Source organism: Somniosus microcephalus, unplaced genomic scaffold (assembly GCF_052327205.1).
Source record: "Somniosus microcephalus isolate GS21.2 unplaced genomic scaffold, FLI_Smic_1.0 unresolved_chr1, whole genome shotgun sequence".
Classification (NCBI taxonomy): Eukaryota; Metazoa; Chordata; class Chondrichthyes; order Squaliformes; family Somniosidae; genus Somniosus; species Somniosus microcephalus.
This window is the reverse complement of record NW_028225179.1, coordinates 138,463,856-138,535,728: the sequence shown is the minus strand read 5'-3', so window position 1 is coordinate 138,535,728 and position 71,873 is coordinate 138,463,856. Positions and strand designations below refer to the sequence as shown.

The following is a 71,873-nucleotide window of genomic DNA, read 5'->3' as shown; positions in this document are numbered from 1 at the left end:
TGAAATGAAAGAATAGTAGTCAGGAGCAACTCTTATGACCAAATATTTTTGTTTTAAATCTATTTATTGTGAGCTGTCAGTTTTTGTGCTGGTTAGTATATTATTGTCACATTATCTTTATACAGACAGTGGCATTCAACTGCATAAATGCCAAGGTTACACTGACACCATCACGTCACCCTGCTCCTGAACGGTTTTGATAAGAGTAAATAAGGAGAAACTGTTTCCACTGCCAGGAGAGGACACACAGATCTAAAGGTGATTGTCAAAAGAACCAGAGGTGAAATGCGGAAAAAATAATTTACGCAGCCAGTTGTGATCTGGAACGTGCTGCCTGAAACACTGCCTGAAGCAGATTCAATAATAAACTTTCAAAGGGGAATTGGATAAATACCTGAAGGGGTAAATTTTGCAGGGCTATGGGGAAAGAGCAGAGGGGAGAGTGGCACTAATTGGACAGCCCCTTCAAAGAGCCGGCACAGGCACAATGGCCTCTTTCTGTGCTGTATCATTCTGTGATTCCTCTGTCTGGTTAAAACCATCCTCACTCCCACCTCTACACCTGAATCTTTCACTGGTCACACTAGATGCAATGGAGCCGCTTAGGTGAGTGCATTCCTTATACTCGCCTGATCCCCACCCCTCCCAAACAAATGTCATTGGGCATGGTAGCACGGCGATAGTGTTACTGGACTAGTAAGCCTGCACTAATGATCCGGAGACAAGGGTTCAAAATCTCACCCCGGCAGCTGGGAATTTAAATTCAGTTATAAATCTGGAATAAAAATCTAGTATCAGTAATGTTGAACCATGAAACTACCGGATTGTCGTAAAAACCCCATCTGGTTCACTAATCCAGTTTAGGGAAGGAAATCTGCCGTCCTTACCCGGTCTGGCCTATATGTGACTCCAGACCCACAGCAATGTGGTTGACTCTTAACTGAAATAGCCTAGCAAGCCACTCAGTTGTATTCACAAAGGCTTGCCAGCGACACCCACATCCAGAGAATGAATTTTTTTTAAATGTCTTGTGCTTCAGTACAGTTTAGTGGTCTCTCTCGCGCTCTCATCTCTGAATAAAATCCAATAACTCTTTACACCAGGCCAGTGGCAGCATCACCGGCCAGCGAGTGGGGCAGTGGAGAAACCCCGGCCAACGACTCTTTGAGTCGGCCACATGGCGGGAGGGGGGCAGTGACGAGGGTGACACCAGATAGCGAGCAGGACTGACAACCCTGGCTGAATTTGTTTCCCCCCAAAACAGCCCGAGAACCATAGAGGTTTACAGAATAGAAGGAGGCCCTTCAGTCCATTGTACCACTGCTATGGAAATTGCGAAAACTAATCCCACTTACTCACTCTCCGTAGTCCTGTCTCTTTCTCTGCTTCAAATATTTATCCACTTTTCCCTTAAAGGATGCAACCGTCTCTGCGGCAACCACTCCGTGGCAGAACATTCCAACACTCCAACAACCCTGCATTAGAGTTAGAACAGATGTCTGCTCAGTGTCTTAGTAGCGATTCGAAAAAAATGACCGCTGGTCATAGAACTAGGGGGTGTAATTCGAGCTAGGCCGTTCAGGAAGCACTTCTTCACACAAAGGGGGAGTCAAATGAAAATTTCAAGACTGAGATTGAAATTTTGTTAGGCGAGGGTACGAAGGGTTACGGAACCAAGGTGGGTAAGATGGAGTTAAGACACAGATCAGTCATGATCTAATTGAATGGCGGAACAGGCTGGAGGGGCTGAATGGCCTCCTTCTGCTCCTATGACATTTCTCAATGAGAAGAAACAGTTTATCCTTATTCAACATTTCATAATTTAAAAACACTCCATTTAATCTTGTTTTAGTCTTTTCTGCACCAGCGGAAATGCTCGCCACTGTCTCGAGTCTCTCCTCATATATACTGCTCCCCCCACCCCGCTCCCCGAGATCAGCTGGCTTAGCACAGACTGAAGATAGAACCCAAGTCCCACTTGGTCTGTTCCGTTCAGCACCCCTCACCCAATGTGTATTTACTCACTTCGCTTTATATTAAAATCAGAATAAAATATTACCAATTAATGTGCCACCACATTCCCTAACCTGAGTAAGGAAGACCTTTACAGACAGTGCTCTGCGCCCCCTCCCCCCCTCACAAACTTTCAACCCGGCATTGCAGAGTTAGTGGTTTAATTGATTCCAAAATAGCTTCACAGATTTGGGTTGCCAACCCTCCCAGGATTGCCCTGGAGTCTCCAGAAATGGAAGGTTCATCTACTGAGACATTGCGACGAGCAACACCCGGGAGAAAAAAAAATTACAGGGGCGTTGAAACATGCTGTCTTATTTCTTTGAACACTTTCATTTATTAGTTATAAAAAATATTGGAGGTGGGAGAATAAAGACGATTTGACCGGGTGGCTGGTCACGTGATGAAGCCTCCAGGAATCCGTCCAACCAGAGTTGGCAACCCTACTTCACACAAAGGTTTCCGTCACGAATGCGGGCTTTTTATTAAAAAAAAGAATCGTTCCGCCTTAGTCAGAAACAGTCGGTAATAAATACATCATCAGCACAGTTCTGCCTCACGCCAACAGGTTAGCAGAAAGCCCAGGTGGGAAACGGCCAGGCGGTAAGGATCAGATGTGAAAACCCACCCAACTCCCTCCATCGCCTCTCGACAGTCCGGCTCGGAAGGCTGCTTCCCTGCGACTGGTGGCCTCTCGATTTCCCGGCTGCGGGTTTTGTGGAAAGTGGGCTTGGCCACCGGCTAGCAGGGAGTCACGGTGGAGCAAAAGCCCAAAATGCGCAGAGAGTCAATTTAGTCCAGCGCAGGCCCACAGTGCAGAGAGAGAGTACCTGGGAACTTGCTCCTCATATCCGGCCCCCCTTTGCCACGCGTTCTCGAACCACCGACTGCTGCTTCAGGCTAAGGCCAGTCAGCTCCTGCCAACCATATTCCTGGAGGCTTCATCAAGCGACCTTCCTGCAGCCAACCGCCAAACCCCCCGCGCTCCCGCCATTGGCCGCCCGACACATCCCACGGCCAATTGGAAAGCGAGAAGACGGGACCGGGTGCATGGAAGGAAACGGAGGAGCAGTATCAGGGGCTGGCGAGGTGGGTGTAAAAACCGCCTGCCGAGTTAGGTTAAAATTAACAGCCCCCCACCCAAACACACACATTCAAGGCCTCAGCTCCAAACCGCGCAGCACATTCACTCCCCGAGCCACTGCAGGGGACTCCCAGTGGAAGGATATAAGGCGCAAACGATACCATCGACATCACACGAGTGTCACTGAAAAGATTGGCCAAACGCAGGACGGGGTTAACCATACCCCTTTAAGGCAAAAAAATAAATACATTCAAATACTCTAGCATCCATAAGAGAAAAGTGGCCACTTCAGTAAAGTTAGACTGTAATGGAGAACATTTAAAATCATTTAACAAAATTGGGGTCAATTTTAACTTAACCCGTCGGGAAACTGACGGTATATTGGTGGGAGTGGTGGGGTGGGGAGCAACACTGGTTTTACACCCGATTTTACTCTCTGAAGTTACGGAGAGTGAAACCGGCGTTCCACCCGATCCAGTGGAATTCCCGCCCAGCGAGTTGAGTTATGAAGTCTACTGGCAGCTTGGAGTTTCTCCATTCTGTCGTGACAGTTGTGCTAACATCATATTTTATTACAGGTAATAATGTAATCATTGGTTTAGGATGAGATGGGTTTAACCTCCAATCAATGGACCCCCCGGGCACTATCCAACCTCGCCGGGCTCCACAGCATTGACAAGCCTGGCCATGGGCTTTATTTCCTCTGTTGCTGTACAATACGCAACTGGGGTGGATGGGATGAGGCAGAGGGGACAAAGTGTCCCCCTCAACTCCGCCCCACTTCACAAGCAACGCGGAGCAAACGGTTTAGAAATCTTTATTGCGTTCAGTTTATCGTTGGGATCGTTAATACAGTTTCATATAGTTTTTCTTCCTTGTGAATTTTGTGCACTTCAAGGGGAGACATTTTAGCGCTGGATCATTCCAGTTTCAGCCACCCAGTGTCAGCACCAAACACTCCCATGTCAGGTACAGCACGGGTTAGACACAGAGTAAACGTCCCTTTACAATGTCCCATCAAACACTCCCAGGGCAGGTACAGCACGGGTTAGACACAGAGTAAAACTCCCTCTACACTATCCCATCAAACACCCCAGTTGTAACTCTCTCTCTTTGATACCCCCATTCCACCACCTTTACTGATGTTTGCCTGAATTGATTTGGTTTTTTAAATGCTTCCACACGTAAGTAGGAAATATGCAGGCAAGACTGCACTAAGCCCCTCCATAACATCAGATTTAAAAAGCCAAATCCTATCTCCAACTTTATTTAACACTGGAGGGGAAACAGATATATTTCCAGATTCGCACCACATAAAACTATTCACATGATATAATCAAGTGTTCAACACTCTATTAGATTCCAGCCTGTCACTCACTCCTGGGTATCCATTATTCTATATATAAACCATCTGAACCCTCGATTAGATTCCAGCCTGTAACTCACTCACATGTATCCGTTATTTTATATATAAACCACCTGAACCCCTCGATTAGAATATTTGTCGTATGGTGTCAGTATTCGTAGGGGGTCCCCAGGAGTGTGTCAGTAATTGCATGGGGTCCCCGGGAGTGTGTCAGTATTGCATGGGGTCCCCGGGAGTGTGTCAGTATTGCATGGGGTCCCCGGGAGTGTGTCAGTAATTGCATGGGGTCCCCGGGAGTGTGTCAGTAATTGCATGGGGTCCCCGGGAGTGTGTCAGTAATTCCATGGGGTCCCCGGGAGTGTGTCAGTATTGCATGGGGTCCCCGGGAGTGTGTCAGTATTGCATGGGGTCCCCGGGAGTGTGTCAGTAATTGCATGGGGTCCCCGGGAGTGTGTCAGTAATTCCATGGGGTCCCCGGGAGTGTGTCAGTATTGCATGGAGTCCCCGGGAGTGTGTCAGTAATTGCATGGGGTCCCCGGGAGTGTGTCAGTATTGCATGGGGTAGAAACATAGAAGATAGGAGCAGGAGTAGGCCATTCGGCCCCTCGAGCCTGCTCCGCCATTTAATGAGATCATGGCTGATCATCCAAACTCAGTACCCTGTCCCTGCTTTCTCCCCATATCCCTTTAGCCTTAAGAAATATATCTAACTCCTTCTTGAATATATTTAATGAATTGGCCTCAACTGTCTTCTGTGGTAGAGAATTCCACAGGTTCACCACTCTCTGGGTGAAGAAATTCCTCCTCATCTCTGTCCTAAATGGCTTACCCCTTATCTTTAGACTGTGACCCCTGGCTCTGGACTCCCCCGCCATCGGGAACATCCTTCCTGCATCTAGTCTGTCTAGTCCTGTTAGAATTTTATAAGTTTCAATGAGATCCCCTCTCATTCTTCTAAACTCCAGCGAGTATAAGCCCAATCGACCCAATCTCTCCTCATACGTCATTCCTGCCATTCCAGGTATCAGTCTGGTGAATCTTCACTGCACTCCCTCCATGGCAAGAACATCCTTCCTCAGATAAGGCGACCAAAACTGCACACAATACTCAAGGTGTGGTCTCACCAAGGCCCTGTACAACTGCAGCAAGACATCCTTGTTCCTGTACTCGAATCCTTTCGCTACGAAGGCCAGCATACCATTTGCCTTCTTAACCGCCTGCTGCACCTGCATACTTACCTTCAGCGACTGGTGCACAAGGACACTCAGGTCTCGTTGCACTTCCCCTTCTCCCAATCTATTGCCGTTCAGATAATAATCTGCCTTCCTGTTTTTGCCACCGCATTTATCCACATTATACTGCATCTGTCATACATCTGCCCAATCACCCAACCTGTCCAAATCATACTGGAGTTTCTCGGCATCCTCCCCACGGCACACACGACCACCCAGCTTTGTGTCATCTGCAAACTTGGAGATATTACATCTATCTAGTTCCCTTGTCTAGATCATTAATATATATTCTGAATAGCTGGGGTCCTAGCACCGATCCCTGCGGTACCCCACTAGTCAATGCCTGCCACTTGGAAAAAGACCCGTTTATTCCAACTCTTTGCTTCCTGTCTGCCAGCCAGTTCTCTATCCAAGTCAGTACCTTGCCCCCAATCCCATGTGCTTTAACTTTACACGCTAATCTCTTATGCGGGACCTTATTGAAAGCCTTCTGAAAGTCCAAATACACCACATCCACTGGTTCTCCCTTATCTATTCTACCAGTTACATCCTCAAAAAATTCCAGTAGATTAGTCAAGCACGATTTACCTTTTGTAAATTCATGTTGACTTTGTCCGATCCTGTCAGTTTTCCAAGCACTCTGCTATTACATCTTTTATAATGGACTCTAGCATTTTCCCCACAACCAATGTCAGGCTTACTGGTCTATAATTCCCCGTTTTCTCTCTAGCACCTTTTTTGAATAGTGGAGTAACATTAGCTACCCTCCAATCCATGGGAACTGTTCCAGAATCTATAGAATTTTGGAAGATGACCAGCAATGCATCTACTATTTCTAGGGCCACTTCCTTAAGTACCCTAGGATGTAGATTATCAGGCCCTGGGGATTTATCGGCCTTCAATCCCATCAATTTCCTTAACACCATTTCCCTACAAATACTGATTTCATTCAGTTCCTCCCTCTCATTAGACCCTATGTTCCCCGACATTTCTGGGAGGTTATTTGTGTCCTCCTTTGTGAAGACAGAACCAAAGTATGTATTTAATTGGTCTGCCATTTCTTTGTTCCCCATTATAAATTCCCCTGATTCTGACTGCAAGGGACCTACGCTTGAATTCACCAATCTTTTTCTCTTCACATATCTATAGAAGCTTTTACAGTCAGTTTTTGTGTTCCTAGCAAGCTTACTCTCATACTCTATTTTCTCCCTCTTAATTAGTCCCTTTGTCCCCCTTTGCTGAATCCTAAACTGCTCCCAATCCTCAGGTTTGCTGCTTTTTCTGACCAATTTATATGTCCTCTCCTTGGATCTTATGCTATCTCTAATTTCCCTTGTTAGCCACGGTTCAGTCACCTTTTTTGTTTTATTTTTATGCCAAACAGGGATGAACAAATTCTGTAGTTCATCCATGCGATCTTTAAATGTTTGCCATTGCCTATCCACCGTCAACTCTTTAAGTAACATTCCCCAATCCATCCTACCCAACTCGCGCCTCATACCATCGTAGTTTCCTTTATTGAAATTCAGGACCCGAGTCTCTGAGTCAACTATTTCACTCTCCATCTTAATGAAGAATTCTATCATATTATGATCGCTCCGCCCCAAGAGGCCTAGCACAACAAGATTGCTAATTAATCCTTTCTCATTACATAATACCCAGTCTAAGATGGCCTGATCTCTAGTTGGTTCCTCGACATATTGGTCCAGGAAACCATCCCGTATACACTCTAGGAATTCCTCCTCCACAGTATTGTTACTAATTTGGTTAGCCCAATTTAGATGTAGATTAAAGTCACCCATGATAACTGCTGTACCCTTATTGCACACGTCTCTAATTTCCCGTTTAATGCCATCCCCAACCTCGGCATTACTGTTTGGGGGTCTGTATACAACTCCCACTAACGTTTTCTGCCCCTTGGTAGTTCTCCGCTCTACCCATACAGATTCCACATCATCAGAGCTAATATCCTTCCTTACTATTGTGTTAATCTCCTCTTTAACCAGCAATGCTACCCCACCTTCTTTTCTTTTTTGCCTGTCTTTCCTGAATATTGAATACCCCTGGATGTTGAGTTCCCAGCCTTGGTAACCCTGGAGCCATGTTTCCGTAATCCCCATCATATCATATCCATTTACATCCATTTGCGCACCTAATTCATCCACCTTATTATGAATGCTCCTCGCATTAAGACACAAAGCCTTCAGGCTTATTTTTTTAACACTCTTAGACCTTTTAGAACTATTATTTATTGTGGCCATGTTTGATTTAAACCCTTGACTTCTCTGTCTCCTTCCTGTCTTTTGATTCAATCCTTGTTTCCCATTCCTCAGTCTCCCTGCACAGGTTCCCAACCCCCTGCCATTTTAGTTTAAGCCCTCCCCAACAGGGGTCCTCGGGAGTGTGTCAGTAATTGCATGGGGTCCCCGGGAGTGTGTCAGTAACTGTATGAGGTCCCCGGGAGTGTGTCAGTAATTGCATGAGGTCCCCAGGAGTGTGTCAGTAATTGCATGATATCCCCGGGAGTGTGTCAGTAATGGCATGGGGTCCCCGGGATTGTGTCAGTAATTGCATGGGGTCCCCGGGATTATGCCAATAGTTACAGGGGGTCCCTGGGAATGTGTCAGTAATTGCATGGGGTCCCTGGGAGTGTCTCAGTAATTGCATGGGGTCCCCGGGATTGTGTCAGTAATTGCATGGGGTCCCCGAGAGTGTGTCAGTAATTGCATTAGGTCCCCGGGAGTGTGTCAGCAATTGCATGAAGTCCCCGGGAGTGTGTCAGTAATTGCATGGGGTCCCCGGGAGTGTGTCAGTAATTGCATGGGGTCCCCGGGATTGTGTCAGTATTGGATGGGGTCCCCGGGATTGTGTCAGTATTTACAGGGGGTCCCCGGGAGTGTGTCAGTAATTGCATGAGGTCCCCGGGAGTGTGTCAGTAATTGCATGAGGTCCCCGGGATTGTGTCAGTATTACAGGGGGTCCCCAGGAGCGTGTCAGTATTAGAGGGGGTCCCCGGGAGCGTGTCAGTATTACAGGGGGTCCCCGGGATTGTATCGGTATTACAGGGGGTCCCTGGGATTGTGTTGGTATTACAGGGGGTCCCCAGGAGTGTGTCAGTATTTACAGGGGGTCCCCGGGAGTGTGCTCCTCCAACCCTCCGATGCTCACCCGCCCCCACTCCTCCAATCCTCCGATCAGCCGCTCCAGTCCCGATCCGTCTTCCCCCCCCACCCCACGCTCTTCCAATTGGTCCCGACCAACCCCCCCACCCTTCGTCCCCCTGACAAACCAACTTCCGCCCCCCCCCCACCGCACCCGATCCCTCCTCTCTGTGGCCTAGTGCCGCAGACCTACCCGCCCGCAGCCAGCCATCCATCTGGCTGGCTGCGGGTGGGAATCAGAGGTTTGAAATGCAAATCAGGCCCCGCCGTTAAATTTGGCAGGGCCTGCGGAAATCCTGCTCTCCCGGATTTCCTGACCGCTTCCGAGCTCCCCCCAACCCCGCTCCCAACCCGCCTCCGGATTAAAATTTCAGCCGAAATGTGTCAGTAGACGAAGCCCTGTCGATCGCTGTAAGTTGACAATTCTGTAAACTCAAGCAGACGATTTCTCGCCCCCACCCTCAGCCTGCATTTCCCCTCCGCCTCCTGCCCACTTGCTCTCCTGAGGGTACGGATTCAGGCTGGGGTACAGTTCCCTCGCGGAGAGCATTCCGCATGGCTGTATCTGATGAGTTCCATGCCCCAAATCGCCAATCTTGGGTAGAACGGAGAGTCAATTACAGGCCCACATTCCGCACCCCTTAAATTCCTAGCACACACCCAGGTGGTACAATGCACTGTCATTTCCCCGAGCTCCAGTTCTGTTGGTGGGCCTGTGTTTTTATAAAGTTGCACCACGCGGAGCTCCCCCACACACGGAGCTCTCCATCAGTTTAAATGGCGGGGGGGGGGGGGGGGGCGTTTATCCTGGCCTGGGGATCCCCTGGACACAGGATGGACTGAGTTAGGACCGCGTGCTCCACCCAGTGATGATATTCCCATATTCCCTGTGTCCTAGCGATACCATAGACCCCCCCCCCCCCGGCCCAGGAACAGGCCCAGGAACAGGAAAATCTACCCTGCAAATCAGGATTAATCCCTCAGGAGCCAGGATATCAGGGTCAGCTGAGAGAGATTTACAGAACAAAGACACAATCTGTTTATCAGTATCCTTGAGTAAATCAGAGCATTCATGAGATTTTGATTTTTCTTTTAAAAACACCCTTTGAGTGCTGGGAATTTGAAATGGATATAGAAAACTCTGGAAAGACACAGCAGGGGCGTGAGCGAGCGTAGCGAGGAAAGGACGGGGTAAAGTGTCGGGAAGGGCCTCATGGTCAAGCCTGATGGAATGATCCACATCCAACACGTTATCCCGCCTCCCCCTCTGTTCGGACACGCTGCCGGGAAGTACCAGAACGTCCTACATTCAAAAAACCCTCGCCAGCTGGGGAAACTTTAATTTCCGTTCAATCCCATCCCAGACTGCGAGCACAACAGGGCACGGTGCGGTTCCCAGTGACACCTGGTTAAACAGCTGACAAAAATACAGCCAGGCTCAGGTGCCAAGTCACAATCATTCCTGAATCCCGCGGTCCAATTAAACTTCACTGGTCTGGTAAATAAATAAAAACTATGGGGGGGGTGGGGTAAATAAAAACCCGCTGAACCCAGTGTCAAAAATAAACAATTACAAAAATGTACAGCCTATAAAGACACTTTGAAGGTGATTTTCAAGTTTTAAAGGCGAGTCGTCGACAGGGAAATGCAGGAGAAGGTGTGCTGTCCTGGCACATCGCTCAGTCGACCCAACGCCACCTTTCACAATGTCATGGCACACTTGGGCAGGAATTGCACCCTCACAAATGCTTCGCCCACCCCACACCCACTCCAGTCTTCTGACTGACACTGGGGTGACGGGGCACGCGCGGACACCAGCTATTCGACAACAGGGAGCAGCGCGGTCACATTGTCCTCCTCCAATATCCGGACACCTATACGCAATCAAGTGACGCTGGGTTAACAGTGTGCACGGGACACCAGCTATTCGACAACGGGGAGCAGCACGATCACATTTCCCTCCTCCAATATCCGGACATCTATACGCAATCAAGTGACGCTGGGGTTAACAGTGTGCACGGGGCACCAGCTATTCGACAACGGGGAGCAGCGCGGTCACACTGTCCTCCTCCAATATCCGAGACACTTGCACGGAATCAGAAAGCATCCGATTTCCTCAACCCCACCCTCTCGCTAGCCTTCACCCTAATGTAACGAGGTTGATGCCAATTGCAGCATGCCCCCGCCATCCCCAACATCCAAACCCCTGCAGAATCCCACCAAGCAGATGGTGGAACCAGGCCCCTTCTGATCTGCGTGGCTCAGTACACGGGGGCGAGTTCAGCCACCAACCAATCGGGAGGTCTTGACAAGCACGGTTGCTCCCACGGCAGTGCCCCTTTAAATACCCCGCCGAGGCTTTGAAGCCTGATGGTGATATGTGCAGAAATGTCAATCTTACAGCTCAATAAAAAAATTAGTCATTTGCCCCACAGAAAATTGTGTGCGTGTGCGCCCTCACACATTTTGAAAGACACTTACTTAAGTGAAACAGATATCGCTTTAAAAAATTGTAGAGAGTCACCTTAAAGGAGTCACATTAGTTTTTTTGAAAAAATAATCGTTTGCAGCCTCACACACACACGCACATACAGGCCTGGGATGATGTCCCTGTGCATTTTGTTATCAGGGGCCTGATGGTGCTGTGGAGTCCTCCAAGTCCTGGGTTTCCATCTCTAGATCCACCTTCTCCTGGTGCCGGATGCTCACCCCCAGCACCATAAGCTGCACCCCACCGAAGAGCAGTGCCAACTGCACAATGTAGGTCTGCACCAGCCAGAGGACCAGCGCCATCCCGTAACAGACCACCAGGAACAGAGCCATCCCGTGAAGCCAGAGCTTGACCAAGCCCCTGAGGCCCAGGACATCCAGGGCCATCCTGACGACCGGGGAGGCCAGGCAGAGGAAGCCCACCACGAACATGTCGAAGAGGTGCCGGATGAAGTTGAAGGAGATCTCAAAGTGCTCAGGAGCTTCGCATCTCTTGGTGGGAGCCGCATAACCAGGTGGACCTTGAGGTCCAACAGCCACCTCCTCCACCCCTTGCTCCTCCTCTTCCTCGTCCTTCTTCTCCAACTGCTGGTGGTCTACCTTCTCCAACTGCTGGTGGTCTACCTTCTCCAACTGCTGGTGGTCTACCTTCTCCAACTGCTGGTGGTGGTCTACCTTCTCCAACTTGACCTCTTCCTCCAGCTGGGTCTTCTTTGCCTTGAGGCGCCTCCTGACCCAGCGCAGGGAAGGCTTGAGCCAGCCCAGAGCCCTGGCCAACAGGGCAGCGAAGTTGGGGAAGAGCCTGAAAAACCAGCGAGCCCTCTTCATCCCGGGAGAACTTTCAACCGCGCTGCCCTGGGCTGGCGTCTCCGCGGGGCTCCGCTCCGTCCTCGCCCGCTCCGCGGTGTTCCCCATGAAATTAACCAGGAGAAATGCGGACAAACTCATGCATGAAACTGTGTTGCAGCCAGCAAAAAACAAAAAGAAGAGAGAGAGGGAGGAAACAGCTGGGACCTTCCTTTCTCCTCCTCCCCCGCTCTAGGAAATTCTTCCTGACGTTATGAAAGGCGGGACTTTACGGAAACGTAAGAAGCTCATGTTACACAATGTGGCAAAGGTTTGCAACAGTGCCGAGTTGCAAGCGAAATTCACAACTCAACGCAGGGCCGGAATTAACTTTTCGGGGTTGGAGTGTAAGGCGGAAATTCACTTTTGCCTTTCTCCACCCACCCCCACCAAACTCCCAACTTGGCATTTATATAGCGCCTTTAACGTAGTAAAAACGCCCGCAAGGCGGGAGCGTTATAAAACCCCAGCATTTTTTGACTCCCAGCCACATAAGAAGAAATTAGGTCGGGTGACCGGTCAGGAGAGGCGGAGAGGTTTAGGCAGGGAATTCCAGAGCTTAGGGCCTAGGGAACAGAAGGCATGGCCGCCAGTGGTTGAGCGATTATAATCAGGGATGCTCAAGAGGGCAGACTTAGAAGAGCGCAGATATCTGGGGCTGGGGATATTACAGAGATAGGGAGGGGTGAGGCCACAGAGGGATTTGAAAACAAGGATGAGAATTTTGAAATTGGGGCGTTATTTAACCGGGAGCCAGTGTAGGTCAGCGAGCACAGGGGTGATGGGCGAACGGGACTTGGTGTGAGTTAGAACACGGGCAGCCGAGTTTTGGATCACCTCAAGTTTACGAAAGGTAGAATGTGGGAGGCCGGCCAGGAGTGCGTTGGAATAGTCAAGTCTAGAGGTAACAAAGGCGTGGATGATGCAGCACAGGCCACTCGGCCCATCGCACCTTTACAGGCTCTCTGTAAGAGCCATCCACTTTGTCCCATCCCTCTGCCCAGCCCTCTCTAAGGCCTTCACATCCTTCTTAAAGTGCGGTGCCCAGAATTATTGAAGTCCTCTTTATTTGAAGTGTAGTCACTGTTGTAATGTAGGAAACACGGCAGTTACTGTGCGCACAGCAAGATCCCACAAGCAGCAATGAGATAAATGACCAATTAAGCTGTTTTAATGAGATTGTTGATTGAGGGATAAATATTGGCCTCAGCACACCGGGGAGAACTCCCCTGCTCCTCTTCGAAATAGTGGCCGTGCGATCTTTTCCATCCACCCGAGAGGGGCAGACGGGGCCTCGGGTTAACGTCTCATCCAAAAAGCGGCACCTCCGACAGTGCAGCGCTCCCTCAGCACTGATACTGGAGTGTCAGGCAGAATTATGTGCTCAAGTCTCTGGAGTGAGTCTTGAAACCACAATCTTCTGACACAGAGGCGAGAGTGCTACCATGTCTGACGGCTAAATATTCCCTTTTACTTTTTGTTCAACCAATCATCTGGAGCATTGCACCAAGTCAGTCAAGTCCCGTGGTAAAGCGAGGGTTAAAGGGCAGGAGATCATTGGACCAGGTCATGCAGAAGGAATTCAGCAGGGTTGTGGGATTCCTCATGGTCCAGGCCCATTGACTGTACACATGTGGCCATGCGAGCCCCTCATTTAATGTCGGAGGTGTTCAGGAACAGGAAGGTACTCCATTCCTGTCCTTATTTTTATATAATACTTTGATTTTATATTATCGTTTATAATTAAATAGCAAAATTCATGGCAGTGTGGAAGCAGGGAGGCAGACTTGTCTCTACTGGTAAGGCAGGGAAGGGATTAGTAGAGACACTGGAAGATTGTTTTATGACTCATTTTTATGATGCGTGTCAGCCGTGGCTCAGTGGGTCGCACCCTTGCCTCTGAGTCCGACAGTTGTAGGTTCAAAGACCTGCTTCAGAGACTTGAGCACAAAAATCTAGGCTGACATTCCCAGTGCAGTGCTGAGGGAGCGCTGCACTGTCAGAGGTGCCATTTTTCGGATGAGACGTTAAACCGAGGCCCCGTTGCCCTCTCGGGTGGATGTAAAAGATCCCATGGCACTATTTCGAAGAAGAGCAGGGGAGTTACCCCCAGTGTCCTGGCCCAATATTTATCCCTCAATCAACATCACTACAAAACAGATTATCTGGTCATTGTCACATTGCTGTTTGTGGGAGCTTGCTGTGTGCAAATTGGCTGCCACATTTCCTACATTACAACAGCGACTCCACTTCCAAATAGTACTTCATTGGCTGTAAAGCGCTTTGGGACGTCCGGTGGTCGTGAAAGGCGCTATATAAATGCAAGTCTTTCTTTCTTTTCTGTTTGCAAAAGAGCCCACAAGGGGAGAAAGCATCTTGGATTTGATTATGAGTAATTGGACCGATCAACTCTCCAATGCAAAGTTGGGGGAGGCTTTCAGTATCAGAATGTGATCACATTTGACCTTACAAGAATTGGAGAGGTTACCAAAAACCCAAAGAAAATTGCTGAATTTTAAGAATTTTACCTTTATGCGCTTGAGAAGTCTTGTTAGATGGGCCGAGAAGGTTTAAATATGGCTAGGGGAGTGGCGGAACTGTGGATTTCCTTCAAGATTCTGAATGCAATGGACCAATTTGTACCCATGCAAAGCAAAGGTACCAAGGGGTACTTACACTGGGGTACGGTAGCACAGTGGTTATGTTAATGGTATTAGTTAAACCAGTTAGGCCTAAACTAGTAACTCTGCTGAGACGTGAGTTCAGATCTCCACTATGGCAGTTTGTGAATTTGAACTCGTGATTAAATAAATCTGATTGATTAAAAAGCTGGTAGTGGTAATGGGGACCATTGTTGTAATAAACCCAACTACTTGACCAATACCCTTTAGGGGAGGAAACCTTGCCTGGTCTTCTTCTTAGGCAGTCCCTCGGAACCGAGGATGACTTGCATCCACATTAAAAATGAGTTCTCAGGTGACTGATGAGTCCAATGCGGGACCTACAGTCTCTGTCACAGGTGGGGCAGACGGTGGTTGAAGGGGCGGGTGGGTGGGGTGCTTGGGTTGACGTGCGCTCCTTGCGCTTGGCTTCCGCTTGCTCCCGGCGAAGAGACTCGAGGTGTTCGGCGCCTTCCCGGATGCTTCTCCTCCATTTTGTGCGGTCTTGGGCCAGGGATTCCCAGGTGTTGGTGGGGATGTTGCACTTTTTCAAGGAGGCTTTGAGGGTGTCCTTGAAGTGTTTCCTCTGCCCACCTGGGGCTCTCTTGCCGTGCTGGAGCTCCGAGTAGAGCGCTTGTTTTGGGAGTCTCGTATCGGGCATGCGGACAATGTGACCCGTCCATCGGAGCTGATTGAGCGTGGTCAAAGCTTCGATGCTGGGGATGTTGGCCTGAGCAAGAACACTGGTGTTGGTGCGCCTATCCTGCCAATGGATTTGCAGGATCTTGCGGAGGCAGCGTTGGTGGTACCTCTCCAGTGCTTTGAGGTGCTTGCTGTACATGGTCCATGTCTCTGAGGCATACAGCAGGGCAGGTATCACTGCTGCTCTGTAGACCATGAGCTTAGTGCCGGGTTTGAGGTCCTGGTCTTCAAACACTCTCTTCCTCAGGTGACTGAAGACTGAAGGTGGTGTTGGACTTCGTCGTCGACGTCTGCCCTTGTTGACAGTAAGCTCCCGAGCTATGGCCTATGTGTGACTCCAGATCCCCAACAGTAGTGTGATTGGCCCCTTAATTGCCCTCTGCAATGGCTTAGCAAGCCACCCAGTTGATGCCTGTGTATGAATTTTTAAAAAGCTTAAAGCCACCTGAGTTGATGGGCCTTCCAAATAACTCATAAAGAAGAGGGGGGGGAATCATATAAGGCAATGAAGAAAAATAGCCCAGAATTAAGATGGATTCAATACCAAAAGGCTTGCCAGCAAAAGTGGGATCGGGTAACAACAGGGTGCTAAATAAGGTTTCTTTTGCCTCTGTCTTTACCACGGAGCAGGCAAGTATAGAATCCTAGATTTGCAGAAATTTGTGGCACAGAAGGAGGCCATTTGGCCCATCATGTACATACCGGCCAGTGTCCTATCTGGGAAGGGTACCAGAGGGTGTTGCAGAGGTGCGTTGTGACGCTCGTCACTTTACTGTCCGCATGGTTGCTGAACAGTTGTGCAGCCTTAATGTGAACAAATCTCAGGGGCCCCATAAGACGCATCCGAGGATCGTGAAGGAAATAAGGGCGGAAACTGCAGGGACGCTGGCACAAATCCTCCAGCAATGACTGAATTACCGGAGAGGTGCCTGGGGGACTGAGGAAAGACAGATGTTACACCTATTATTAAAAAAGAAGGGGCACAAAAGTGACCCGGGAAACTACAGACCAGTGAGTTTGACATCCATTGTGGGTAAAGTTATGGAAACACTTACTAAAGATAAGATCGTGGAGCATCTGGATAGAAATAACATCATTAAAGACTTGGCGGTGTATGTACACGAATCTTTGAAGGTGGCAGGACAAGTTGAGAAGGCTGTTAAAAAAGCATATGCGATCCTTGGCTTTATTAATAGAGGCATGGAGTACAACAGCAAGGAAGTTATGGTAAACCTATATAAAACACTGGGTTAGGCCCCAGCTGGAGTATTGTATCTAATTCTGGGCACCACACTTTAGGAAGTATGTCAAGGTCTTAGAGAGAGTGCAGAGGAGATTTATTAGAATGGGATCAGGGATGGAAGACTCCAGTTCTTTGGAGAGACTGGAGAAGGTGGGGTTGTTCTCCTTAGAGCAGAGAAAGTTAAGCGGAGATTTGATGGAGATGTTCAAAATCTTGAAGGGTTTTAATAGAGTAAATAAAGAGAAACTGTTTCCACTGGCAAAAGGGTCAGTAGCTAGAGGTCACAGACTTAAGGTGATTGGCAAAAGAACCAGAGGGGAAGATGAGGCGAAAAAATTCAAGCAGCGAGTTGTTGTGGTCTGAAATGCACTGCCTGAAAGGGCAGTGGAAGCAGATTCAATAATAACTTTCAAAAGGGAATTGCAGAAATACTTGAAAAAGAAAAACTTGCAGGGCTACGGGGAAAGAGCAGGGGGGAGTGGGACGAATTGGACAGCTCTTTCAAAGAGCCGGCACAGGCGCGGTGGGCTGAATGGCCTCCTTCAGCTCTGTATGATTCTACGATTCTATGAAGGTAGCCAATATGAGGTCATGAAGGGGAGGACTTGTCAATGTAACTTTGCTGGCTTTCTTTATTGTTGTGATAAAGGAGCTTGAAAGGGGTAAGGCAGTGGATGTGGTGTACTTGGATTTCAGGAAGGCCTTTGCTGCAGTTCTTCGGGAAAGACTGATACCGAAAATAAAGAAAGCGGGAATCAGTGGAAATATTTTACACTGGATATGTAATTGGTTAACGGAGAGAATCTCGAGTGTGTCTGGGAGAATGTTACCAGTAGGGTCCCACAGGGGTCTGTTTTGGGACCTCTTTTGTTTAATGATCTGGAGCTAGGTATAGTGGCTAAATTTGCAGATGATACAAGGCTAAAGAAGGTGTGAGATTCCAAAGCTGAACAGGATAAGCTACAGGAGGATTTGAATATATACTTGGGAATTGGGCAGACAGGTGGCAGATGCTACCTTAAGCTAATTAAGGAGAGCTAACACGGATTTGTAAAAGGCAGATCGTGTTTAACTAATCTAATTGAATTTTTTGATGAAGTAACGGGGAGGATCGATGAAAGGAATACAATGGATGTTGTCTACATGGATTTTCGGAAGGTGTTTGACAAAGTACCACATAGAAGGCTGGTTAACAAAATTGAGGCTCATGGAATAGGTGGGTCAGTGGCAGCTTGGATAAGGAATTGGCTTAAGGACAGAAAACAGTGAGTTGTGGTAAATGGCTGTTTTTCAGACTGGAGGATGGTAGACAGTGGTGTTCCTCAAGGCTCAGTGCTGGGGCCACTGATTTTTTTGATGTATATAAATGACCTGGATATTGGAATACAAAGCAGAATTTCTAAATTTGCCGATGACACCAAACTTGGGGGTGTGGCAAACAGTGAGGATGATACCAATAAACTGCAACAGGACATAGAAAGGCTAGCAGAATGGGCAGACAAGTGGCAGATGGAATTTAACACAGAGAAGTGTGAGGTGATGCATTTTGGCAGAAGGGACAGGGAGAGGCAATATACACTTAATGGCACAGTTTTAAAGAGTGTGCAGGGACAGGGGGACCTAGGAGTTAATGTGCATAGGTCCCTGAAGGTGGTGGGACATATTGAGAGAGTGGTTAGCAAAGCATATGGGATCTTGGGCTTCATAAATAGAGATATTGGGTACAAAAGTAGAGAAATTATGCTGAACCTTTATAAAGCGCTGGTTAGGCCACAACTGGAGTATTGCATCCAGTTCTGGTCACCACACTTTAGGAAGGATGTGAAGGCCCTTGAAAGGGTGCAGAGGAGATTTACCAGAATGGTTCCGGGGATGGGGATCTTAGCTACAAGGACAGGTTGGAGAAGCTGGATTTGTTTTCATTAGAGCAAAGGAGGTTGAGGGGTGATTTGATAGAGGTGTACATGATTATGATGTACTTGGATAGGCTAGACGGGGAAAGGCTGTTCCCACTAGTTGATGGTACAAGGACTAGGGGACACAGATTTAAGGTTTTGGGCAAGAGATGCAGTGGGGATGTGAGGAAAAACTTTTTTACGCAGCAAGAGGCGATGACCTGGAATTCACTGCCGGTGGAAGCGGAAACACTCAATGTTTTCAAGGGGAGACTGGATAGGCACTTGAGGGAAATAAACTTGCAGGGCTACGGGGATAGAGCGGGAGAATGGGACTGACTGGATTGCTCTAGAGAGAGCCGGCACGGACTCGATGGGCTGAATGGCCACCTTCTGTGCCTTTATGACTCTATGGGCTCGAATTTCTAAGCCCCGCAGAGGCGGGAGTGGGGGGAAAATTGCAGAATCGGGGGGCACGAACCCTTCTCGCCCCCAACCCGCCTCCATGCCCGTTTCCCAGGAGGCGGGTACCCGACCTGTGCTGGGAGCCACCTCCCCGAGGCGGGAAGGGGATTAGTGCCAATTAACTGCCTGTTAACAGGTAGTTAACAGGCAGTTTTTGGCCTAATCCCTATTTTTAGCCCTGAAGTGTGGGCTGCCCGACAGCTCCAAACCACGCCAAGTTAGCGAGGCGGACCGTCGGGCTGAAGGGCTTGGAGGGTTCGAGATGTCTGATGTTCAGGTGAGTGATGGGTGCCTGAGTGCAGAGGTAAGTGTGTTTGGTGTGTGTAAAGTGTTTAAATAAGATTTACTTACCTTTACTTACTAATGCAGCCTTCCTTCCTTCAGGTCTCGGGAGTCCCTCATCTCACTGGCACAGAAAGCAGAATGGCCGTGAGCTGTCAAAAGTTGCAGCATTCAGCTTTCTGTTCTGGAGAGATTTCTAACTGAGTCTGTGGAGAAGGACTCAAGTTAGAAGTCAGATTGTCAGTGTTTGACAGCTTCACAGAGCTGTCAAATGTTGATATTTCATCTGTCAAAAGCTCTTGATAGATGAAATGTCAATCCCTGACGTCACCTGTAACCGGGTGTCCTTTAATTGGCCTGCTGAGCCCGTTAGGCGGGCTCAACAAGGTCAATCAGGGGAAAATCGCATGGGTTGGCCACAAGTCGATGGAGGCGGGACTACAACCCCAAAAGTGGGAGTCCTGCCTCCATCACATCCCCATTGACAAAATCCAGCCCTATGACTCTATGCAATTCAATGCAGAGAAATGGAAAGTGCTTCACATGGGGACAAAAAAAAATCCAGGAAGAAACTATTGCTTAAATGGAAAAAAAATAATGCGCATGGAAAATGAAAGTGATCTGGGATTCCTGATTGACAATGAATTGAAGCTATGGCAACAATGCTCGGAGGCAGTGAATGAAGCAAATCAGATACTGGGACGTGTTAAAAGGTCAATATTAAACAGCAATAGTGAGGTAATCCTGCCACTTTATAAATCATTGGTGCGACTGCACTTGAAATACTATCTACCATTCACAGTACAAAAAGGATATTGCAGCAACTGCAAGGAGACAGAAGCGAGCAACCAGAATGATGGAGGGGATTTAGGAATTGGATTCTGAGGAGCGATTCTGTAACTTGGGCGTGTTCTCACTGGAAGAGGGAAGGTTGAGCGGTGATATCATTGCTGTTTTTCGGATTCTGAAGGAACTAGATAATGTAGACTATGACAAGGAATGGAGGAACAGGAGGAGGCCATTCAGCCCCTCGGGCCTGCTCCGCCCTTCTGTTAGGTCATGGTCGACCCGTACCTCAACTCCATTTACCCGCCTTAGCTCCGTATCCCTTGATGTGCTAGCCTAACGATTGTGTTTCAGTAGTGCTCAAGGGGTTAATCTCACATTGCAGAAAATCACACATCACCTTTGAAGGTAACCGACAAGTCTGAACCTGTGTCTGAGCTGGATTCTGTTACTGCAATGATGCACAAGTACAGTTGGTTCTGTGGATCAAGGCTGAGTAACAAGCGCGTGATTCCTCAGGCAGCACAGACGGAAAATTAGAGCAAGGATAGTGTGCAACTGCGAACCACACAAAAGGCATCAAGGGGTATGGGGAGAGAGCGGGAATATGGTATTGAGATCGGTCGCCTGAGGAAGAGAGTGTTTGAAGACCAGGACCTCAAACCCGGCACTAAGCTCATGGTCTACAGAGCAGTAGTGATACCCGCTGTTGTGTTTGCAAAGATAATCCAGAGGCCATTTTTCAGTGTCTGGTTAAAACGCTCCACCCCCCCATTTGACTCGGGGTGGTAGTACGCTGTGCGTATGTGACGGATGCCCTTGCTCTCAAGGTAAGAGGAGAGTTCCGAAGAGACCATTTGGGGGCCATTGTCTGTGGTGATGGCCTTTGGATGCCCCCAGCGGGAGAAGAGGGACTCAAGGATATCGATGATGACCCGAGAGGTGACGGAGCCCACGGCAGTGACCTCTGGCCATTTTGAGTGCAGGTCATAGGTCACCACTAGGAACCGTTGATGGTGGGGGACACCATGGATCTCCCCGCAGACGTCCAGCTGCAGGTGCTCCCAGGGCTGAGAGGGCCAGGCAAGGGGTTGCAGGGGTGGAGGAGCTTGGTAGCCAGTCTTGCCACTTACAAGGCAGGCTGCACAGTCCTTGAGCAGGGCCTCGGTTTCCCTGTCGATACCCGGCCACCACACTAGGTCTCGGCATCGTTGTTTGAGCTTCACTATGCCCAAGTGGCCCTCGTGCGCCATGGATAAAACACGCGCATGAAGGGCACTTGGGACCACAGTGCAGAGCCCACGTGCAACACAGGAGTCATTCCAGCAGGAGAGCTCCTCTTTAACTCTGGAGTAGGCAGACAGTTCCTCAGGCACCTTGCGAGGCCAGCCATCTCTGATGAAGGTGCACAGCTGGGAGAGGGCCGGATCCTGTTCAGAGGCCTCTTTGAGCTCCTGGAGAGAGACTGTGGTTTGGAGAGGTATGTGCAGCATCTGGACGATATCCTGTTCCACATGTTCAGACCCGACGAGTGGGGCTGGGGCAGAGACAGTGCGGGAGAGCAGATCTGCAACAACATTGTCACGTCCTGGTGTGAACTGGAGACTGAAATTGTATTGGCGGAGGTGGTCAGACCAGCGGTGTAGACGCAGTGGTCTGTGGCCCATGCCGGATGTCGACAGCAGGGCAGTGAGAGCCTGGTGATCTGTTTGCAGGGTGAAGGCATGGCCATACGTGTACAGGTGCCACCGCTCACATGCCCAGACGCACGCCAGCACCTCACGCTCGCCTACTGAGTACTTCTGTTCAGTGGGGCTAAGGGCTCGGGAGGCAAAGGCGATTGGTTTCTCCACTCCATTCTGTATCTGCGATAACACTGCCCCCACAGCTGCAGCGGACGCGTCGCAGGTGACGAGGGTGGGGCTGGCGACGTCAAAGTGAGCCAACACTGGAGGCGATGTGAGCTGCGATTTGAGGAGGCGAACAGCTTCCGTACAGGCTTGTGACCACACCCAGGGCTCATCCTTTCGCAGGAGCTGGCGCAGTGGGGCTGTGGTGGCTGAGTACTGGGGCAAAAACTTCAGGTAGTACCCAGTCATGCCAAGGAAGGAGGCAACCTGTGCTGCAGAGCTGGGTTCTGGGATGCTGTGAATGGCATCCACGTTTGACTGGAGTGGGGATATACCGTCAGCCGACAACCGAAACCCCACAAATTCGATCTCTGAAACAGCAAAGACACACTTTTCGCCATTCAGTGTGAGCTTGTGTTTTGCTAGAGCCGTGAAAACTCTGTGAAGGCGTTCGTCGTGAGTGGAGGTCGAGGGCCCATGCACGATGATGTCATCCAGGTTGATGGCCACCCCAGGAATGCCCGCGAGCACAGAGGACATTACCTTTTGGAAGCAGCTGGGTGCAGAGCTAAGTCCAAATGGCATCCTGGTGTACCGAAAGATGCCAGCATGTGTCACAAAAGCAGTGAGGTCCCTGCTGCTGGGGTGGAGGGGAACCTGTAGATAGCTCTGTGGAAGGTCCAGTTTTGAGAACAGGATGGAACCATAGAACTGCGCTGTGAGTTCCTCTGATGTGGGCAGTGGATATTTGTCAGGGATTACGGCCTTATTCACTGCTCGAAGATCGACACAGATGCATAGACCACCTGACTTTTTTGTTGCGACCACCAGGTTGGAGACCCATGGGGACGCATCAACTGGTTCGATGATGCCAGCTTCCAGTAGCTGCTTTAGTTCAGCTGTGACCCCGTCACGGAGAGCAAGCGGGATGCGGCGCAGTGGCTGAATGACAGGGGTAACGGTGGAGTCAACCATGGGCTGGTGGGTGAAGGCAGTCAGGCAGCCCAGACCCTCGAAGAGTGCTGGCCATGTTTGTCGCCACGGTGAGGCGATGTGCAAAATCGCAGACCCGCCGGTGTCCAAGAGAGAAAAACCCTGGTCAGTGAAAAGATCCAGTCCCATCAGGTTAGCTCCTTGGTGTGCCACATGAAAACAAAAACCTGGCAAAACTTTTGTTCCATAGCGTACAGTGAGGTTGACTGAGCCCACTAGTCCAATTTTCGAATTACCATACCCGCAAAGGGCAGTGGAGGGCGCAGAGAGTGGCAGGGAGCTGAAAAAACGTTTGAATGTGTCCACATTCAGCAGTGAGACGCTGGCGCCGGTATCCAACAACAGAGGGATGCACACATCATTCAGGTTAATTGTGCATGACTTGAAAGCCACTACTGGCCCAGAGCTCACGTTGTGAATTGTAGTGCTTGAGGACTGAGAGTGTTCATTTGTAGCAACCGGGGCAGAGCGGCAGACATTGGCAAAGTGATTTTGTTTTCCACAATTGTGACAGGCTTGGCCGCGCGTGGGGCAATTCTGCACTCTGGTAGCATGTGAACGAGATCCACAGCTTCCACGCTGTTGCCGCGGTAGCGCGCATTGCTGCCGTCGCGCGAGCATTACAGTGTCGGGGCCGAGGGCGCCGTCACTGGGTACGTGTGCTAGTTTCGCTGCACATTCGGCTGCAGACTCCACTTGAAAGGCAATGTTAACTGTCTGTGACAACGACAGATCGTCGGACTCGAGTAACAGTCTTTCACGCACTCTCACGTTGTTTGTGTGCTCTATTGGTTGATCACGCACCATCTCGTCTTGTAGTGCACCGAACTTGCATGAGCTAGCTAACCCCCTCAAATTCGCCACGTATTGATGCACAGACTCGCCGGGAAGTTGGTGACGATGTCTAAAAATGACTTGCCGCAGGAGGGCACTTTGTGGGGCAGAGAAGTGTGTGCTTAACAGAGCCACAGCCACATCATATGTTTGAATTGAGTCTGCTGTGCATAATGTCCCAAGAACACGCTGGCCCTCCGCTCCCAAGCAATGGGATAACAGTGCCTTTTCCGTGCTGTACTCACATTTTCTAGTCCGAGAGCGGTGAGGTAGGTTTCAAAGGACTGTAACCAGCGAACCCATGGGATCGGGGACTCACTGGGTAGTGCGAGGAAGGGAGGAGGTGGTGGAAGAGAGATTTCAGCCATCCTCATCGCCAAATGTTGCGTTTGCAAAGATAATCCAGAGGCCGTATGCAGAGCTCAGTTCATGTTGCTTTTAATGGCTGATCCAAACACACTCTTCCAGGCAAAAGCAATCGAATACCTATATCCAATGTCAGACACAATACAACGATAACAGCACTATCAAACTCCATGTGCTCAGGCCAAGGCAATCGAGTACCTATCACCAATGTCAAACAGAACACCCGCCCTGCTGTATGCCTCAGAGACATGGACCATGTACAGCAGGCACCTCAAAGCACTGGAGAGGTACCACCAACGCTACCTCCGCAAGATCCTATAAATCCATTGGCAGGATAGGCGCACCAACGTCAGTGTTCTTGCTCAGGCCAACATCCCCAGCATCGAAGCTTTGACCACACTCCATCAGCTCCAATGGACGGGTCACATCGTCCGCATGCCCGATACGAGACTCCCAAAACAAGCGCTCTACTTGGAGCTCCAGCATGGCAAGAGAGCCCCAGGTGGGCAGAGGAAACGCTTCAAGGACACCCTCAAAGCCTCCTTGAAAAAGTGTAACATCCCCACCGACACCTGGGAATCCCTGGCCCAAGACCGCACAAAGTGGAGGAGAAGCATCCGGGAAGGCGCCGAACACCTCAAGTCTCTTTGCCGGGAGCAAGCAGAAGCCAAGCGCAGGCAGCGCAAGGAGCACAAGTCAACCCAAGCACCCCGCCCACCCGCCCCTTCAACCACCGTCTGCCCCACCTGTGACAGAGGCTGTAGGTCCCACATTGGACTGATCAGTCACCCGAGAACTCATTTATAATGTGGAAGCAAGTCATCCTCGGTTCCGAGGGACTGCCTAAGAAGAAGAAGAGGTATTGAGATAGAGGATCAACCATGATCATATTGAATGGCGGAGCAGACTCGAAGGACCGAATACTGCTCCTATTTTTCTATGTTTCTAACCCAAACCCACGCCTATGGGGTGTATAATATGGTTTGGATTGTGTGATATACACAGTCTATCAATGTGTAACATATACAAGCTGCAGATGTATAATGTATACAATCTATAGGATGTCCACCATGTACAATCTCGGAGATGTGTAACACGTGCAAGCCTTGGGATGTATAGTATATACACAGTACAGGGCATACTGTGGCGGAGCCACCAAGGGTCTCAGAACAATTAGTAATAATCCCTTTAACTACAGTGTAGTGCAGCCGCGGACTGCACCTTTAAACTGCCTGTTAACTGTACTGTATTGTGTTTTCCTGCACTCCACGTGATGATGTCATGACGCCGATCACGTGACCACCAGTGGCGCGAAGAACGCAATGACGTCATGACATCAGCTTCCAGAATCTTCCAGTAGTCGTCGAGTGCCCAGCAAGCTGATTAGACCTGTGTACCGTTTCTCCTGTAGTTTCCCTGTTAACTTCGTTGTTCATTAAAACCTGTTGATTTGATTCATCGAGTCGAATACCTTATTCAGATAGGAACCTCCGTTCCTACAATACGATGCTTACAAACTCTGAATATGTAATATACGCAAGCTATAAAATGTGTAATATAAAGAAGCTGTGGGATAATATATACAAACTATGGGATGTGTGATATTTACAAGCCGTGGATGGGTGTGAGCCATGGCGGAGTGGGTCACACTCTTGCCTCCAAGTTATGAAGGTCATGGGTTCATGTTCCCATTCCAGAGACTCGAGCACAAAATCTAGGCTGACACTCCCCAGTGAAGTCCTGAGGGAGGGGTTCCATCTTTCGCTATGAGACATTAAACCCGCTCAGGCAGATGTCAAAGATCGCATAGTGCTATTTCGAAGAAGCGTTCTCCCCAATGTCCTTGGCCAACATTTATTCCTCAATCAACATCAGTAAAAAGCAGATTATCGGGTTATTATCCCATTGCTGTTTGTGGGAGCTTGCTGTGCGCAAACTGGCTGCCCTGTTTCCTACATTACAACAGTACAAGCTGTTCAAAAAGTACCTCGTTGGCTGTAAAGCACTTTGGGACGTCCTGAGTTTGTGAAAGGTGCTCTATGAATTCAAGTCGGTGCAGCAGGTGGTTAAGAAGGCAAATGGTATGTTGGCCTTCATAGCGAGAGGGTTTGAGTACAGGAACAATGATGTCTTGCTGCAGTTGTACAGGGCCTTGGTGAGACCACATCTTGAGTATTGTGTGCAGTTTTGGTCGCCTTATCTGAGGAAGGATTTCTTGCCATGGAGGGAGTGCAGCGAAGATTCACCAGACTGATACCTGGGATGACAGGAATGACGTATGAGGAGAGATTGGGTCGATTGGGCTTATACTTGCTGGAGTTTAGAAGATTGAGAGGACATCTCATTGAAACTTATAAAATTCTAACAGGACTAGACAGACTAGATGCAGGAAGGATGTTCCCGATGGCAGGGGAGTCCAGAACCAGGGGTCACAGTCTAAGGATAAGGGGTAGGCCATTTAGGACAGAGATGAGGAGAAATTTCTTCACCCAGAGAGTGGTGAACCTGTGGAATTCTTTACCACAGAAGGCAGTTGAGGCCAATTCATTAAATATATTCAAGAAGGAGTTAGATATATTTCTTAAGGCTAAAGGGATCAAGGGATATGGGGAGAAAGCAGGGACAGGGTACTGAGTTTGGATGATCAGCCATGATCTCATTAAATGGCGGAGCAGGCTCGAGGGGCCGAATGTGCTATGTTTCTATGTTTTCCAAAATTCTATAAATTCTGGAATGGTTCCTGCAGATTGGAGGATAGCAAATGTAACCCCGCTATTTAAGAAAGGAGGGAGAGAGAAAACAGGGAACTACAGACCTGTTAGCCTCACATCAGTAGTTGGGAAAATGCTGGAATCTATTATAAAGGATGCAATAACTGGGCACTTGGAAACTAATAGTAAGTTTGGGCAGAGCCATCATTGATTTATGAAAGGGAAATCCTTTTTGACAAACCTATTGGAGTTCTTTGATGATGTAACTAGTGGAGTAGACAAAGGGGAACTGCTGGATGTGGTGTATTTGGATTTTCAGAAGGCCTTCGATAAGGTCCCATACAAGAGGTTGGTGAACAAAAGTAGGGTACATGGAATTGGGGGTAATATACTAGCATGGATTGAAAATTGATTAACAGACAGAAAACAAAGAGTCGGGATAAACAAGTCTTTTTCAGGATGGCAGGCTGTGACTAGTGGGGTACCGCAAGGACCGGTGCTTGGGCCCCAGCTATTCACAATCTATATCAATGATTTGGATGAGGGGACTAAATGTAACATTTCCAAATTTGCTGATCATACAAAGCTAGGTGGCAGTGTCAGTTGTGAAGAGGCTGTGAAGAGGCTTCAAGGGGATCTCGACAGGCTCAGTCAGTGGGCGAGAACATGGCAGATGGAATATAATGTGGATAAATGTGAAGTTATCCACTTTGGTAGAAAAAACAGAAATGCAGAGTATTTCCTAACTGGTGAAAGATTGGGGAATGCAGATGCTCAAAGGGACCTGGGTGTCCTTGTACATGAGTCACTGAAAGTGAATGTGCAGGTGCAGCAAGCCATTAGGAAGGCAAATGGTATGCTGGCCTTCATTACAAGAGGATTTGAGTACAGGAGTAAAGAAGTCTTACTCCAATTATATAGAGCCTTGGCGAGACCACACCTGGAGTACTGTGTACAATTCTGGTCTCCTTACCTAAGGAAGGATATACTTGCCATTGAGGGAGTGCAATGAAGGTTCACAAGATTGATTCCTGGGATGGCAGGACTGTCGTATGAGAAGAGATTGAGTAAACTAGGCCTGCATTCTCTTGAATTCAGAAGAATGAGAGGGGATCTTATTGAAGCATACAAAATTATTACAGGGCTTGATAGGGTGGATGCTGGGAGAATATTTCCCTTGGCTGGGGAGTCTAGAACCAAGGGCCACAGCCTCAGGATAAAGGGTAGGCCATTCAGGACTGAGATGAGAAGAAATTTTTTCACACAGAGGGTGGTGAATCTTTGGAATTCTCTACCCCAGAGGGCTGTGGAGGCTCAGTCATTGGGTATATTCAAAACAGAAGTCGACACATTTCTGACTGGTAAGGGCACCAAGGGATATGGCGATAGGGCCGGTGAATAGAGTTGAGGCAGAAGATCAGCCACGATCTCATTGAATGGCGGAACAGGCTCGAAGGGCCGAATGGCCTTCTCCTGCTCCTATTTCTTATGTTCCTGCCATTTGAGATGACAATGTGACGCACTCCGGCCTGTGTGACGCACTCTGGCCTGTGTGACGCACTCCGGCCTGTGTGACGCACTCCGGCCTGTGTGACGCACTCCGGCCTGTGTGACGCACTCCAGCCTGTGTCTTATCCTGTGTGTGACACACTTCGTTACGCTTGTTACCTCTAGACGTGACTACTTCAATGCACTCCTGGCCGGCCTCCCATCTTCCACCTTCCACCTTAAACTCATCCAATCTTCTTCTGCCCGTATCCTAACTCGCACGCAGTCCTGTTCGCCCATCTCCCCTGTGCTCTCTGACCGACATTGTCTCCCGGTCCAGCAACACCTCCATCTTAAAATTCTCATCCTTGTTTTCAAATCCCTCCATGGCCTCATCTCCCTGTTTCTGTAATCTCCTTCAGCTGCACAACCCTCCGAGATCTCTGCGCTCCTCCAATTGTTGCCTCTTGAGCATCCCTGATTTTCATCGCTCCACCACTGGTGGCCGTGCCTTCAGCTGCCTGGGGCCCTAAGCTCTGGAATTCCCTGCCTGAATCTCTCCGCCTCTCTACCTCTTTCTCCTCCTTTAATACACTCCTTAAAACCTACCTCTTTGACCAAGCTTTTGGCCATCTGTCCTAATTTATCCTTATGTGGCTCGGTGTCGAATTTTGTTTGATAATCGCTCCTGTGAAGCGCCCTGGGATGTTTTAGTATCTTAAAGCTGCGATATAAATGCAAGTTGTTGCTGCTGTACCTTATCCTGTGTGTGACACACTCCACACCCTGTGTGTTATCCTGCAGTGTTGCACGCTCCAGCCCCGGCCCCTGTGGCTGCCAGGCAGCATCCGAGAGGGTCACGGGGTTGGTTTCTTGCCCCACGCTTGTCATGGGGCCCCCGGAAGGCAGGAACACTTTTTAAAAATAAGGCTCGGGGTAAATGCAGACGTTTCCGACATTTCACTTGAACAGCAAGTTGATCGGAATTGTAGTGTATGTACCTTTAAGAGCCCCTGTGTACTGTAATACCGGTAGTGACCACTCGGGTATATAAGCCTGTATAGTGTCTTGTATCTTTTAGTTCACCTCCAGACTTTGTTCAGTAAACACCTGTTAAACCAACTCCTGCATTCCGTGTCTCCATTAACACACGGATACAACAGTGGCGACGAATTGGAAACGGACTTACCTGCAATTCGGCAGCACCTCAAGAAGATCGATTCCTCAGACGAAGGTCGAAGAAAAAAAAAAAAAAAAAAAAACTGTGGTTTCACCAGCTAGCCGGGCTGGTGGCAGGTACTGCACTAATCCTTCCTGGGCGGCGGGCTGGGGCTCGATCGGGTAGCTCTGCAGTGGGGCCGAGCAGCGAGTCGGAAGGCGGAGGCAAACAGAGACGGAGGGTGGAGCACTCGGGAGATGGCCGGCGCTACAAAGCAGGTCGGCATTTGGACCAAGCAGAGGGAGGGAAAAGTCCCAGAGAGTCCGGCGGGAACGAGTCTCCAACTATTAAAAATATCTGTGTAAATAAAAACCGCGGAGAACAGCGTTGTCAGCAGCGGCAGCGGCGGGAAAGCGCGGGAGGCGCCATTTTTTCTCGGCAGGGAAGAAAGGAAAGCACGGGAGGCGCCATTTTTGATTTTCAGGATACCTAAGACTGGCAATATTACTGCTTTCGATAGTGATATAGAGGATTGGACCACATATGTGGAAAGAGTGGAGGTATATTGCACAGCGAATGAAGTAGAGGATGATAAAAAGGCATCGGTACTTCTAAATCTGATGGGCGCAAGGACATACGGGCTGTTACGAAACTTAATCACTCCAGCCAAACCGATGGACAAGAATTTTAAGGAGATTGTTGATATCCTACAGGAGCACTTAAACCCAACACCGTTGCTGATAGCGGAACGATTCAAATTCTTCAGGAGGAATCAGCACAAGAATGAAAGTAACGCTGATTACCTCACCGAATTAAGAAAGCTGTCAAAGCACTGCCAATTCGGGGCAGGACTGGCAGATTCTCTATGAGACAAATTCGTCTGCGGTCTCCTAAGTGAAGGAACACAGAAAAGGCTACTTTCTGAGAAAGATTTGACACTGGACAAGGCTTTCAGTGTGGCTGTATCATACAAAGCAGCAGCAAGAGGAGCTGCAGAGATACAGCAAAAGCCACAGGACTTCGGCACCCATGAAATGACACGGGGTTTCGAGAGATGTTATCGCTGCGGCAGATCCACCCATGACCAGAGGGACTGCTGGTTCAAAGACAAAGCATGCAGGCAATGCGGAAAGATGGGACACATTGCACGTGTATGCCGATCTGGAAACAAAAAATTCACTGACAGAAAAAAAATCAATGAGGAAAAGTACAGAAAGGTACAAATGATGACGGACAGTAGCTCCGAAGATCAGAAGAGTGATAGCGACTCCGGAAACAAGAGACTAAGCTGTCTCAAATTACATAATGTAATTGCCAAAGAAGATTACCAGACCATTTGCGTTACCCTCATGATAACGGGGCCCCCAATTAAAATGGAGCTAGATACAGGATCAGCTCTGACCGTCATAAGTCGACGGGATTACGAGCGGCTATTTCCGCATATACCTTTGAAAGACACATCCATTATCTTGAAGACATATACGGGGCAGAAAGTATACCCCAGAGGGAAAATAAAGGTGCCTGTTGTATACAACGGCAAGGAAATACAGAAGTTGTATTTATACGTTCTGCAAGATGGTGGTCCACCGTTGTTGGGACGTGAATGGATCAGGAAGATACATTTAGACTGGCACTCCATTCAGGCACTGACGGTGACCAGTAAGAAAAAAAATGATGATGACGTCATACCTGAACGATTAAAAGACATATTGGCTAACGCCAAAGAAGTGTTTCAACAGGAACTAGGAACCTTGAAAGGCATCACCGCCTCAATAAAAGTGGAAGATGCGGCAATTCCCAAGTTTTTTAAGGCAAGGCCGGTGCCATACGCAATTCGTCCAGCAGTCGAGGCAGAGCTGGAGAATTTGGAAAAAGCAGGCGTGTTATCCAAGGTAGATTGGAGCGAGTGGGCAACACCCATCGTCCCGGTCATGAAGAAAACGTTGAATAATGATAAATCTGAAGAACAGAGAAAAATTTGCATCTGTGGGGACTTCAAGGTTACTGTAAACCCGGTCCTTCACACGATACAGTATCCTCTTCCAAGGATAGAGGATATTTTCGCCTCACTATCCGGAGGGAAACGTTTCACCAAAATTGACTTGGCACAGGCATATCTACAGATGGAGGTTGAGGAGGCCTCTAAAAAGTATCTCACGATAAACACACACAAAGGCCTGTACCAGTACAATCGACTGGTTTTCGGAGTAGCATCAGCTCCAGCTATCTGGCAAAGAGCTATGGAGCAAGTCCTGCAAGGGATTCCGGGGACTCAATGCTACCTAGATGACATCCTTATAACAGGAGAAAACGACAACGAGCACCTTGCCAATTTGGAGCAGGTGCTCACTAGGCTGAGAGAACGGGGCCTACGAGCAAATCGCCCCAAGTGCGAATTTTTCCAGAAACAAATATCATATTGTGGCCATATAATTAACGAAGAAGGGTTGCATAAGTCACCTGAAAAAATTGAAGCGGTCATAAAAGCCCCAGCACCTGAAAATGTCTCACAATTAAGGTCGTTCCTGGGATTGATAAATTACTATCATAAATTTTTACCGAACTTGTCAACTGTTTTGCACCCTCTTAACGCACTGCTACAAACGGGAGTAATTTGGAAATGGAGCGAAGACTGTAAACGTGCCTTCCATAAATGCAAAGGCTTGATCACGTCCAAGGAAGTGTTGGCTCATTACAACCCATCACTGCCAATCAGACTGGCGTGCGATGCATCCCCTTATGGCGTAGGAGCGGTATTATCGCATAGATTCCCTGATGGCTCGGAGCGGCCGATAGCTTTTGCGTCACGCTCATTGAACTCAGCTGAGCGTAACTATGCCCAGATTGACAGGGAAGCACTCAGCCTGGTGTGGGGAGTGAAGAAATTCAACCATTACCTACACGGACAAAAATTTACCTTGTTGACTGACCATCAACCCCTCGTCTCCATATTCAACCCTAAAAAGGGCGTTCCCATTATGACAGCGCAAAGGCTACAGAGGTGGTCCCTTTTCCTAGGGGCACACCAATATGACATAGAATACAAAGGATCAAAACAGCATGGGAATGCTGACGGTTTATCGCGCCTACCATTGCCAACGGTAGAAGAGGCACCTACAGTGGACCCAGTGGAGATGTTCCACTCAACCATAGTAGAATGTCTACCAGTAACAAATTCTACCATTGAAAAGGAAACGAGAAATGACCCGACTCTCTCACGAGTCTACGATTTAACGGTGAAGGGATGGCCAGCACATGGCGAACCACTGTTGCCAGCATTCTCGCAAAGAAGAGAACAGCTGTCAGTGTGCCGAGGAACCTTGATGTGTGGATCCAGAGTGGTGATTCCACCCAAACTCCAGGATAAAGTGCTAAAGGAGCTTCATGAGGGGCATCTGGGTGGAGTGAAAATGAAGAACCTAGCCAGAGCGTTTGTGTGGTGGCCAGGTATCGATGGAGACATCGAAGAAATGACCAAGAGCTGTCTAGGATGCCAGAAGGTCCAAAACGCCCCACCACAAGCCCCTCTACATCCATGGGAGTGGCCCTCATCTCCATGGCAAAGGGTACATATCGACTTTGCTAGTCCATTTATGGACTCAATGTTCTTAATCGCGGTTGATGCACACTCCAAGTGGCCGGAGGTAATAAAGATGTCCTCCACCACCACGGAAAAAACCATCACAGTATTAAGGACCATATTTGCCAGGAATGGGCTGCCTGAACAGATCTGTTCTGATAATGGACCGCAATTTGTGTCCGAAGAATTCAGGAAGTTCTTAAAAAACAATGGGGTTAAGCACTACACGTCCGCCCCATACCATCCCGCCACCAATGGATTAGCTGAAAGGTTTGTCCAGACCTTCAAGAAGGCCATAAAGGCCATGGGTAATGAAGACATAAATCTACAACATAAGGTAGATAACTTCTTGTTTGCATACAGGAATGCAACACATGTGGTTACAAACCAAACTCCCGCCATGATGTTTTTCAATAGAAGACTAAGATGCCGGCTGGATTTGATCAAGCCAAACATCAGAAGGGACGTAGAGAACCGGCAATTTCAAGGCATGAATGAAAGGCCAACTAGAACCTTCCAGATAGGTCAACAAGTTTTGGCCTGGGACTACCGTACCGAGAAATGGCAGCCTGAAACTACTTGCACACGACTAGGACCGCTGATGTATACCGTGGACATTGGTGAAAGCATAATAAGGCGCCATGCTGACCAGATCATAGAGTCATCTGAAAAGGGACAACCTACACCACAACTCTATACGCCTAATGATGAAGCAGAGATACCCATAGTATCTACCTCCGATCTGGTGATACTGGAACCAGATGAACCCGACACTGGCATTCAAGCCGAATCGACCTTGCCAAAAGAACCTACTACATCACCGAAAACTACTACACCACCGAGGCGTTATCCGGACCGAGTCAGGAAGCCTCCAGAGAGACTGACTTATAATTGATTAACTGCAGCAAATGTGTAGATTATTGTTCTTGTAAACATGTTAATTAATGATTACTTAAAATGTTATGTACTAATTATCTAAAAGGGGAGGAATTGTAGTGTATGTACCTTTAAGAGCCCCTGTGTACTGTAATACCGGTAGTGACCACTCGGGTATATAAGCCTGTATAGCATCTTGTATCTTTTAGTTCACCTCCAGACTTTGTTCAGTAAACACCTGTTAAACCAACTCCTGCATTCCGTGTCTCCATTAACACACGGATACAACAGGAATCAGGTCCCAATTGCAGCAGAGGGGCCCCCAACCCCTCCCCCACCCCCACCCCCTGCCAGGAAGAGCTGAGGCCCCTATTGGAGAAATTCTGACAAGTGGGTTTATTTTTTTGTCTTGTTAAATAATTTAAGGGAAATAATGACGAACAAAGCTGATGAAAGGCCTGTTGGTCTTCACTTGTCCCGTTTTTGACCGGACAGTAAGCTGCCCCACAATTGGCCAGTTTTAAAAAGTCCTGTTTTCAAAAGGGCCAATGGGTTCAAAAAATAAAGCCCACCGCAGAGAAAAATATTTTTTAAAATGTCTAGCATCTGGCACCAGCGGCTTTACCCCCAGAATGAGGGGGGTTGCCAACTCTGGGTGGACGTACCCCTGGAGGTCTCATCACATGAGCCTCCTGCCTCCAACCGCCCCAACAGCACCCCCACCCCCCCGCACTCCCGCTATTGGTTGCGTGACGCATAAGTCAACCGGAAAGCAAATTGACTCCTCCTGATCTGATTGGAATACTGTGTGCAGTTCTGGTCGCCACACTATCGGAAGGATGTGACTGCATTGGAGAGGGTGCAGAGGAGATTCACAAGGATGTTACCTGGGCAGGAGCACTTCAGCTATGAAGAGAGACTGGACAGGCTGGGGTTGTTTTCCTTGGAGCAGAGAAGGCTGAGGGGGGACTTGATTGAGGTGTACAAAATTATGAGGGACATAGATAAGGTAGATAGAAAGGAACTTTTCCCCTTAGTAGAGGGGTCAATAACCAGGGGGCATAGTTTCAAGGTAAGGGGCAGGAGGTTTAGAGGGGATTTGAGGAGAAACTTTTTCACCCAGAGTGTGGTTGAAATCTGGAACTCACTGCTTGAAAGGGTGGTAGAGGCAGGAACCCTCACAACATTCAAGAAGCATTTAGATGAGCTCTTGAAACGCCATAGCATACCAGGCTACAGACCAAGTACTGGAAAATGGGATTTGGAATAGACAGGGCTTGATGGCCAGCGCAGACACGATGGGCCGAAGGGCCTCATTCTGTGCTGTATAATATGACTCTATGACTGTGATTGAATGATTCTTGACTGTCAGTCAAACAGCCATTTTGCCCGTGTCAGTTATTTTTTTATAACTAGCAACAACAACGACAACTTGTATTTATATAGCGCCTTTAACGTAGTAAAGTAAAATGTCCCAAGGCGCTGCACAGGAGTATTGTAAGACAAAAAATTTGACACTGAGCCACATAAGGAGAAATTAGGGCAGGTGACCAAAAGCTTGGTCAAAGAGGTAGGTTTTAAGGAGCGTCTTAAAGGAGGAAAGAGAGGTAGAGAGGTGGTGAGGTTTAGCGAGAGAAATCCAGGGCTTAGGGCCTAGGCAACAGAAGGCACGGCCACCAAAGGTTGAGCGATTATTATCAGGGATGCTCAAGAGGGCAGAATTAGAGGAGCGCAGATATCTCAGGGGGTTGTGGGGCTGGAGGAGATTACAGCGATAGGGAGGGGCGAGGCCGTGGAGGGATTTGAAAACAAGAATGAGAATTTTGAAATCGAGGCGCTGCTTAACCAGCAGCCAATGTAGGTCAGCGAGCACAGGGGAGATGGGCGAACGGGACTTGGTGCGAGTTAGGACACGGGCAGCCGAGTTTTGGGTGACCTCAAGTTTACGTAGGGTAGAATGTGGGAGGCCAGCAGGAGTGCGTTGGAATAGTCAAGCCAAGCAAACAAAAGAGTTCAAACAAAATGTTTAAAAACTCAATTTTTTCAATGCCCCTCTGATTTTTCTCTCCCGGGGTGTTGCTCGTAGCTGCGTCCATGGAGATCAGTCATTGCATTCCTGGAGGCTCCAGGGCAATCCTGAAGAGGTTGGCAACACTACCCAGAATGGACAAACTTTTTGAGTGTTTCCCCCTCCTCCCAGCCCTTAAAAATGGCTGCATTATTCACTCAACGGAGAATATGAGCAACAGGAGGAGGCCATTCAGCCCCTCGAGCCTGTTCCACCATTCGATGAGATCGTGGCTGATCTGTGTGACCTAACTCCAGCTACCTGCCTTGGCTCCATAACCCGTAATACCCCTGCCTGACAAAAACCTATCAGTCTCAGAAATTTGTAATTGGGGGGTGGGGGGGGTGAATCTTTTTGTTTTAAATGTGACCCGCATCAGGATTTAACTGTGCTTCACATAAAAATCCAGGTCATTTCCTAGATTACAACAGTGACTACACTTCAAAAAGTACTTCATTGGCTGTAAAGCGCTTTGGGGCGTCTGGTGATCGTGAAACATAGAAACATAGAAGATAGGAGCAGGAATATGCCATTCAGCCCCTCGACCCTGCTCCGCCATTTAATGAGATCATGGCTGATCATCCAAATTCAGTACCCTGTCCCTGTTTTCTCCCCATATCCCTTGATCCCTTTAGCCTTAAGAAATATATCTAACTCCTTCTTGAATATATTTAATAAGTTGGCCTCAACTGCCTTCTGTGGTAGAGAATTCCACAAGTTCACCACTCTCTGGGTGAAGAAATTCCTCCTCATTTCTGTCCTAAATGGTTTACCCCTTATCCTTAGACTGTGACCCCCTGGTTCTGGACTCCCCCGCCATCGGGAACATCCTTCCCGCATCTAGTCTGTCTAGTCCTGATAGAATTTTATAAGTTTCAATGAGATCCCCTCTCATTCTTCTAAACTCTAGCAAATATAAGCCCAATCGACCCAATCTCTCCTCATACGTCATTCCTGCCATCCCCGGTATCAGTCTGGTGAATCTTCGCTGCACTCCCTCCATGGCAAGAACATTCTTCCTCAGATAAGGCGACCAAAACTGCACACAACACTCAAGGTGTGGTCTCACCAAGGCCCTCTACAACTGCAGCAAGACATCCTTGCTCCTGTACTCGAATCCTCTCGCTATGAAGGCCAACATATCATTTGCCTTCTTAACTGCCTGCTGCACCTGCATGCTTACCTTCAGCGACTGGTGCACAAGGACACCCAGGTCTCGTTGCACTTCCCCTTTTCCCAATCTATTGCCGTTCAGATAATAATCTGCCTTCCTGTTTTTGCCACCAAAGTGGATAACCTCGCATTTATCCACATTATACTGCATCTGCCATGCATCTGCCCAATCACCCAACCTGTCCAAATCATACTGGATAGGCGCTATAGAAATGCAAGTCTTTCTTTTCATTTCCTTTGGTTTATTTTTTTCACGCTTTCAATCATCCTATCCCCTCTCCCGGTCTTGATTTTGGACTTCATCAAGACTGGTCATCTACTGGCAAGTCACTGTTCCGATACTGGTTAAAACCAACTAGCTTCAGGGCGTGGAATAGGTGCAACCACCGGAGGGTGGGGCAACATAAGAACATAAGACGTAGGAGCAGGAGGAGATCATTCGGCCCCTCGAGCCTGCTCCGCCATTCAATAAGATCATGGCTGATCTGATCTTGGCCTCAACTCCACTTCCCTGCCCACTCCCCATAACCCTTGACTCCCTTATCGTTCAAAAATCTGTCTATCTCCACCTTAAATATATTCAGTGACTCCGCCTCCACAGCACTCTGGGGAAGAGAATTCCAAAGATTCACGACCCTCTGAGAAGAAATTCCTCATTTCCAATTTAAAAGGGTTTCCCCTTATTCTGAAACTATGCCCCCTAGTTCTAGATTCCCCCACGAGGGGAAACATCCTCTCTGCATCTACCCTGTCAAGCCCCTTCAGAATCTTATATGTTTCAATAAGATCACCTCTCATTCTTCTAAACTCCAAAGAGTATAGACCCAAATAACAACAGAAAACGCTGGAAAAACTCAGCAGGCCAGGCAACATCAGTGGAGAGAGAAACAGAGTTAACGTTTCAGGTCGAAACCCTTCTTCAGAACTGAGAAAAAAGTAGGAAATGAAACAGATTGAAAAGCAAGTGTGGGGGAGGGGATGAAAGAACAAAAGGGAAGGTCTGTGAGGTGAAGAGACATTAAGAGATATTCAAGGCGAGACGAGGTGGTAATGGGACAGGTAAAGAGACAAAGGATGGCTCTAGATGAAGTGTGAAATGCGCTGGCAGAATGAAGGATAGCTGCCATGTGGTAGAGGAAAAAAAGGAAAAGGCATATAGGCCCAACCTGCTCAACATTTTTTCATAAGACAACCCTTTCATCTCCGGAATCAACTTAGTGAACCTTCTCTGAACTGCCTCCAATGCAAGTATACCCTTCCTTAAATAAGGAGACCAAAACTGTACACAGTACTCCAGGTGTGGTCTCACCAACACATCAGGCATGGAACCCCCCTCCAAATTTTTATTGGACTGGGTTATGACCGCCTCCCCAGCTTCACGCCCAATAGCCACCCTTTTCAGCACACTCAATATCCCCCTGTCTTATGCCTCTAGTTAATGGTGCCGGAGGGAAGCTTTGGCCAGGAGCGCTTAACGGAAAATCTGGGCACGCAATACTCACGACCTTCTGTCCAAAAAAAGATGGAAAATCTCGGGAAGCTGGCACTCGAACTTCCAACTGGTCGTCTTAGCAAAGACTTGCATTTCTACAGTGCCTTTCATGACATCCTAAAGCAGGGGTTCTCAACCTTTTTGCTCGAGGCACCCCCCCTACCTCCCGTTTTAATAAAAATTCCACAGACCCCCCAACTAGGCCTGTATTCACTAGAGTTTAGAAGAATGAGAGGGGATCTCATTGAAACTTATAAAATTCTAACAGGGCTAGACAGACTAGATGCAGGAAGGATGTTTCCCCTGGCTGGGGGGTCTAGAATGAGGGGTCACAGTCTCAGGATATGGGGTAGGACATTTAGGACAGAGATGAAGAGAAATTTCTTCACTCAGAGGGTGGTGAACCTGTGGAATTCTCTACCACAGAAGGCAGTGGAGGCCAAGTCACTGAATATATTTAAGAAGGAGATAGATAGATTTCTAGACACAAAAGGCATCAAGGGGTATGGGGAGAGAGCGGGAATATGGTATTGAGATAGAGGATCAGCCATGATCATATTGAATGGCGGATCAGCCGTGATCCTGACCAACGGTTCTACCACAGACCAAATTCACGTAAGGACCAGGATCAAGCAAGGCTGTGTCATTGCACCAATGCTCTTCTCGATCTTCCTTGCTGCAATGCTCCATCTCACCCTCAGTAAGCTCCCCACTGGAGTGGAGCTAATTTACAGAACAAACGGGAAACTGTTCAACCTCCGTCGCCTCCAGTCAGATCTAAGGTCGTCCCATCCTTTGTCGTCGAATTACAGTATGCAGACGATGCTTGCGTCTGCGCTCACTCGGAGGTCGAACTCCAAACCATCGTCAACACCTTCACCGAAGTGTATGAAAGCACAGGCCTTACACTAAACATCCGTAAGACAAAGGTCCTCTACCAACCTGCCCCCGCCACACAGTACTGCCCCCCGATTATCAAAATCCACAACAAGGCCTTGGACAACGTAGACCACTTTCCATACCTCGGGAGCCTACTGTCAACAAGGGCAGACGTCGATGACGAAGTCCAACACCACCTCCAGTGTGCCAGTGCAGCCTTCAGTCGCCTGAGGAAGAGAGTGAAGTCCAGGACCTCAAACCCGGCACTAAGCTCATGGTCTACAGAGCAGCAGTGATACCCACCCTGCTGTATGCCTCAGAGACATGGACCATGTACAGCAGGCACCTCAAAGCACTGGAGAGGTACCACCAACGCTGCCTCCGCAAGATCCTGCAAATCCATTGGCAAGATAGGCGCACCAACATCAGTGTTCTCACTCAGGCCAACATCCCCAGCATCGAAGCTTTGACCACACTCGATCAGCTCCAATGGACAGGTCACATTGTCCGCATGCCCGATATGAGACTCCCTAAACAAGCGCTCTACTCGGAGCTCCGGCACGGCAAGAGAGCCCCAGGTGGGCAGAGGAAACGCTTCAAGGACACCCTCAAAGCCTCCTTGAAAAAATGCAACATCCCCACCGACACCTGGGAATCCCTGGCCCAAGACCGCACAAAGTGGAGGAGAAGCATCCGGGAAGGCGCCCAACACCTCGAGTCTCTTCGCTGGGAGCAAGCGGAAGCCAAGCACAGGCAGCGCAAGTCAACCCAAGCACCGCACCCACCCACCCCTTCAACCACCATCTGCCCCACCTGTGACAGAGACTGTAGGTCCCGCATTGGACTCATCAGTCACCTGAGAACTAATTTTTAATGTGGAAGCAAGTCATCCTCGGTTCCGAGGGACTGCCTAAGAAGGAATGGTGGAGCAGGCTCGATGGGCCGAATGGCCTACTCCTATTTTTCTATGTAAGTATTTTTTCTGTCTACAAATGCACTCAGTGCCGCTCCCACTCACCATGTTACCTGCTGCTGCTGCTGTCCTGGCGCTGCAGAAAATACTGGTCCCCTGCCCATCCCACTTTCCCTCCAAATGAGCCCCAATCACCTGACCTCCCGTCTCCCTCTTTCACCACACAACCCCCGACTCCCTCACCGACTGTTCCTGGCACATCTGCCAGTCCCAGTTCTCTGCTTGACAGTCAAACAGCCTTCTCCTCCCCCCTCATTCCAATATTTTTATAATAAAATAGTGTACAATGAAAACAGTTTTTATAAAGTCCCATCTGATTTTTTTTCCAAATTGCTGGCAGCAGTGGCCAGAATGGTGTTTTATTCCTGGCAACTCCAGGACAATCCAGGAAGGTTGAAATCCTGGCTGGAGGCTAACACTGGGAGTAAACAATCAGGTCCGCCTGTGACACCCTGCTCAGTAGAGCAAGACAGCTAGCACTCGAGCTATAGGCTCGCAGGTGTAGAATGAATGAGGTCCGGCACCAGAGGGTAGTCAGCACCCTTGTAACGATAAGACAGTGAGTTGACGCTCTTGCTAACATCCGTCGGCTAACCGGGAGTTTCCGATGTGGTGCAAGGTTAAAGGTGCAGTCAGGACGCTTTTGGTCGCAAGTCTAGAGGTCGAATCGGTTGGGCATGCGGGTGGTTCCAGCGGCACTCTGCTAGTTTGCTCCATTATATTTAAATAGAGACTACAGAATGCTGCGGTACAGAGGGATCTGGGTGTTAGCATGCAGGTACAGCAAGTAATTAGGAAGGCAAATGAAATGTGAGCCTTTATTGCTAGGGGCGTAAGAGTATAATAGCAGGCAAGTCTTGCTGCAACTGTACAGGATGTTGGTGAGACCACACCTTGAATACTGCGTACAATTTTGGTCTCCTTAGTTCTTGCATTGGAGGCAGTTCAGAGAAGGTTCACGAGGTTGATTCCTGAGTTGTCTTATGAGGAAAGGAAGAACGAGAGGTGATCTTATTGAAACATACAAGATTCTGAGGGGGATTGACAGGGTGGATGCTGAGAGGATGTTTCCCCTAGTGGGGGTATCTAGAACTAGGGGGCATAATTTCAGGAATAAGGGGTCGCCCATTTAAAACAGAGATGAGGAGAAATTTCTTCTCAGAGCGTCATGAATCTTTGGAATTCTCTTCCCCAGAAAGCTGTGTAGGCTGAGTCAGTGAATATATTCAAGGTGGAGATAGACAGATTTTTGAAAAACAGGCAAATCAAGGGCTATGGGGAGCAGGCAGGAAAGTGGAGTTGAGGCCATGATCTTATTAATGGCAGAGCAGGCTCGAGGGGCTGAATGGCCAACTCCTGCTCCTATTTCTTATGTACTGCAACTATATATACACAGCGGGGACCTGAGAGGAGAGCGGAGGAGAGCTCGAGCAGGGGTATCTGCACTTAGCAACCAGCCTCCCTCCCTTCTCGGTGAGCGGGGGCCTGATCTCAGCCGCAGCCATCATTTGGGGAGGGGGGGGGGGGGGTAGAGAAACAAACAGAGGTCCTTGTTGCGGCTGGAGCCACCCGTTTGCTCAGCTCGGTCCCACCTTTAGGCGACAGGTGCATTAAAAAAAAAAAAAATCCCGGAGGTTATTTGCGGCGGACCCCTGCTCGAGACCCCATCCTAAAACTTTATAACCAACAATAGGACTTTTTGTTGAAGAGTAGTCACTGTTGTAATGTAGGAAACAGGGCAGCCAATTTGCACACAGCAAGATCCCACAAACAGCAATGTGATAATGACCAGCTTTTTTTTTAGTGATGTTGGTTGTGGGATAAATATTGGCCCCAGGTCACCTGCACTGGAAGGGGCTTTCATAATGCATGAAGCTGCTTCACTAAAGGTTGTAGGCCCCTACACTTGAACTGTATAGTCATGTACCTGTGGCTATTTCCTCCCTTACAGACTGTTACTCTTAAGTCCTTGTCCCCTGTGGAACAGTGAACAAGAGAAACCTCTTTACAGAGAGTGTTTGTGAGGAGGCTGTGGAATTCACAGTGGTTGATGTCACAACAACACCAACATTCAAGAATAGATTGGACAGGTACATGAAAGTGTCAGGACAAGTGGAGAAGGCTGTTAAAAAGCACACTGGTGCCTGGGCTTTATAAATAGAATCCTACAAAAAAGGTTATGCTAAACCTTCAGAAATCACTGGCTTGGCCTCAGATGGAGCACCGTGTTCACTTCTGGACACCACACTTCAGGAAGGATGTCGAGGCCTTGGAGAGGGTGCAGAGGAGATTTTACCAGAATGAGAGACTTCAGTTATGGGGAAGAGACTGGAGAAGCTGGGGTTGTTCTACTGAAAGCAGAGAAGATTTTCAAAATTATGAAGGGTTTTGATAAGAAGAAACTGTTTCCAGTTTTGGGGTGGGGGGGGGGGGGGGGGGGGAAAGAGGAGATCAGGAACCAGAGGCCACAGATGTAATATCATTAGCAAAAGAGCCAGAGAGAAGGAGAAATATTTGACGCAGTGAGTGGTTATGACCAGGAATGCATTGCCTGAAAGGGCGGTGGAAGCAGATTCAATAGTAACTTTCAAAAGGGAATTGGATAAATACCCGAAAATAGACAGAGGCATGTTCTGGGAACACTCAAAGAGCTGGGGACTATCACGCTGTAAGGATCAGTACCACACTGGTCAGTGCTGTTAGCCACTAGGCTGTTTCCACACTTTCCACGTTACCGTACCAGAGAAGGGGGAATTTGGACCATTGTTGAAGGAACAAAGAGAATCTCGCTGCCTAGCATTCAAGTGGGTATGTGGGGGCGAGGAAGGACGCAAATTTAAATAAAGACAACAACACCATCACAAGAGTTATGCTGATTTTATTACAAATACAAGTCTACAAGAGGTAGTGTTAATCTACCAGCACCAAGTGTAGGGCCTGTCCACATCTTAACCCTTAAAACACACCAAATCAGCGAGGTCGCAGACTTCGTTTGGATGGGACAGGGCTTCGCTGCTCAACAGGTCACCAACAACCAGGCGGCAGCTTTGAGAGAGAGAGAGAGAGAGAGATTCTTCACACCATCCATTCTCTCCCACTTGTACTGTGGAAGTGGGAAGACACCAGTCTCTGGGCTTGTGGGTTCCCCGCAACCTGCAGGGAGTGAAAAAAATAAGACCCTTTTAACTGCTGTCTGCGGCGGTTATGGCCTGGCTGATGTACAGCAGCCAGGAGTGTTCAGAGCACTGTGTCTATCGTCAGGGTTAATTCAGTAACTCTAGTCTGTAAAGTGTCATCATTAACATCGCTGCTACCAGTTAAAGTCCTCATTATAATTAATTATTCACATACCTCACTACTGCACACAACTTTATAGACTTCCATCCTTCTCTGTAAACCTGCAAACAGAAAGAATGTGAAACACAGCCCCTAAAACCAGGAGAGGAAGTGACAGATCGAGAGTGTTCGGAGCACTGTGTGTATCACCAGCGTTAGTTCAGTAACTCTAGTCTGTAAAGTGTCATCATTAACATTTCTGAGTTGTCCCTCTCTCTGAAGGCACCAAGCCCGACTGGAGTTCACTGGGGCCAATTCTGAATATTCATTAAGTTTCAATATTAAAAACGCTGACATAACAAAAGCGTGACTGGGAAAACTGAACTGTTTGCTAGAGAACGGTGACAATCCACTCACCGCGCTATGCTGTGCGAGAACGATTCAGCTCCTCGTTCTTTACTCCAAGCTGTAAAATAGAAACAAATGGTTAAATGCTGCCCTCAAGACATGCATCAGGTTTTAGTCCCATTAGTTTCTCTAGTACTTTTTCCTCTACTTATATTAATTACGTTATGTTCCTCACCCTCATTAGACCCTTGGTTCTCCACCATTTTTGGTATGCTTTTTGTGTCTTCCACAAGATACAAAATAGGCCATTTAAGACTGAGATGAGGAATTTCTTCACTCAAGAGGGTGGTGAATCTTTGGAATTCTCTGCCCCAGAGGGCTGTGAATGCTCAGTCATTGAGTATATTCAAGGCTGAGATCGATAAGATTTTTGTACTCTAGGGGAATCAAGGGATATGGGGATAGGGAGGGAAAGTGGAGTTGAGGTCGATGATCAGCCATGATCTCACTGAATGGCGGAGCAGGCACGAGGGGCCGTATGGCCGACTTCTTATAACAAAAAATGAGCTGCCAACCTGGGGAAGCTGCAACACAGGATTATATGCATGCTAAAAAGCAGAAGCAGCATGCTATAGACAGGGTTAAGCAATTCCACAATCAACAGATCACATCAAAGCTCTGCAGTCCTGCCACATCCAGTTGTGAATGGTGGTGGACCATTAAACCACTAACAGAAGGAGCAGGCTCCAAGAATATCCCCATCCTCAATGACGGTGGAGCCCAGCACGCGAGTGCAAAAGACAAGGCTGAAGCATTTGCAACCATCTTCAGCCAGAAGTGCCGTGTGGATGATCCGTATCAGCCTCCTCCCGAGGTCCCCACCATCACAGAAGCCAGTCTACAGCCAATTCGATTCACTCCACGTGATATCAAGAAACGGCTGAGCGCACTGGATACAGCAAAGGCTATGAGCCCCGGCAACATCCCGGCTGTCGTGCTGAAGACTTGTGCTCCAGAACTAGCCGCGCCTCTAGCCAAGCTGTTCCAATACAGCCACAACACTGGCATCTATCTGACAATGTGGAAAACTGCCCAGGTATGTCCTGTCCACATAAAGCAGGACAAATCCAACCCGGCTAATTACCGCCCCATCAGTCTACTCTCAATCATCAGCAAAGTGATGGAAGGTGTCATCGACAGTGCTATCAAGTGGCACTTACTCACCAATAACCTGCTAACTGACGCCCAGTTTGGGTTCCGCCATTACTGAATTCCAGAGGTGAGGTGAGAGTGATTGCCCTTGACATCAATGCAGCATTTGACCGAGTGTGGCATCAAGGAGCCCTGGTAAAACTGAAGTCAATGGGAGTCAGGGGGGGAAGCTCTCCACTGGCTGGAGTCATACCTAGCACAAAGGAAGATGGTTGTGGTGGTTGGAGGTCAATCATCACAGCCCCAGGACATCACTGCAGGAGTTCCTCAGGGCAGTGTCCTAGGCCCAACCATCTTCAGCTGCTTCATCAATGACCTTCCCTCTAACATAAGGTCAGAAGTGGGATGTTCGCTGATGACTGCAGTGTTCAGTGTCATTCACAACTCCTCAGATAATGAAGCAGTCCATGCCCGCTTGCAACAAGACCTGGACGACGTTCAGGCTTGGGCTGATAAGTGGCAGGTAACATTCGCATCATACAAGTGTCAGGCAATGACTATCTCCAACAAGTGAGTCTAACCACCGCCCTTCATATTTAACGGCATTACCATCGCCGAATCCCCCAACATCCTGGGAGATACCAGTGACCAGATACTGAACTGGACCAGCCACATAAATACTGCGGCAACAAGAGCAGATCAGAGACTAGGTATACTGCAGTGAGTGTCTCACCTCCCGACTCCCCAAAGCCTCTCCACCAGGCAGAAGGAGTGTGATGGAATACTCTCCACTTGCCTGGATGAGTGCAGCTCCAACAACACTCAAGAAGCTCGACACCATCCAGGACAAAACAGCCCGCTTGATTGGCACCCCATCCACCACCTTAAACATTCACTCCCTCCACCACCGGCGTACCGTGGTTGCAGTGGGTACCATCTACAAGATGCACTGCAGCAACTCCCCAAGGCTTCTTCTGCTGCAGCCCCCAAACCCACGACCTCTACCACCTAGAAGGACAAGGGCAGCAGGCGCATGGGAACACCACCACCTCCAAGTCACACACCATCCTGACTTAGAAGTATATCACCGATCCTTCATTGTCGCTGGGTCAAAATTCTGGAACTCCCCACCTAACAGCACTGTGGGAGTACCTTCAGCTGCAGCAGCTCAGGAAGACCGCTCACCACCACCACCTTCAAGGGCAATTAGGGATGGGCAATAAATGCTGGCCTTGCCAGTGACACCCACATCTCAAACGATTAACAAAAAACCCTTACTGCCCTATTCGCATATCCCTCGATATTCCCTTAGTATCCAAAAATCTACTGAGCTGTTGAATATATAATCGATTCAGCACCCACCGCCCTGGGGTAGAGAATTCCAAAGATTCACAACCCTCCAAGTGAAGAAATTTCTCATCTCGTCATAAATGGTCGACCACTTATCTGGAGACTCTGCCCCCTAGTTCTAGACTCCCCAGCCAGGGGAAACAGAATCTCAGCATCTACCCTGTCAAGCCCCCTAAGAATCTTATGTTTCAATGAGATCACCTCTCATTCTTCTAAACGCCAGATAATATAGGCCTAGTCTACCCAATCTCGCCTCAAAGGAAGACCCTCTCATCCCAGCAATCAGTCAGGTGAACCTCTGTTGCATCCCCTCTAAAAAAGGCAAGTGTGTCCTTCCTTAGGTAGGGAGATCAAAACTGTACACAGTACTCCAGGTGTGGTCTCACCAAAGTCCTATGTAATTGCAGCAAGATGTCCTTCCTCTTATACTCCAACCCCCTTGCAATAAAGGCTAATAAATAAGTTACGTTTCTGCACTCACCTCCTGTTCCTCTCGTGAGCAGCACTGTTGCACCTTATTCCTTTGTCCTGTGCGTTCCCTTGTCCTGTGAAAACAAAGAATATAATGAACTGCTGTCTGCTGCCAGTATTGCCTGGGTAACATACAGCAGCTGGGAGTGTTCAGAGCACTGTGTCTATCGTCAGGGTTAATTCAGTAACTCTAGTCTGTAAAGTGTCATCATTAACACCTCCGCTACCAGTTAAAGTGCTCGTTATAATGAATTATTCACATACCTCACTACAGCATACAATAGGGCTCTTCCATCCTTCCATCTGTAAACCTGCAAACAGAAAGAATGTGAAATACGGCCCCTAAAACCAGGAGGGGAAGTAACAGATCGTGATCGGGAGTATTCAGAGCACTGTGTGTATCACCAGCGTTAGTTCAGTAATTCTAGTCTGTAAAGTGTCATCATTAACATTCCCGAGTTGTCCCTCTCTCTGAAGGCACCAAGCCCTACTGGAGTTCACTGGGGCCAATTCTGAATATTCGTTAAGTTTCAATATTAAAAATGTTGACATAACAAAAGCGTGACCGGGAAAACAAATTGCTGCTTGCTGGAGAATGGTGACAATCCACTCACCGCGCTACGCTGAGAGAGAATGATTCAGCTCCTCGTTCTTTACTCCAAGCTGTAAAATAGAAACAAAAAGATTAAACGCTGCCCTCGAGACATGCATCAGGTAACGTATAGCGCTCGAGAATTGAGAGCACTGTGTGCATGCATCATCAAGGTTAATTCAGTAACTCTAGTCTGCAAAGTGTCACTGTTGTTTTTAAATCCCCCTCTTGGGAAAGCACCAGTCCCTGCTAGAGTTCTCCGCGGCCACTTCTCACCCGCCCCCGCGATGAACCAACTCAGCACAGACCAGGGCTGTCGAACCAGAGACCCTGGCGATGGGTGCGACCCCAGGCGGTTTCATTTACCCACTGAGCCAGTGGTACCTCCTGCGCTCAATAAGGGGGGGGGGGGGGGGGGGGTTTGCTGCAACATGTCACCGAGTTGGCAATCTGCACACCTCAGCACCCAACATCTGCCCTTACCCCAGTCCGCAAAACAGAAGATGCTAAAACACTCCATAAACCGTACAACACAGTGCTACTGCAGTCAGGAGTGTTCAGCACCCAGTGTCTTGTTAGCAGGTTTAACTTGGGTGCCGATCAAGTGCCAATCACCCATGCAGAATATTAACTATTACAAACACAAGAATTAGGAGGAGTCGGCCATATGACACTTCGCGCCTGCTCGGCCATTCAATAAGATCACGGCTGATCTTCTACCAGAAGTCTACTTTTTACATGGTATTTACAGCACAGAAACAGGCCATTTGGCCCAACTGGTCCATGCCATTGTTTATGCTCCACACGTGCCTCCTCCCACCCATCTCACTCCATCAACATATCCTTCTATTCCTTTCTCCCTTCATGTGTTTCTTAGTTTCCCCTTAAATGCATCTGTACTATTCGCTTCAACCACTCCCTGTGGTAGCGAGTTCCACATTCTCACCACTCTCTGGGTAAAGAAGTTTCTTCTGAATTCCCCATTAGATTTATTAGTGATCATCTTATATTTATGACCTCTGGTTCAGGTCTCCTCCACAAGTGGAAACATCTTCTCTACGTCTACCCCATCAAACCCTTCCCACCCTATTCCCCATATCCCTCGATTCCCTTAGTATCCAAAAACCTATTGCTCTACCTTGAATATACTCATTGCTTCAGCATTCCCAGTCCGCTGGGGTAGAGAATTCCAAAGATTCACAAACTTCCGAGTGAAGAAATTTCTCATCTCAGTCATAAATGGCTTATCCTGAGACTATGCCCCCTAGTTCTAGACTCTCCAGCCAGGGGGAAACAGCCTCTCAGCATCTACCCTGTCAATCCCTCTAAGAATCTTATTTATTTCAATAAGATCACCTCATTCTTCTAAACGCCAGATAATATAGGCCTAGTCTACCCAATCTCTCCTCAAAGGAAGACCCTCTCAGCCCAGCAATCAGTCAGGTGAACCTCTGTTGCATCCCCTCTAAAATGGCAAGTGTATCCTTCCTTAGGTAGGGAGATCAAAACTGTACACCGTACTCCAGGTGTGGTCTCACCAAAGTCCTATGTAATTGCAGCAAGATGTCCTTCCTCTTATACTCCAGCCCCCTTGCAATAAAGGCCAATAAATAAGTTATGTTTGTGCACTCACCTCCTGTTCCTCTCGTGAGCAGCACTGTTGCACCTTATTCCTTTGTCCTGTGCGTTCCCTTGTCCTGTGAAAACAAAGAGAGAATATAATGAACTGCTGTCTGCTGCCAGTATTGCCTGGGTAACATACTGCAGCTGGGAGTGTTCAGAGCACTGTGTCTATCGTCAGGGTTAATTCAGTAACTCTAGTCTGTAAAGTGTCATCATTAACACCTCCGCTACCAGTTAAAGTGCTCGTTATAATGAATTATTCACATACCTCACTACAGCACACAACTTTATAGACTCTTCCATCCTTCTCTGTAAACCTGCAAACAGAAAGAAAGAATGTGAAACACGGCCCCTAAAACCAGGAGGGGAAGTGACAGATCGCGATCGGGAATATTCAGAGCACTGTGTGTATCACCAGCGTTAGTTCAGTAACTCTAGCCTGTAAAGTGTCATCATTAACATTCCTGAGTTGTCCCTCTCTCTGAAGGCACCAAGCCCGACTGGAGCCGTTACTGAATATCCGTAACAGTGGCAGTATTAAATGCTGACCAAAAAAAACGATGGAATGCATTCACCTTGCTAAGCTGTGCAAAGAATGATTCAACTGCTCGTTCAGTTCTCCCTGTAAAAGAGCAACAAGTGGATGAAACGCTGCCCTCGAGAGGTGCGCCGGGTGAGGCACAGCAGAGGCGAGCATTCAGAGCACTGTGTGCATCGTCAGGTTTAAATCAGTAACTAGTCTGTAAGGTGTCATCATTAACACTCGGGTATACCGTTAACTACAGCGTGTAATGAATGATCACGCACCCGATCTCAGTGTGTGGAGCCGGGATAGAGCAGTCGGGCCGAATGGCCGGTTTCTGTGCTGTAAATTGTGCGGGCGTGTAATTGCACGACACCAGCTGTCAATCCCAACCAGCTAACCTGCAACACAGAGAAATGTTAAACATAGCCCCCTCCAGAAGAGCCACAGAAACAACTGCAGGACAACATTCAGGAGTGTTCAGAGCACTGTGTATCGTCACCTTTAACTCAGTAACTCTAGTCTGTAAAGTGTCATCATTAACACTCGGGTATAGGTTTAACTTGCGGATCTAAATCATTGTTCGCGTACCTGGCCACATCGCAGAGTCCGGGGTCCCAAGATGTTCTGTCTCCACGCTGCAGAACAGGAAAGAAGTTAAACAAAGCCAGTTTGCAAGCACAGGAGCAGGTAACACAATGCTGTCAGTTGTATACAGACCGACTTGACAGGTTGGTGTTGGCTGTGGCTGGTTTTCCCCCTCTCCCCAGTCTGAGGATAGGGAGGTTAACTGTAGAATAATCCCACCTAGGCCAAGAACAGCTCAGCACAGACCAGGAATCCAACCCAGGCCCTCCAGCCCAGGAAGATCCAGTAACAACTTGTATTTATAGAACGCCTTCAATGTAGTAAAACGTCCCAAAGGAGCTTCACAGGAGTTTTTAACAAAATCTGACATGGAGCCACATTAGGACTTGGTCAGAGAGGGAGGTGGGGGGGGGGGGAAAAGAAAGGAGAGAGGGAGAGCCAGAGAGGAGAGGGAGAGCCAGAGAGAAAGAGAGCGCGCAGTTCAGGGAGGGAATCCCAAAGCTAGGCAGCTGAAGGTCCGGCCACCAATGGAGGAGCGATTAAAATCTGGGATGTGCAAGAACCCAGGATTGGAGGAGCTCAGGGATGTGAGGAGGTTACAGAGATAGGAGGGGAGGGCGTGTAGGGATTTAAAAAAAACCCGAGGCGTTGACTTTTGCTAGGCTCCCGGCTCGGCAAGGTGCTGTGTGCTGCATCGGGAAAAAAAAGTGAATTGTCGCACCTCTTCCTCTGTGCCGGATTCCATCCTTCGAACCTGCAAAACAATCAAGTAGCAAGGTTACAGGCGACAGTCACTAGCGGGGCAGGTCAGGCAGCAGCCTGCAGTTGGAAGCATTCAGTGCGCTGCGGGTTATCATCACAGTCTAACTCAGTAAAGCAAAACTTGAGTTTCATCATAACACTCAAAAGAAGCCTTGCGGACGGTCGGTCAGTAATAACCAATGCCTCACGTACCTCACCGCAAGGAGCAACTTCTGAACCGCTGCCTGGTCCCTCGTCCACCTGCGGGACAGATGTAGAAAAAAAAGCACACAAACATTAAAGATGGTTCCACTCAGCTCTCCCGATGGCACAATGTGATGCTACAGACCCAAGAACTTGGTTGAGTAGACTAGGCCTAGAAATTCAGTGGGCCTTGCGCTCACTTAGCGCCTAAAGAAGTCTTTTGCGCCGGCGGGGTGGTAGCGCGGAAACTGAGTGCAGCGGCATTGGCGGCGGTAGCCGTTAGCGCTGCGCCGGGACCGATGACGTCATCGGTGTGCGCGGTGGCCCGTAACGCCCCGAAACCGCGCCGATCCCCATATTTATTTGCACCCGCCTCCTCCGAAGCGGGCGCAAACAGCGAACAGAAAACGGGGCCGTCCTGCTGCCATAGTGGGGCGCTTTAAAGCTGAAGGTGCGGCCGGCCGCTTTTTCGGCGGCCGCCTGCCCGCACCTCCTTCCCCGGCCTCCTCCACCCCCCCCGCGGCATTGCCGGCTGGTTTCCGTGGAGCCCGGCACTTCTCCGTTGTGCCGGGCTCTTTTGCCGGCACTCGCGATCGGGGCTCCGGCCGTTGCAGGCACCTCCCCCTTAAGAGGAGGCCTGCAGTACCGCAGCCTGCTGCACTGCATCGGGTGGCGCTGCAGCAACTAGCGCGCCGATATTCAGTTGCAGCGCCCCAAACGGGGGCGGGCACACCCTGGTATAGCGCCCACTTCCGAATTGGGGCGCAGAAGACGAATATACGGCGTGCGCTAATGCCTCCCCGCCCAGCGCTAACCTTTGGGCGCGAGCGAGCTGCCCGCGCCCAAGTGAATTTCTAGGCCCTAGAGTTTAGAAGGACGAGAGGTGATCTTATTGAAACATAAAATTCTTACAGGGCTTGACAGGGTAGATGCTGAGAGGATGTTTCCCCTGTCTGGAGAGTCCAGAACTGGGGGAGGGGTCTCAGAATAAGGGGTCGGCCATTTAGGACTGAGATGAGGAGAAATTTCTTCACACAGAGGGTGGTGAATCTTTGGAATTCTCTACCCCAGAGGGCTGTGGAGGCTCAGTCGTTGAGTATATTCAAGACAGAGATCGATAGATTTTTTGGATATTAAGCGAATCGAGGGATGTGGGGATAGTGCTGGAAAGTGGAGATGAGGTAGAAGATCAGCCATGATCTTATTGAATAGCGGAGCAGGCTCGCAGGGTCAATTCCTGCCACACTGAATTAGCTGGGACATCAACAGCAACTTGTCTTCATGTAGCGCCTTTAACAGAATAAAAAGTCCCAAGGCACTTCACAGGAGCGTTAGCAAACAAAATTTGACACAGAGCCACATAAGGAGATACAGTAAACTCTTCCATATCCGGCATCTACGGGACCGGGATGGTGCCGGTTGATTAAAAATTCCAGATAACGGAGAGGTATACCTACCGAGGCAATTTATATATCGGCCGACCTCAGACCAGAAGGTGGTAATTCTGTTGGGGGGGGGGGGGTGTTCCGAACCCAGGAGGGGAGGTGGGACATGGAATGGCAATGGCCCAAGCTGGTTCTTGTAAAAGCCGAAAGGAGCACACCTGCTTATTCTGGCCCCACAAATATACAGTAAAACTTCCCTTTGGGTTCCTCTTTGGCTGGACAGCCAGCTGATACAGTGCGGGGAAGATTGCAGCACCCACAGCGACGGCGGGAACAAGTGGCAAGTCATTCCCCACCATTTTCAGGACACTACTGCCCCCGTTCCTTCTGGGGCGGAAGCTTCAAAACCTACTCCTGAATTTTGCCGGTTGTTAAAGAATTCCAGATGATTAAGTGCCGTTTAAACAAGAGTTTACTGTACAGTATTAGGGTAGATGACCAAAGAGGTAGGTTTTAAGGAGGATCTTAAAACAGGCGGTGGGGGGGGGGGGGGGGGGCGCGGCGCAATTATTCAGGCTGGGGGGCCACTTAAAAGTTTTGGTGAGCCGCACACAAAATAAATTGTGTTAACAACAGTTACCATTAAAATTTGTTCCGGCATTTATTGCATTATGAACACATCATGTCATTTCCACACTTAATAAAAATAACACTTAATGTGCTAACGAACATGATACAGGTTTACCCAAAACCTCTTAGCCATTGAGATGATGCCAGAATTAAAAAACTGTAAAAATTGTTATTGACAACTAGAATTTTGTGAAAAAAAAACCTTTAAGCAATTATAAACTTTGACGATATATAATTTTAACAATGAGAAATCATACACTATCTATAAAATTTTAATTTTTTCAAAATTGAGTTAATAGAAGAGATTGCAAATAGCTCGAAATATAGTCTTACCCTTGTATAATGAAAATTGGGTTAAAGAAAAACAAAAACTCACTGAAAAATGAAGCCTCTGATGTGCGTTAACCAGAGAATCGAAGTCAAGCATCATCTCCACTGCAATGCGGACCACTGCTGCATGGTGGGTCATTGCTCATCGTAGATCTACGTCTTAACTTCATCAGAAAGTGTCTGCTGGCATATGTAAGTTGATCCAAACAGCACAAGCACCTTCTGGGCTGGAGCCTTGATCTTTGGAAAACTCTGTTCAGTGAGTGTGAGAGAGCGAGCGCGAGAGGTGTAAAACCCAGGAAGCGTCACATTGCAGGTTGAGAAGCTCAAGTTGGCAGTCACAGAGTGTCATCAACATCAACTGTGAACAGCGAGGATTTCTAACGTTCTAAACTCCTGGAAATCGGCGAGAAAGTTCAGCCTGCAGGTCGAGTAGCGACGACCTGTACACTCAGCTTTTGATCGCAAACAGTAATCTGTCGCAGTGGGGGGGAAATGGCTGAACTGCTTGTTTTCTGACGGGAGAAAAAAAAGGGAGTAACTTCACCATAAGTGACTTGACACCGAGATGCAAATCATGAGCAAGAAGCCCCTCCCCTTGCAGCCTTCAATTCAGTTCGTTCATGCGGCCCAGGGTATCGACAGCGAGTGCAAAAATCAGAGAGCCAATCCGCTTCCTTCAACTGCGTAAAAATGCAGATTTTTTCTTTCAATAAACCAATCTCGGCTCTCAGCTCCCCGCACGCTTTTCAAACTTTTACCCAAACGAAGCCAGCTTATGCTGGTATGATGCAGAACATCCGTGTGCTCGGATTCAGAGTCCTCCAGCAGAGTTACAAATTGCCCGCGGTTTAATCTTCTTGCTCGAATGTAGGTGCCAACTTTTGTAAGTGTTCGTGCTATTGCTTCGTTTTAGAACACTTTTATAGGAGGACCTCTTGATGAGTAGTGCAGTAAAATAATTGTGTTCGCAATTGGTTTCTCGATGACTTCTTTTCAGTAACCCAACACGTTTGCCTGTCGGAGTTGGGCTTCCATCAGTGGTCACACCCGCCAATTCTTTCCACTCCAAATTTTGACATGCACCGATTTACAGCCTCCAATAAATCCGTTCGCATCGTCTGTAGGATTCGCAAAATTGAACATTGTCCTATAAGGGTCTATTGGCAGAAAAGGCCTCAATTTTAAAGACTGTTTTAAAAGCCCAGAAAAAGGGGCACACAAAATGGCCGCCAGACCCCGTGACCAGCTTTTTGGGACATTTTAAAATGGTTCCTGCAGTCCAGACAGCTTTTGTGGATTCAGCAATTTCGGAGAATGCGAAACCAGACAGAACCCCATACATATAGATTGGATGCAGATTCCAATCAGATCGGCCTGTAGATAAAGGCCATCAAAATGTTTACCCAGACAAAAGGGAAACAGCTTCAAGTTCAAGGGGGGACTTCAAGACCCATTAAAGACAATACAAGGTCATTCCAGACCAGAGATGGCAGTTACCGGCCATCCCGAAACTACTTTAAACACAATGACTACCCCCCTGTGCTACAAGCCCGCCAAAATTTAAACAAAGACTAACCTTGATATGGCGGGAGATAAGGGCCTCCATGAAAAGTATAACTGGAGACCTGGGGTAGCCATTAGCAGTGTGGTTCGGAGAGAGCATTGTAGAGATCATTCTCGAGAGATCGCTCGGGGGTCCGAAGATGACGACGATTCGGTAGACGATCGGGATCGGAGACGTTTTGAAGACTCAGAGTAGCCATTGGTGGTTCAGGTTGAGTCAGCGTCCAGACCCGGGGTAGCTATCGGGAGATCATCGACAAACCCCGGGCCGTTGACGAGACGACAGTTGACGAGAAGAAACGGCAAAACGCCTTACAGAACGGGTAGCCATCAGCGTCGTATGCAGGAGCACGGAGAAATCGGGGCTGCGACCACCATCGTCGTGTGAAGGAGCACCGAGAAAACGGTCCGTGGACAAAACGATGGATGGCGCGTCCTGCTGAACTAAAGTGTCCAAGAAGCCATCAGCTTGGGCAGCCCGCTGCCCCTACAGCCCAACGAACACGTGACGACAGCAGGCCCGAGAGAGAGACCTAGGAAAGAAACCCCTTACAGACGTGACGTATCTTCAACCGACTGCACTGATGCCAATTCTTCTGTGAGCTCAAAATGTTCGGCGATACCTCAAATGAAAAACAACTGGGCTGTGTCTTTGACAACTCTCAGCAAGTGCCAATGCACAATAATAGAAATTGTTTCCTTCACTTTTCAACTGCAGGTCCAGGTTTTTAAAAAAAAAAATCCGTTCCTGGGATGTGGGTGTCACCGGCAATGCCAGCATTTATTGCCCATCCCTAATTGCCCTCGAGAAGGTGGTGGTGAGCTGCCATCTTGAACCGCTGCAGTCCGTGTGGTGAAGGTACTCCCACAGTGCTGTTAGGGAGTTTCAGGATTTTGACCCAGCGACGATATGATTCCTAGTCAGGATGGTGTGTGACTTGGAGGGGAACTTGGAGGTGGTGGTGTTCCCATACGCCCGCTGCCCTTGTCCTTCTAGGTGGAAGAGGTCACGGGTTTGGCAGGTGCTGTCGAAGAAGTCTTGGCGAGTTGCTGCAGTGTATCTTGTAGACGGTACACACTGCAGTCACAGTACGCCGGTGGTGGAGGGAGTGAATGTTTAAGGTGGTGGATGGGGTGCCAATCAAGCGGACTGCTTTGTCCTGGATGGTGTCGAGCTTCTTGAGTGTTGTTGGAGCTGCATTCATCCAGGCAAGTGGAGAGTATTCCATCACACTCCTTACTTGTGCCTTGTAGATGGTGGAAAGGTTTTGGGGAGTCAGGAGGTGAGACACTCGCTGCAGAATACCCAGCCTCTGACCTGCTCTTGTTGCCACAGTATTTATGTGGCTGGTCCAGTTAAGTTTCTGGTCAATGGTGACCCCCCAGGATGTTGATGGTGGGGGGATTCGGCGATGGTAATGCCGTTGAATGTCATGGGGCGGCGGCTAGACTCTCTCTTGTTGGGGATAGTCATTGCCTGGCACTTCTGTGGCGGAGAGCTCACCTCAAACAGCTGTTTCGTGTCTGGGCACAAAATAGCAGCAGATTCAACAATACATCACTTTATAAATTCTCCGTCAGAGAACGGGTTGTTGTTCTTGGCGATTGTGTGTGCAGTCATGTAGCTCGTGCTACTTCCATCCTGTGCCATTTGCAAACCATGTCATCAGCTTTCTTTGCTTCCCCCCCCCCCCCCTTCGGTTTTTGTAATTGGATGCAGGTTTACTCTCAAAGTGCCGATTCACACTACTGCGAGCACTGCTGCATTCTCTTTGCAAGTTAAGCACACAGCTTTTTCCACCCGTGCTGGTAAAGTAATATTTAGAAGTCCATTCTTTGTTGAATACGCGGCATTCAGCCTCTACCTTTCTGTTCTTTGATGGGCTCATTCCAGAAGTTTGGTTCGGGTTCGAGGGTATTTTTCTGGCAACACTAACGTAGTCACATCAAAATCAATGAATCCCAGCGAGACCCAAAATCGTAAAACGCTCAATTATTGTACACACGCGCACAGTATTACAGTGCTACAAAAGAGATGCCAGAGATCAGATTTCTTACCCCTTTTTTTTATTATTTGTTCACAGGATGTGGGCGTTGCTGGCAAAGCCAGCATTTATTGCCCATCCCTATTTGCCCTCCAGAAAGGGGGGGGGGGGGGCGGGTACCCGCTGCAGTCCGTGTGGTGATACTACTTCGTAGTGGTTTGTTACAACTGAGTGGCTTGCTAGGCCATTTCAAAGAGGCAGTTAAAAGTCGACGACATTACTGTGGGTCTGGAGTCACATATAGGCCAGACCAGGCAAGGACGGCAGATTTCCTTCCCTAAGAAGGACATTAGGTGAACCAGATGAGTTTTTAAATGACAATCCGGTGGATTCATGGTCTCCATTAGCGATACTAGCTTTTTATTCCAGATTTAATTAATTAACTGAATATAAATTCCCCAGTTGCCGTGGTGGGATTTGAACTCATTAGTCCAGGCCTCTAGGATTACTGGTCCAGTAACATAACTACTATACCCAAGGGTATTGGGCTCCAGTTCTGTTGCCCTCCGATACATTACCCAAGTGGCTATTCTTCGCGAGGGTTGACCAGAATCACTGCCGAGCCAATTCCTCTACTTACAGGCTGCACAGAACACGCCCCCCATCACAACCGAAAGTGAGCGGCCCAGCTGATCTCCCCCACCTCCCCCCCCCCGGCCAAGGGAACAGGGACTGACTGTCGTTGCGCCCTGCCGACCCTCAAAACACTTCTCTTTTCCACCCTCACCCTTAAGCCCCATCTCCCCATGAGGCCACCGGAACAAACTTTGCCCGGGGGGGGGGGGGGGGGGGCAAACGCTTGCGGCAGGCCCAGAGACTAGCAATGTTCCCTTTAAGACCGCGCAGCCGGTTTTTCAAACGTCAATACTGCGCAGGTGCGGTATTTTGAATGGGGCGGCGCGGCGCCAAAAAAAGACAGGGAACATGGCTAGCAAGTCACTTCCGTTCCACAGCCCCACCATCCCATGGCCACGTGCAAATCACCAAGGTATACGGCGCCAGTCCGCTGCACCGCGAGGAGTCGAGCAGCCGTTGCCTGCTGCTTCCGAGAAGATCCGGACCCCGAGGCCGTTCCCGGTGAGAAGGGCAAGAACCCCGTCGCCACCAATCTCCATCCAAGACTTGCCACAAATTTTGAAACTTTGGACCGGTGTCTCTGGGTGCTCAGACCTCCCCCTCCCCGGAAAAGAATAAAAATATGCCGATCCCAGGAGGAGACGGACTCTTCCCCCCCCCCCCCCAAACCCTGTGGACCCCTGGTTCAAGATGGACGGGTCCCAGCAGCGGCCACTCACAGGAGGCGTGGCAAAGGCGAAAGCAATAGAAGCATTAAAAAAATGGTGCATTTCTGCTGTTGAGTTCAAGAATCAGTCGGCAGGCCGGATTTTGCCCGCCACTGGTCTTAAAAGGAGGAAAGAGAGGTGTTTAGGGAGGGAATTCCAGAGCTTAGGGCCCAGGCAGCTGAAGGCATGGCCGTCAATGGTGGAGCGATTATAATCAGGGATGCTCAAGAGGTGAGAATTAGAGGAGCAAGGCTGGACGAGATTACAGAGATAGGGATGGGCGAGGGCCATGGAGGATTTGAAAACAAGGATGAGAATATTAAAAGCAAAGCGCTGCTGAACCAGGACCCAATGTAGGTCAGCGAGCACAGGGGTGATGGGTGAACGGGACTTAGTGCAAGTTAGGACACGTACAGCTGAGTTTTGGATGACCTCAAGTTTATGTAGGGTAGAACATGGGAGGCCAGCCAGGAGTGAGTTGGACTAGTCAAGTCTAGAGGTAAAGGCATGGATGAGGGTTTCCGCAGCAGATGAGTTGAGGCAGGGTCGGGCGATGTTACGGAGGTGGAAATAGGCGGTCTTAGTGATGGCGTGGGTATGTGGTCGGAAGCTCATCTCGGGGTCAGATACGACTCCAAGGTTGCGAACAGTCTGGTTCAGCCTCAGACGGTTGCTGGGGAGAGGGATGGAGTTTGTGGCAGGGACCAAAGACAATGGCTTCGGTCTTCACAATATTCAACAGAGAGGGAAGAATTTGTCGCGGATGCCAAGAAGAGCAGAGGTAGTTCTCTCCCGAGTGCCCTGGGCCAATATTTATCCCTCAACCAACATTCACTAAAATGGACTACCTAGTCATTGTCACATTATTGTTTATAGAAACATAGAAGATAGGAGCAGGAGTAGGACAAAGTCAACATGGATTTACAAAAGTTAAATCGTGCTTGACTAATCTACTGGGATTTCTTGAGGATGTAACTGGTATAAAATAGATAAGGGAGAACCAGTGGACTTTCAAAAGGCTTTCGATAAGGTCCCGCATAAGAGATTAGCGTGTAAAGTTAAGGCACATGGGATTGGGGGCAAGGTGTTGACTTGGATAAAGAACTGGTTGGTAGACAGAAAGCAAAGAGTTGGAATAAACGGTTCTTTTTCCGAGTGGCAGGCAGTGACTAGTGGGGTACCGCAGGGATCGGTCCTAGGACCCCAGCTATTCACAATATATATTAATGATCTGGACGAGGGAATTAGATGTAATATCTCCAAGTTTACAGACGACACAAAGCTGGGTGGGCGTGTGTGCGGTGAGGAGGATGCTGAGAAACTCCAGTATGATTTGGACAGGTTGGGTGATTGGGCAGAAGCATGGCAGATGCAATATAACGTGGATAAATGCGAGGTTATCCATTTTGGTGTCAAAAACAAGGCGACAGATTATTATCTGAATGGCAATAAATTGGCAGAAGGGGAAGTGCAACGAGACCTGGGCGTCCTTGTGCACCAGTCGCTGAAGGTAAGCATGCAGGTGCAGCAGGCGGTTAAGAAGGCAAATGGTACGGTGGCCTTCGTAGCGAGAGGGTTTGAGTACAGGAACAAGGATGCCTTGCTGTAGTTGTACAGGGCCTTGATGAGACAACATCTCGAGTATTGTGTGCAGTTTTGGTCGCCTTATCCGAGGAAGGATGTTCTTGCCATGGAAGGAGTTCAGCGAAGATTCACCAGGCTGATACCTGGGATGGCAGGAATGACGTACGAGGAGAGGTTGGGTCGATTGGGCTTGTACTCGCTGGAGTTTAGAAGAATGAGAGGGGATCTCATTGAAACTTATAAAATTCTAACAGGACTAGACAGACTAGATGCAGGATGTTCCCGATGGTCGGGGAGCCCAGAACCAGGGGTCACAGTCTAAGGATAAGGGGTAAGCCATTTAGGACAGAGATGAGGAGGAATTTCTTCACCCAGAGAGTGGTGAGCCTGTGGAATTCTACCACAGAAGGCAGTTGAGGCCAATTCATTAAATATATTCAAGAAGGAGTTGGATATATTTCTTAAGGCTAAAGGGATATGGGGAGAAAGCAGGGACAGGGTACTGAATTTGGATGATCAGCCACGATCGCATTGAATGGCGGAGCAGGCTCGAGGGGCCGAATGGCCTACTCCTGTTCTATGTTTCTAGGCCATTCGGCCCCTCAAGCCTGCTCCGCCATTCAATGAGATCATTAATGTATATTGTGAATAGCTGGGGTCCAAGGACCGATCCCTGCCGTACCCCACTAGTGACTGCCTGCCACTCGGAAAAAGAGCCGTTTATTCCAACTCTTTGCTTTCTGTCTGCCAACCAGTTCTCTATCCAAGTCAATACCTTGCCCCCAATCCCATTTGATCTTGCTGTGCTCAAATTGACTGCCGCGTTGCCTACATTACAAACAAGTGCCCTTTGGACGTTCCGAGATCATACAAATGCAAGTTGTTCCTCCCGATCCTGCCAAAATGACCAGGTGGGCGAGGGCAGGGTCCAGTTTCGACAGTGATGGGCCTCCCACCCACACCTGCCCAAACGCCCTGCGAGCACTCAACTGCCGAGGCTTGCGCAGCCGGGGGAGTCGCAAGGAAAGCGTTACTGGGAATTGGCAACGCCCGTCGGAAGGGCAGGCAGTCAGTCAGCACAAACCAACACCAGGGGGGCTCTGCTGTCCAGTCAGCCAGCGCAAAGCTGAGCAACAGGGGATCAAGGAGGATATAAAAGGGTCTGACTGCGATTCCCTCACCACTTGTCAAACATTCTTCCAGTACTGACCATCTGAGCTCAAAGTACCAGAGACTGAGCATGAAATAAAAATAGCCTAGCGCACATCAGCTCACAAGGAGGATTGGAGAAAACGGCAAGATTTTCTTAAAACAAGTAACGAATTGCATCTCAAGAGGTCATTTATATGTATTCACCCTCCCTCCACCAGAGGGCGATACGTCCCCTTCAAAAAAAATGAGCAACATTCGAAATGGGCCAAGTCTTTTTAAACTGTTGCAGGAAACCAGATCCTGTAAGTTTTCCCCACCCTTTCGATGATTTTTCTCTCCCTTCCACCCAGCAACTTTACAAATCGTACTCCAAATTAAAAAAAAAGCCTAGCTGAGTCAGCCAGTGGCTCAGTGGGTAGCACGCTCACCTCAGAGGCAGAAGGTTGTGGTTTCAAGTCCCACTCCAGAGACTTGAGCACAAAAATCTAGGCCGACACTCCCAGTGCAGTGGTGAAGGAGTGTTGCACTGTCGGAGGTGTCGTCTCAGCAAGTAATTAGGAAGGCTAATGGAATGTTGGCCTTTATTGCTAGGGGTATGGAGTATAAAAGTCGGGAAGTTTTGATGCAACTTTACAGGGCGCTGGTGAGACTGCACCTGGAGTGCTGCGTACAGTTTTGGACTCCTTAATTAAGGAGGGATATACTTGCATTGGAGGCAGTGCAGAGAAGGTTCACGAGGTTGATTCCTGAGATGAAGGGATTGACATGACACAAAGGTTGAGCAAGCAGGGCCTATACTCATTGGAGTTTAGAAGAATGAGAGGTGATCTTATTGAAATAAAAGATTCTGAGGGGGATTGACAGGGTGGATGCTGAGAGGATGTTTCCCCTGGTGGGGGAATCTAGAACTAGGGGGCATAGTTTCAGAATAAGGGGACGCCCATTTAAGACGGAGATGAGGAGGAACAACTTCTCTCAGAGGGTCGTGAATCTTTGGAATTCTCTACCCCAGAGGGCTGTGGAGGCGGAGTCATTGAATATATTCAAGAGAGAGATTAACAAGACATTTGAACCGCAAGGGAGTCGAGGGGTTTGGGGAGAGAGCGGGAAAGTGGTGTTGAGGCCAAGATTGGATCCACCATGATCAGGCTCGAGGGGCCGATTGGCCTACTCCTGTTTCTTATGTTCTTTCAGATGAGACATTAAACCGAGGCCCCGTCTGCCCTCTTTAGGTGGGCATAAAAGATCCCAGGGCACTATTTCGAAGAGCAGGGGCGTTTCTCCCTGGCCAACATTCATCCCTCAAAACAACATAAAAACAGATTATCTGGTCATTATCACATTGCTGTTTGTGGGATCTTGCTGTGCACAAATTGGCTCCCACATTTTCTACGTTACAACAGTGACTACACTTCAAAAAGTACTTCATTGGGTGTAAAGCGCTTTGGGACGTCCGGTGGGTGTGAAAGGCGCTATATAAATGCAAGTCTTTTTTTTTTAAAGTTTACTGCAGCACTGATGGTCCAAATGCTTTAAAATCGCTGATCGCAAAAAGATCAGGTTAATAAGAAAAAGCCCTATAATTAAAAAAAATGGTGGAATCTTAACGAACCTCCCTGGTTCTGATGAGGTCTGTACCAAAAACACTAGCCTATTTGTTGATTAATACATTGAGCTTTTCCAACAATTTCTGCTTTTATTTAAAAAAAAAGCAGGTTTCCCCTTAAAAAGTATGTGAAGTTTAAGGCGGTGTCTGACTATCAAAAGTTTTTTTTTTTTTTTTTAAAGCCGTATTACCAGAAGAGTTTCACAATGAGCGGGTATGGTAGCATAGTGGACTAGTAATCCAGAGGAGAGAGAAACGGAGTTAACGTTTCAGGTCGAACACCCTTTGTCAGAACTGGAAAAAAAAGCAGGAACAGGGATAGATTTTAAAGCAAGTGGGGGCTGGGAAAAGGGGGAGGGGATGAAAGAACAAAAGGGAAGGTCAGAGATAGGATAGAAAGCAGGAGAGATTGAGACACATCAAGAGATATTCAAGGAACACAGATGCTGCCCTGGCCTGCTGAGTTTTTCCAGCATTTTCTGTTATTTCGGATTTCCAGCATCCGCAGTATTTTGCTATCGTAGTAATCCAGAGGCCTGGACTAATGATCCAGAGACGCGAGTTCAAATCCCACCACAGCAGCTGGGGAATTTAAATTCAATTAATTAAATAAATCTGGAATAAAAAGCTAGTGTCAGTAACGGTGACCATGAAACCATCGGATTTTCATAAAAACCCCATCTGGTTCACTAATGTCCTTTAGGAAAGGAAATCTGTCCTTACCCGGTCTGGCCTATATGTGACTACCACACCCAGAACAATGTGGTTGACTCTTAACTGCCCTCTGAAATGGCGACTCACCACCTCCTTCTCAAGGGCAAACGGGGATGGGCAATAAATGCCAGCCTTGCCAACGACACCCACCTCCTGTGTACGAAAAAAAAAATCTTTACAGCCTGACTCTTGCCAGCAAAACCGACTCTGGCCTTCCAAGCAGATCATCCAGCGACCCGTTACAAGGACACAGTGTCCTTCCCACTTCTCTGTAGTCTGCAGCTAGAAGATCAAACAGGAGACAAAACTCGACCACCAAAACCTTCACTACACCCCCTAAGTCTTAGTAACCCACGGCAGAGTTGAAAAAAAAAATCAACCAAATTGAGCTGAGCTGAGAGTTGGTGTAGGGGTTACAGGGATCGGGTGGGATATGTGTCGGTGCAGGCTCGATGGGCCGAAATGGCCTCTATCTGCACTGTGTGATTCTGTGTGAATTAGAAAGGGTCATTTTACTGCAGCAGAAACGGGACCCACATGCTCACTAAATCCCCTCCCCCACACACAAACCTCAACAGTCTAAAATTCACAGCACGTTCTCTAAACATTTTAGAAGATTAAAACCGCATTTAAAAAAAGGATTAATTTTCAATTAACAGAAAGCATCCCAGGGACATGGTCCCAATTTATCAGGCCATTCATTATATTCTGATTTTTTTTTTAAGTTATAAATGTTCTCTCTACAAGCTCAACAATGCAGTGAAAGCCAACAATCTTCTCCTGCAACATTAAAAAAAAATCACGTTCCGTTTAAAAGCCACCAACTTTTATCCTGAAGCAGTGAAGTGTGCTTCTCGATCTCTCCCAGTGAAATACTTTGCAATTGCCCTTTTGTTTGGAGAGAGCTTAAAAATAACTAGGAGCATTTTTTTTTTAATGCCAGAAAGTTAAACAGAAGCTCCAACGGATTTAACAATCTAAGCAACACTTGAAATGCAGCTAAGGTTAGAAGCCTGGACTGTGGCAGCAATCTTTAGCCTCCCAGCATTGAGAGTAAATCTCACCCTCGCCCCCACAAAAAAAAGCCTCTTATTGCTGCATCTCAAGCAAATAAAAATTATTGCACTCATGAATCATGCTCCTTCCTTTTTTCCCTCCTTCTTCACCCCTTCCCCTTCCCCTTTCCCTTTCATTTTTCTTTTTCTTTTCTTTCCCTCAAGCAACCCCTTACCTCGATAACCTCTCCCTCTGCCAAGCTGCATCTGGCTGGATTTAGAGGTGCGCACTGCTGAAAAGCACCAAACCACGTGGCGCCCACAGGCCATCAGGACCCCCCCCCCAACCCAGCTCAGCAGCTGGCCGCTCCACTCGCCTCAACCGCTTTCTTTAAAAAAAAAATGAAATGATCTATTTCCATGCGACCTCTTTTTTTAAATTAACCCGTTGCTTATGTCTGCGGTCCAGCTTTTTTTTAAAATCGTAAATTTTTGCACAGGCACGTTTGAGGACAAGGGTTAGTGATGGGGTCCTGTTTGGAATGAATGAATGAATGAAAGAAATGAATGAACAAAGGGATCTCGGAGTACAAATACACAAATCACTAAAAGGTTGCCACACAGCTTAGCAAGGCCATTAAAAAAAAGCAAACCAAGCACCAGGGTTTATTTCTAGAGAGATAGAATTGAAAAGTAGGGAAGTTATGCTAAACCTGTATCGGACCTTGGTTAGACCACACTTGGAGTACTGCGTACAGTTCTGGTTGCCATATTATAGAAAGGATGTGGAGGCACTGGAGAGGGTGCAGAGAAGATTTACAAGGATGATACCAGAAATGCGAGGGTTTACATTATCAGGAAAGGATGAACAGGCAGGGTGAGGGCAGTGTCTGTTCTATCTCCCGCACTTCTGCCCTCACCCCTGCCCCTCCCTCCCGGAACAATGATAGGGTTCCCCTTGTCCTCACCTTTCACCCCACCAGCCTCCACATTCAGCGGATCATCCTCTGCCATTTCCGCCACCTCCAAAGTGATCCCACCACCAAATGCATCTTCCCCTCCCCTCCCCTTTCAGCATTCCGTAGGGACCGCTCCCTCCGAAACACCCTAGTCCATTCCTCTATCACCCCCAACAGCCCTTCCCCTTCGCCTGGTACCTTCCCGTGCAAGCGCAGGAGATGTAACACCTGCCCCTATACCTCCCCCCTTCCCACTGTCCAGGGCCCCAAACACCCCTTCCAGGTGAAACAGCAATTTACTTGTACTTCTTGCAATCTAGTATACTGTATTCGCTGCTCACGATGCGGTCTCCTCTACATTGGGGAGACCAAACGCAGATTAGGTGACTGTTTTGCAGAACACCTCCGTTCAGTCCGTAAGGGTGACCCCGAGCTTCCGGTCGCCTGTCATTTTAATTCACCGCTCCATTCCCACTCGGACCTCACCGTCCTTGGCCTCTTGCATTGTTCCACGGAAGCTCAACGTAAACTCGAGGAACAGCACCTCATCTTCCGATTAGGCACTTTGCAGCCTTCCGGACTCAATATGTTCTTATGTTGTTATGCTCCTCTGTCCTATTACCATCTCATCTGGTTTTGAATACCTCTTAATGTCTCTTTACTTCTCTTTTGTTCTATCGCAGCCCTGCCTTCGATCTATTTTATTTCCTTTCCAGTTTTGAAAAAGGGTTTCAACCCAAAACGTCGACTTTTAATTTCTCTCCACGGATGTTGCCTGGCCTGCTGAGTTTTTCCAGCATTTTCTGTTGTTATTTTGGATTTCCAGCATCTGCAATATTTTGCTATCGTACTAGTGTTTGGTTCACTGCCACACCTCTTCTAGGAATGCCTACCTTGAAGAAGTTCTCTCTTCGACGGGATCTCCGTTTGGCTCTTCAACCTTGTTCATCTTCATTACTTTCAGTTTCCCTTCTCGTGTTTGATCAGGTATCTGCCAAGACTCGGTTTCACAGCCACATCATTTTCCTCAGCAACTGTCTCCGGTTCCGACTTATTCCACGTGGATTCCAACTAAATTTCCACCCTTCGTGTTTCGGATCCACCCAGGATTACAAATATCTCCAAGATATTCATCGTTCCTCGAACTACTGCTCTCACCGCATCCTGAGATCCACGCTCAACGCCATGCGGCGCCACATGAACACTCTCAACCTCTCTCTTCAGCAACACCGGCGCACTCTATCTCAAAGCTGTCCGGCTCCACAGTTCCATTTCATCCTTCGACTCATCCGACGCTTCAACAAAAAACTTTTTTTCTTCCTTTCCGATGTCAAGGATCGCAAGCTTCATCAACTCTTGGACACCAATGTCCCTCCGGAACCTTCTTCCCCTTCACTTTCCTCTGACCCCCCTTCTCCCAACCTCATGCCCTGCTGCGTTTTCACTATCCCCTCTGACCTTCCACTCTCTGACGCCGAACGATCAGTCCTCAGCAAAGGCCTGAGTTTCATCCCCTTACGCCCCCACCTCAATGAATTTCGAGCTCGGCACGATGTTGAGCTCTTTTTCTGCCGCCTTCGTCTCCGTGCCCACTTCTTTGGCCAGGAGTCTTCCCCCTGCACGGCTGACCCTTTCTCCCGCTTTCAGAATTCCCGTTCTACCTGGACCCCTCCCCCTGGCCTCTTACCCTCTCTAGATCTTTTCATCGCTAACTGCCGCCGTGACATCGGCCGTCTCCATTTCTCTGCTCCCCTCACTCACTCCAACCTACCTCCCTCTGAACTTGCAGCACTCCATTCCCTTAGATCCAACCCTGACATTGTCATTAAACCTGCTGACAAGGGTGGTGCTGTTGTTGTTTGGCGAACTGACCTCTACCTAGCGAAAGCTGAACGCCAACTCTCCGACACATCCTCCTACCTCCACCTGGACCATGACCCCACTACCGAACATCAAACCACCGTTTCCAAGACTGTCACTGACCTCATCTCCTCTGGAGATCTTCCCCCCCGCTGCCACCAACCTCATAGTTCCACAACCCCGCACAGCCCGCTTCTACCTCCTTCCCAAGATCCACAAACAGGACTGCCCTGGTAGACCCATCATTGCAGCCTGTTCTTGCCCCACAGAACTTATCTCTTCCTATCTCGACTCTAATCTTTTCTCCCCTTGTCCAGTCTCTTCCCACCTACATCCGCGACTCTTCGGACGCCCTCTGCCACTTTAACAGTTTCCAGTTTCCTGGCCCCAACCGCCTCCTTTTCACCATGGACGTACAATCCCTCTACACCTCCATCCCCCACCCGGATGGCCTGAGGGCGCTCCGCTTCTTCCTTGAACAGAGGCCCGACCAGTCCCCATCCACCACCACCCTCCTCCGCCTGGCTGAACTTGTTCTCACATTGAACAACTTCTCCTTTAACTCCACTCATTTCCTCCAAATGAAAGGTGTTGCCATAGGTACCCGCATGGGTCCTATCTATGCCTGCCTTTTCATGGGATATGTGGAACACTCTTTGTTCCAGTCCTACTCAGGTCCCCTCCCTCACCTCTTTTTCCGATACATTGATGACTGTATCGGTGCTGTTTCCTGCTCTCGCCCCGAACTAGACAATTTCATTCACATTGCCTCTAATTTCCACCCTTCCCTCACCTTCACATAGTTCATCTCTGACTCTTCCCTTCACTTCCTCGACTTCTCCGTCTCCATCTCTGGGGATAGGTTATCGACCAATATTCACTACAAGCCCACTGACTCCCACAGCTACCTGGACTACACTTCCTCCCACCCCGCCTCCTGTAAGGACTCTATTCCATTCTCCCAGTTTCTCCGCCTCCGCCGTATCTGCTCCGACGATGCCACCTTCCACACCAGTGCTTCCGACATGTCTTCCTTTTTCCGCAACCGAGGATTCCCCTCTACCGTGGTTGACACGGCCCTCGACCGTGTCTGTTCTATCTCTCGCACTTCTGCCCTCACCCCTGCCCCTCCCTCCCGGAACAACGATAGGGTTCCCCTTGTCCTCACCTTTCACCCCACCAGCCTCCACATTCAGCGGATCATCCTCTGCCATTTCCGCTACCTCCAAAGTGATCCCACCACCAAATGCATCTTCCCCTCCCCTCCCCTTTCAGCATTCCGTAGGGACCGCTCCCTCCGAGACACCCTAGTCCATTCCTCTATCACCCCCAACAGCCCTTCCCCTTTGCCTGGCACCTTCCTGTGCAAGCGCAGGAGATGTAACACCTGCCCCTATACCTCCCCACTTCCCACTGTCCAGGGCCCCAAACACCCCTTCCAGGTGAAACAGCAATTTACTTGTACTTCTCGCAATCTAGTATACTGTATTCGCTGCTCACAATGCGGTCTCCTCTACATTGGGGAGACCAAACGCAGATTGGGTGACCGCTTTGCGGAACACCTCCGTTCAGTCCGTAAGGGTGACCCCGAGCTTCCGGTCGCCTGTCATTTTAATTCACCGCTCCATTCCCACTCGACCTCACCATCCTAAGCCTCTTGCAATGTTCCACGGAAGCTCAACGTAAACTCGAGGAACAGCACCTCATCTTCCAATTAGGCACTCTGCAGCCTTCCGGACTCAATATCGAGTTCAACAATTTCAGATCATAACCTCGGCCCCTATTACATTTTTACTTATATATTTCTTTTCCACCCCTTTGTTTTGGGTCTTCCCTTTCCCCTCCCCCCTTTCCTTTTTTTTCTCTCTCCCACATGGCAGCTGTCTCTCATCCTGCCAGTACACTTCACACCTCATCTGAGCCATCTTTGCCTCCTCTGTCCTATTACCATCTCGTCTGGTTTTGAATACCTCTTAATGTCTCTTTACTTCTCTTTTGTTCTATCGCAGCCCTGCCTTCGATCTATTTTATTTCCTTTCCAGTTTTGAAAAAGGGTTTCAACCCGAAACGTCGACTCTAATTTCTCTCCACGGATGTTGCCTGGCCTGCTGAGTTTTTCCAGCATTTTCTGTTGTTATTTTGGATTTCCAGCATCTGCAGTATTTTGCTATCGTACTAGGGAATTCAGGAGAAACTTCTTTACCCAGAGAGTGGTGAGAATGTGGAACTCGCTACCACAGGGAGTGGTTGAGGTGAATAGCATCGATGTATTTAAGGGGAAGCTAGATACGTACGTGAGGGAGAAAGGAATAGAAGGATATGCTGATGGGATTGGATGAAATTAAGTCAGAGGAGGCTTGTGTGGTGGAACATAGAAACATAGAAGATAGGAGCAGGAGTAGGCCATTCGGCCCCTCTAGCCTGCTCCTCCATTCAATGAGATCATGGCTGATCATCCAAACTCAGTACCCTGTCCCTGCTTTCTCCCCATATCCCTTGATCCCTTTAGCCTTAAGAAATATATCTAACTCCATCTTGAATATATTTAATGAATTGGCCTCCACCACCCTCTGTGGCAGAGAATTCCACAGGTTCACCACTCTCTGGGTGAAGAAATTCCTCCTCACCTCTGTCCTAAATGGCTTACCGCTTATCCTTAGACTGTGACCCCTGGTTCTGGACTCACCGACCATCGGGAACATCCTTCCTGCATCTAGTCTGTCTAGTCCTGTTAGAATTTTATAAGTTTCAATGAGATCCCCTCTCATTCTTCTAAACTCAAGCGAATATAAGCCTAATCGACCCAATCTCTCCTCATACGTCATTCCTGCCATCCCAGGTATCAGCCTGGTGAATCTTCGCTGCACTCCCTCCATGGCAAGAACATCCTTCCTCAGATAAGGCGACCAAAACTGCACACAGTACTCAAGGTGTGGTCTCACCAAGACATAAACACCAGTTGGGCTGAATGGCCTGTTTCTGCGCTGTAAATTCTATGTAATTACCCGAGTCCACTACATACGCCAGTTCCTGTGGTGCCCACCGGTCGCGGAAGACCTCAAGTGTATTAATTCATACGTGCTCCTTCTCCAGGGCCACCCGGGTGCGGACAAGGCCGCGTAAGAGAGGCAGGCAGCTGGTGAATAAATCCCAGCTCCATGGAGATATTTCAAAGGGTGTTGGGATCCACATGTTACACACAGTTCTTTCAAGGCTCACTTACTTCCACCGACTTTCCTCTGTGGTGAAAGAATTTGAAACCGTGTCTGTGGGTCTTACACCAGCAGTAAAATAAACACATTCACTAATAGCCTCAGTCTATTTCCAAACATTTCAACCTGGTATGGAGCATAAACGCCAGCGTAGACCAGTTGGGCTGAATGGCTTGTTTCTGTGCTGTAGTCTCGCTGAAAAATGTAAAGACTCAGCCAAGTACCAAAGGCACGAACTGTCACGAATCTTATTATTCATGGAGAAATGGCTCATGAAATAACACTGGGTGGCCAGCTGGTGGCGCCGCCCAAGGAGTATAAATACTTGGGTGTGGGCCCAGCTTGCCCAGGACGTTTTTGTAACCAGGAACTAGTGATGTAACTAGAAACTCATGGTTGTGAACCAGTTGATTAAAGCCTTTATACTCAAACCAAGTGCTTAGTAGTCTTTTTACATCACGAACTGTTTGCTAAACTTTAAGGCACCAAAGAAACTTTGACGGTTGTCATAAACTTTTTTGTCTATTCTGTTTCATACAGTAATTAAACTAGTGCTTTCCATACTTTCTTTTTTTCACCTCGAGGTTCCACCACCACTCCAGGTTGAATCGGACTCCTCTTCTCTCCAATCTTGTCGATTCTCCTGCCTTTACACCTGATTTCTTTCAAATCGAGAACTGCTGCCAATAATATCCACCCGTCTGAGTATCTCTACTAATTTATCTCCCTCTGAGAGCAATCGATGGGACAGTGTACAGACAGCTGAAAATGTCGGACAGGAAAAAGACCAGCTGGCCCATCTAGGCAAGTGCAGATCATTCCTCCCAACACAGGCATCTAGATCATGAATGAAGATAGCAAAAAGCAAAGGCCCTACACCCGATACCTGTGGGACATGATTGAAAACTGGACTCCAAGCAGATCCACAACCATTGATAATACAGGTAGACTACCTTTTATCTGAACTTCCGAAAACCGAAACCCTCTAAAAACCGAAGGTTTTTTCGTTCAGCGTAA

The 71,873-nt window shown here is 48.5% G+C and overlaps 1 protein-coding gene and 1 long non-coding RNA gene across 11 annotated transcripts; both read right to left on the bottom strand.

Moving 5' to 3' along the window:
* Positions 1–9,023: 9,023 nt before the first annotated feature.
* Positions 9,024–12,589, bottom strand: cunh6orf47 (chromosome unknown C6orf47 homolog). Its single transcript, XM_085974958.1, has one exon. It carries the CDS (start codon positions 12,292–12,294, stop codon positions 11,482–11,484), a length of 813 nt encoding a protein of 270 aa, XP_085831084.1. The 5' UTR covers positions 12,295–12,589; the 3' UTR covers positions 9,024–11,481.
* A 30,940-nt stretch (positions 12,590–43,529) lies between these two features.
* LOC147096000 (uncharacterized) lies at positions 43,530–65,130 on the bottom strand. Of its 10 annotated transcripts, none has more exons than XR_015074846.1 (13): positions 65,062–65,100; positions 53,927–57,378; positions 51,545–51,592; positions 51,312–51,344; positions 50,594–50,640; positions 49,748–49,796; positions 49,490–49,553; positions 47,879–47,927; positions 47,529–47,575; positions 47,275–47,338; positions 44,361–44,409; positions 44,019–44,065; positions 43,530–43,820 (listed from the first exon to the last, which is right to left on the bottom strand). It is a non-coding gene; the product is annotated as an uncharacterized LOC147096000 (long non-coding RNA). The 10 variants fall into 10 exon arrangements; XR_015074847.1 differs by lacking the exon at positions 65,062–65,100 and having other exon boundaries at positions 53,927–55,001; positions 55,460–57,498; XR_015074854.1 differs by lacking the exon at positions 53,927–57,378 and adding an exon at positions 50,287–50,403 and having other exon boundaries at positions 50,594–51,344; positions 65,062–65,128.
* Positions 65,131–71,873: the final 6,743 nt, after the last annotated feature.

Excerpts from the sequence above, each read along its gene's own strand:
- cunh6orf47 (XM_085974958.1), bottom strand. The coding sequence starts at position 12,294 with ATGAGTTTGTCCGCATTTCTCCTGGTTAATTTCATGGGGAACACCGCG.